Source organism: Miscanthus floridulus, chromosome 13 (assembly GCF_019320115.1).
Source record: "Miscanthus floridulus cultivar M001 chromosome 13, ASM1932011v1, whole genome shotgun sequence".
In the NCBI taxonomy this organism is placed as follows: Eukaryota; Viridiplantae; Streptophyta; class Magnoliopsida; order Poales; family Poaceae; genus Miscanthus; species Miscanthus floridulus.
This window is the reverse complement of record NC_089592.1, coordinates 86,113,814-86,185,902: the sequence shown is the minus strand read 5'-3', so window position 1 is coordinate 86,185,902 and position 72,089 is coordinate 86,113,814. Positions and strand designations below refer to the sequence as shown.

The window sequence follows — 72,089 nt, the reverse complement described above, 5'->3', positions numbered from 1 at the left end:
ATCTTGTTGGAGCAAGAACCATTCTAGCTTTTTGCTCAACTTTTTCACGACAATCCCTGGATCAGTACTCCTAGAGGTTAGAGGTTAGCTAGGTTATAGTCAGAGGGAGAGAGAAGGAGGACGACATGGACAGAAGTCGTATGGTGAATGCATGAAATATGCAAGTGGGTAGATAGAGCCTAGAGGTTAGTTAGGTAGTGTTTAGTTCCTAAAATTTTACAAATTTTTTTTAAGATTATCTATTACATCGAATCTTTGGACGCATGCATGAATCATTAAATATAAATAAAAAAGAAAACTAATTACACAATTTAGACGAAATTCACGAGATGAATCTTTTAAGCCTAATTAGACTATGATTAGACACTAATTGCCAAATAACAACGAAAGTGCTATAGTACCATTTTCAAAAAAAAATCGTCACCTAAACACTACTCCCTCCGTCCCAAAATAAAAGACGTTCTCGCTTCCCGAGAAACAACTGCCGGCAATTATATATTAAAATATATAAATATTTATGCTAAGTAATTAGTATCATCGAAAAGATCTTTTTGTCTAGTTTTTTAACAAATTTATTTAAAGATATAAATATTGCACGTATTATCTACAAATCGAGTCAAATTTGTGGCACGAAAACCCAAAACATCTTTTATTTTGGGAAAAGGGAGTACCTAGGTTATAGTCACAGGGAGAGAGAAGGAGGACGACATGGACAGAGGGGGGAAGGGAAGGCACCGTTCTTGGAGAAAAGGACAGTGCAGGATCGGAAAGCGTGGAGTCTAAGTCACGCTGCTGGGCTGTCTGCTAAGCCGACCCACAGTCCATTCACACTCGGCCACCTGCTCGTTCATCAGCAGGTCAGCCAGCCAGCTAGTATCCCCCCACAGCCACAGGTGATACAAGATTGATTGACGGATGGATGGATTGTTCCTGTGAGGTGACCCTTCAAAACAGCCAGTTTGCAGTGCCCCAGCTACACTACCAGAAACAACGCATTCCCGAGTGTAAAAATGTTTGCCCGCACTCGACAAACCAGGTAAAAAAAATACTCGTCAAATAAAATCTTTGTTGATTGCTGAAAAAAACACTCAGCAAACTAGAAAAAAAAACATTCGGTAAAACAGAGACACTTAGCAATAAACCATCACGTGGACATCCGTCAGTTAGTGTGCCGGCCGTTAGGAGTTTGCCTAGTGTCCTTTAGTGGCACTCGGCAAAGAAATAAGTTTGCCGAGTGTTTTTTATTGCACTCGGTAAAAAAATAAGTTTGCCGAGCGTTTTTTTGCATTCGGCAAATAAATAAGTTTTTTTTTCTTTTGACCTTAAAACTTTTTTTACTCTCCGCATACAACATGTGGTACTCCGTGTTAAGATTTAATATATTTCTAGATCTGTTTGCTATATTTAATTAATTTATTGCATTTCAAGGAAGTTTTTGGTATAAGTCAAATTTGAACTACAAGTGATTCAAATAATAGAATAAAATGAGTAGAAAAATAATATTCATATTATTGAGTCCAGTGTGAGGCTTTACCCGGGAAATGAAAAGAAATTTCGAACATCTTGTTCAGAAAACAGACCACGAACGTGTGGCCGAATGGTTTTTAAATTAAAAAAAAGCAAACAAAGTCTGAAAATCATAAGATTTGTTAAGATCTCATGATATCATACGTGGAGGCTATGGTAAAAAATTAAGAAGGTTCCGCATAATTTGTCATGTACGATGTTTACAAACCGAAGTATCTTAGAAGAAGAATTATAGCGTTGAGAATGATTCGGTAAGATTTGGAGTCAAAGTAACGATCGAATTGGAGTTTGACTTCAAAACTTTTTGTTTAGGCAATAAAGAACAAAAATTGTTTCATGTCAAATTTTGGTAATTTTTTGGATCCATTTGGTAATTTTAATTTATTAAGTGCAATTATAGAATTTTAATTGATATAAATTGAATTTGAGCTATAACTGTATAAAATAATTGAATAATATTCCTAAAAACAAATATATATTGTTGAGTGAATTTGAGAAGGTGTTTTCAAAGTACATTGGAACAAATTGAGGAAAACATGTTATGGAAAAGAGGGAAAATGAAAAAAAAAGTTTGTCGCGTGCTCCTGATCTAGCACATGTTTACCGACTGTCAGACCTAGGACACTCGACAAACCACTTCACCGGGCCCCACACATAGTAGTTTAGGGTTTGAAAATGAAAAACAAAACAAAACGGGTTTGCCGAGTGTCTGCGATCTAGCACTCGACAAACCTCCCTCATAACCACCCCCGGCCGCACACACACGCACACAGTGACACACACAACCGCGCCCTCACAAACACGCCACACCGCCGCCGTCCCATGCCTGCACGCCGCCGCCGGCGTCCCATGCCTGCGCCACGCCACGCCCTCCCGTCCCCGCGCCATGCCACTCTGCCGCCGGCCCACGCCATGCCCCATGCCCCATGCCGCCGTCGGCCTCCCTTGTGAAAGCTCTAGTTTGGTTTTGGTGAATTGATGAAACCCTAAGTGCTAATCTAGTTTGTCAAAGTGATCATGAGATAGGTAGCACATTTCAAGTGGTGAAGCAGATGAAGATCATGACATGATGATGGTGATGCCATGGTGATGATCAAGTGCTTGGACTTGAAAAGAAGGAAGAGAAAAACAAAATGCTCAAGGCAAAGGTATAAGTGGTAGGAGCCATTTTGTTTCGGTGATCAAGACACTTAGCGAGTGCGATCACATTTAGGTTCGATAGCCATACTATTAAGAGGGGTGAAACTCGTATCGAAATACGGTTATCAAAGTGCCACTAGATGCTCTAACTCATTACATATGCATTTAGGATATAGTGGAGTGCTAACACCCTCAAAAAATGTTTGTGAAAATATGCTAACACACATGCACAAAGGTGATACACATTGTGTTTAGCACTTGGGAGCAAGGGTTCGAAACTTCACCGGCGGAGGGTTCAAAAAGACAGAGTTTCACAGAGTGAACCGGACACTGGCCTCAACTGGACCGACACGTCTGGTCAATGGAAGCTGTGAAGACGCTGGAGTCAGTCTTCGATCGGACGCTGGGTCACTTCTTGACCGGACGCGTGATGGGTGTGTTCGGTCCCGCTGACGTGGCAGCACAGAAAAGAAGAGAAATGACTAGATGTTAGTGCTGCGTCCGATCGTGACCGACCGGATGCGCCCGGTCACAAATTTCCACCTCTGGAACCTTACTGGAAGTGACCGGACGCTAGGGTCCTGTGTCCGGTCGTAATCAAACTGGCGCATCCGGTCATGACTGGAACCTTACTGAAAGTGACCGGACGCTGGGGTTCTGTGTCCGGTCCTACACTATAGAGCGTCTAGTCACAACTTAGGTGCACCGATGACCGTTGAGATTGGGCGATCAGCATTTGAAGCAGGGGCCTCACGGCGTGCATCGCGCATTCGGTCGCCTCGATTTTTCAGTGAACAGAGGAGCCAACGACTCTATTCGTGGGGGCTCTCTATTTATGCCCCATTGCCGGCTCTAGCTCACTCTCTTGGCCATTTGCATTGACATAGCAACCTTGTGAGCTTAGTCAAAGCCTTTTCACTTATCTCCATCATTGATTCATCATCTTTGTGAGATTGGTAGTGAATCCTAGTGCATTGCTTGAGTATTTGCATCTAGAGGCACTTGGTGTTTGTGTTTTGTTGCGGGATTTGCTTGTTAGTCTTGGTGGTTGCCACCACCTAGATGGCTTGAAGCAATGAGGATCGTCGAGCGGAGGTTGGTGATTGTCTCCGGCTCTGATCGTGGTGATTGTGAGGGGTTCTTAACCTTTCCCCGGTGGAGAGCCAAAAGGTACTCTAGTAAATTGCTCGTGGCTTGTGTGATCCTCATCTTGTGCTGGTTGTGCGGCACCCTATTGAGGGTTTGGCGTGTGATGCCAATTAGCGCGTGAATCTCTAAGCGAGTGAATCGCCACAATGAGGACTAGCTTGCCGGCAAGCAAGTGAACCTCGGTAAAAAATCATTGTGTCAACATTTGATTCTAAGGTGATTGTTATTCGTTGGTATTTATTCTTGTGATTGATTGGTTCATTCCTTGACTCGATGGTATAACCATCTTTCTCTCTCTCTCTTTAATTACCGTAAACTAGTTGTCAAGTTCTTTAGTATAGCTAGTCGTGAGAGCTTGTTAGTTTGGTTAGTGTGGCTATTTAGTTAGCCTTCGAGAGCACACTAACTTAGTGCAGTGACATAGCCATTATGTGGATAGAGACTATATAAACTAGAATTGTGGTAGGTGGCTTGTATTTTTAGTAGGCTAGCGCAACACTCGCTTTACCTCATATTTGTCTAACCGGTTTGTTTAGTGTTGTTGTAGAAATTTTTATAGGCTATTCACCCCCCTCTAACCATTAGGACCTTTCACCTTGCCCCGCCGACATCCTTTGCCCCACCACCACCCCAGGACCCCACCATCGCCCCCCGGCTCTAACTACACCGGGCCCCTCGCCGGCCCCCAACACCCCGGCGGCCGGCACCCTCCCTCCAGCGGCCAGCGCCCCGACGGTCGGCGCCCTCCCCTCCGGCGCAGGACCCTACCCACAAGGTTTGTCGGCCTTCGTCCTCTTCCTTATATATGAATCGATAGCACTACTAGTAGCAATGGCCTGGGAATTCAGTGTTTAGGGGCCAAAAGAAAAACCCTTCAAATCATCTAGTGACCAGGAGTGCAAATCATACCTAGTGTTCAGGAGCTAGCTAGCCATCGTCATATCTAGTGTTATAATTTGGTTATAACATGGTTTGTTTTATTTTATAATAGGTTACACCGCCGCCGCTCCCTGCCCCGCCCTACTGCCGCCGTCCGCCACTCCATGCCTTGCCCTCAAGCCACCCCACACCTTGGACCTACCGTGGTTTTACAAGGTATAACCTGTGTATGTGGTTGTCGGCCATTGTGCCATTGGTTTGGTGTGTATGTGGTTGTCGGCCATCATGTCATTAGTTTGTTGTAGGTTTTGGTTACCTCACTATGTAGGGGAGGTGCTGCCAAAATTTACAATTGATACTATTATGTTCCTTTGTTGCAGGAGAGGCTATTACAAAGATCATTCCCCACCGTCCTCAACTCGTCACTTTGCAGGATAGCAAGGTGAGGCATCCTACACCCCTCTTTCCGTATGATGTTCGTATATCACATAACCCAGCTAAGCGTCTCCCATTCGAAAGAGATATGGTTGGAAATATGCAGATCTTTGCATATCTATAACCGTAATTGTTTTGAATTGTCCATGTTTTTTGGACAACCCGAGTATGTGTAGATGGAGTTAGCTTCCATGCTCTACTCCTATCCAAGATAAAGTTTCGGCAGCATCTCCCTGTTGTTCTCTGGATACACAATCTCCCTACCAGGACATATATTTGGAGAACAGCGGGGAGATGATGCTAAAATTCTATATCGGATAGGAGTAGAGCATGGAAACTAACCCCATCTACACATCCTCGGGTGGGATTAGGACCTATCTTCACCTATTAGACTGCCATATAGCAACCTATAGATGCAATTGATTTTTATATCACTTGCTGATATGTTAGAGGATGGATGACCGTGAGTGGATGTACATGAGCTGCTCTAGTTAGGGTTCCTTGACCGATGAATGGATTGAGAAGACCGATGCTTTCTTAGAACTAGCATTTGCAAGGGTTAAAGGAGCACATGCCACTTGGTGTCCCTGCAACATTTGTACAAACACGCGTCGACAAACAAAGGTGGTCATTGGATAAACATCTTTGCAAGAATGGATTTACGACAGACTATACCTGGTGGATCTACCATGGTGAATCCGATCGTGTGAGAGATGAGGTCATGAGACAACGCATCAAGGATTATGATGCTGATGCCGGGGTAGGAGACATGTTAAATGACTATCATGAAGCACACTATGATGAAGGACATAGGGAGGAGGAGTCAGAGCCAACCACAAAGGCGTACTATGATATGTTGTCTGCGGCACAACAACCCCTTCATGGGCATACCAAGGTTTCTCAACTGGATGCCACTGCATGAGTAATGGCCGTAAAGTCCCAATTTAGCTTGAGTCGAGAAGCCTTCGATGTTATGCTGATAGTTTTTGGTAGCCTGCTCCCGGATGGTCACATTCTACCAAAGAGCATGTATGAGGCAAATAAACTCCTTTGTGCACTTAAGATGACATATGAGCATATACATGCTTGCCTGAAGGGATGCATCTTATTTAGAAAAGAACATGCGGAATCAAAGTACTATGTGAAGTGTAAATCCTCTAGGTTCCTGGAGGTAGACTCTGGTGATGGTCAGAAGAGGCAGCTCGCAATCTCCATGAAGATCCTATGGTACCTTCCATTCATATCAAGGATCCAATGGTTTTATATGAATGTGGAATCTGTGAAACAGATGACATGGCACAAATACAGACGTCGATACAATCCTAAGAAATTGGTGCATCCATCTGATAGTGAAGCATGGACAAGGTTTGATATGATTCATCATGAGAAAGCTCTAGAGGCTCATAATGTATGTGTTGCGCTGGCAACAGATGGGTTCAATCCTTATGGAATGGCGGCTGCCTCATACACTTGTTGGCCTATGTTCGTTATCCCCCTCAATCTCCCCATGACGTCCTCTTTCAATGACAGACATATTCTTGTCATTGATAATTCCTGAACACCCAGGGAATAATATGAGTGTGTACATGGAGCCTCTGATTGATTATTTGGTCCGTGCATGGGAGGAAGGGGTATGGACATACGACTGAGCTACAAAGAGAAACTTCACAATGCTTGTTTGGTACCAGTACTCCCTGCATGAGTTTCCGGCGTATGGGATATTCTGTGGCTGGTGTGTTCACATGAAGTTCTCATGCCCAGTATGCAAGGCATCTCTGATGTTCATTTGGTTGACAAAGGGTGGCAAGTATTCTTCGTTCGACAAACATCGACAATTCCTCCTTGTTGACCATCCATTTAGACGAGACACCAAGAACTTTACGAAAGATGTAGTAGTTGAAGGCCCTGCACCCCAGATGATGATTGGTGCTACGGTTCATTCTCAGTTAGACGCTCTCGAGGTCAATGACCAAGAAGATCATTTTCTAGGATATGGTGAGCAACATGCCTGGACTCACAAGTCGTGCTTGTGTAACCTCCCTTATTTTGATGACCTTCTACTTCCACACAATATTGATGTAATGCACTCTGAAAAGAATGTCGCCGAGGCAATTTTTGGTACAATCATGGACATTCCTGATAAGACAAAGGATAATGTTAAGGCTAGAGTGGATCAAGTGAGGTTATGCAATAGACCCAAGTTAGACATGGTGCCTCCCGAAGGCGAGAAGTCATGGAGAAATCCTAAGGCCAATTTTGTTCTAACGAGGGCCCAAAGGAGAGAAGTACTAGAATGGTTCTAAATGTTAATGTTCCCTAATGGGTATGCAGCGAATCTGAAGAGGGGAGTGAACTTAGCTACTTTGCGAATCAATGGGCTCAAGAGTCATGACTACCACATATGGCTTGAGCGGCTACTATTGGTGATGGTTCGAGGCTATGTCCCTGAGCTTGTCTGGATAGTGCTGGCGGAGTTGAGCAATTTCTTCCGCTAGGCAGAGGCGACGAGCCTCGTCCCGCGAAGCTTCGGGACAGCTCGGGTAGATGATGGAGTGGCGGAGGCGTCGGTCGTGGCCTGGGGGCCGTGTCGAGGGAGGCGGCGTCAGTGGCGGATGCGGCGCGCCGGCTGGCAGTCCCGCCCGGTGTGGCGCCGCACGTACGGGGGGCGCGCGGGAGAGGAAGCCGGCGGAGGCGGCGGTCCTGGCCTTGCAGAGGAGATGATTCGTGAGCGCCCGATTCTCCAGCCTAACGGGCGTCCGACGGGTCGATGCCCGAAGTGACCTGCAATCGGACGGACCGGATCACCTGATCGCTCGATCCAACGGTTGAGGGATAACAGGTGACGTGGCTCAATCGGGTGCCCGAGCTTGGACTCTGTATTCGATATGTAGAGATGGATCTGACGGGTAGTACGAGTACAAAACCTGCTTCTCATCAACCCAAAGTTTGAGGGAACTGTTCCCTTCTACTGTTGTGCACTGTTGTGCCAATGTTTTCCTTAATAATGGATAAATGAAAATGCCTTGGCGTGTTTTCAATAAAAAAAATACTAGGCGCTGATCTATGATGATCCATGCAAATAACGAAGGGATTGGAACCGACTGCGTGTTGTACTTATCGGTATCAATATCAAGGGTACCCAGCGCAAGGGGTTTGGCGAACAAACCCTGAACTCGCTCAAAATGATTAAGGACGAAAACCACAGCCTGTCCAACCCCTAGGGTACGAGTTCTGATTCGTCCGACCCCGAGGGTGCGGGCCCCAACTCGTCTGACCCCGAGGGTATAAGTTTTGATTCGTCCAACCCCGAGGGTGCGGGCCCTAACTTGTCTGACCCCGAGGGCATGAGTCCCGATTCGTCTGACTCCGAGGGCGCAGCCCCCCCTCACCCGATTATGAGGGCGTGAACTCTGCCTCGCCTGACTCGGACGGCGTGGTTTCGGTCTCGCCCACTCCACAGGGCGCAAGCATCATCTCAATCCCAAAGGCATGAAGGTCAACTGCAATACCAAGGTTCGTACCCGGTCATACGTCCTGCGCATCACTATGCAGCACCAACTTGCCATAGTGTTGTAGGCGCCGTCATCCGCCATGCCCTGCATACACTGTGCGGCACCGACTCGCCACAGTGTTGTAGGCGCCACTTTCTGCCGTTCCAGACAAACACTATTCGGCACCGACTTGACACAGTGTTACGGGTGCCACCATTCGCCATACCGAGCGGACACCGTTTTAGGCCAATCAGATGCAGCATGGCCTAAACAGTATAGTAGGCGATGGTGGGTCCCGGTATGGTCTCCAACGTGGAACTCGTTGACCATTTGGTCCGCTCGGATAGAATGGGCAACGGAGCTATGACATGGTGCCATCACCACCATGATCTATGGGGTCGGCGAGACCCACGCGAAGAGGAGAACAATGCAGCCTCGGAAGCCATTTTCTCTTTCTTCTTTTCCTTCTCTTTTAAGCCCTCTGGCTCTGTAAGTCTGCTCTCGCCCCTTGGTCTATAAAAGGAGAGGCAGGGCCCCAGTCAAGAGGACGGCGAATACGGCTCGATCATAAGCATCAAACACTCGACACAACTCACAGACACATCGAATACTTGAACCTCAGAGACTTGGGAGCCTTTTCCTCTCTCGACAGTTTGTAACCCCCTACTACAAACTTAGTGCTAGTAACACGAGTAGCTCGAAACTGGACGTAGGGACATTCAGCCTGAATCAGTATAAATCCTCGTGTCCTCTTAGCACACCATCTGAGCCTAATGCGCAATACACAAATTTACTAGCCGGTGAGATTCGAAACACCGACAGTTGGCGCACTAGGTAGGGGCCTTTTGCGCGTTACGTCGACACCACTAGGCCACGGATGACAAACCACGGTGCGAGCTGGGTCCCGGGCAAGCACATGCATTTCGGGAGCCTAGTCTTCATCGCCTCCATGGAGGGAGAGCTGGTGTGGGCCAGCAGCCCCGCCACGCCACGTCAGGCCATCAGTCTCGACAAGGTCATCGAGACCCTTGGAGAGTTGCGGTTATACACCCCGGAAGCTCACGCTCCTAGGAGTGACCTGCGTCTGTCTACCACGAACATTGAGTTCGTGGGCATGACGGATTATGTTTTGGAGTCCTTCTACAACCTAATCACGGAAGGCTCTGAAATCATCTCTGATTTCGACTCCTGCGATGGGTGACACTACCCCTTTCACGAGTGTTTCATGGCGAAAGTCCATGAGGAGGGCGTCGAATCTACCCACGGTGGAGGGGCCACTCCCCCAATGGCCAGGACAACGTGGTCGTGGGGGACGAAGGGGCCCTAACATGGAACGGCTGCAAGCATGGCAAAAGGAGCTCGACGACGTGTGGCTCCAGATGGAGCTAGAGTAGACGGCGCTCTAGCGCGAACTTACACATCACGCAGGCAGTGGGCGCGCGCGCGTCGTGGCCCACGACGTGTAGAGGAGAATTGTCGAGGACGACGATGGCCTCCCCCACTTCGCCCGCGCCAGTTAGAACATAGCCGCAGCGGTAGCTATGATGCGTGGCATGTGAAAGGTCCTTGTTTGGTTTTGATAGTTGAGTGACAACCTAGGTGGACTAATATGTGTTTATGTGAGAATACACAGGAGATTAGTCCACAGGTACTTATGCAATGAAGGAGCTTATTGCATATGAGACATGACATGGAGTCATGTGACTAGGTGGAGAAGATCAAGACAAGACTTGGCATGATGGACCGGTTGCAAGTGTGAAGGGCAAGTTAGAGGCTTTGAAGCACTGGACCGTGTGGCGAGATGCTTGAGCAAAGATTTGGTGTCGATGGACCGATGCAACGGTGAAGAGCAAGTAAAGTCAAGATTGATGAACTAATATGTCACATGATGATATGAAGTGGATCATATCATTTGTGATAGTGTTGGTGCATATGTTGCATCAACATTGGAGGAGATGGAATGAAATGCGCAAGGCAAAGGTATAACCTTTAGGGCATTTCATTTCACCGGTCATAGGTGTGTAGAGAACTTTATGACTGGATTTAGGATAGATGGTCATACTATCAAGAGGGGCAAACTTGTTTGCATATCGGTCATCTAGTGCCACTTGAGCGATCTAACATTGTGATATTGCTAGGATCAAGTGGCATGGTGAAGTGAGTGCTAACACCCTTAAAAATGCTTTGGAAATATGCTAACACACATGCACAAAAGTGATACACATTGTGTTTAGCACTTGGGAGCAAGGGTGAAGTGATTGGAGATGAAACTCCACCGGCGCCCTAGACAGAAAAGATAGAGTGTCATAGGGGGCACCGGACGCTAGTCCCCCTGGCACCGGACACGTCTGATGCTAAACCCTAGTCGCAAGGGCTCTAGGTGAGTCCAGTCATGTGTGACCAGATGCGTCCGGTGCGACGGGAGCTCTCGGGGAGCTCTCTGAGTTCGCACCGGACGCTGCTAACTCGAACTGACCGGATGCGACTCTGGCATGTCCGGTGCAACTGCTGTAGTGCTCAGGAGTTTGAGCAGTGTATCGACCGGACGCTAGGCGAGTCCAGTCGATGAAACAGCTGTTTGGAACGTCTCTGAGTAACGACCAGACGTGCGTCTGGTTAGTGCACCGGACGTGTCCGGCGGGTGCGCTGTAGGCGCACGTGAGTTAGCTGTTGCGCGCCAACGGATAGTTTCAAACGGTCGACACATGTGTAAACGAGTGATACACTGGACACTACGCACCGGACGCGTCCGGTGCTACGTGCAGTGCGTCCGGTGCGTGCGCAGTCAGCCCAGTGAAGGGGTATAACGGCTCTATTCTTTTGGGGGCTATAAATAGAAGTGGTGGCTGGCCCTTGGGGTAGGTTGAGCACCTTGGGGTTGTGTTGCCCTTGTGTGTGCTTAACTAAAAGGCCTCTAACTCACTTGTGCTTGCTAGTGTGCGGATCAATAGCGAAGTGAGTGATCTCTAGTGCGTTGCTTTGAGAGATAGCATCGAGTGGCACTAGGTGTTCGTGTTGCAAGCCGGTGGTGCTTGTTACTCTTGGAGATTGCCACCTCCTAGATGGCTTGGAGGCTTGTGGTTCCATCGAAGCTCGTAAGAAGATTGTGCGAGGCTCCAGAGAAGGCTTGTGAGGTGTATTGTGCTCGCCCCGTGGGGATCACGAAGAGCAACTCTAGTAGAGCATGTCATTGAGCTACCTTTGCTTGTGGTACCCTTTGTGGGGTAGGTTCTTGCTGCGCCCTTTTATGGGACTAGGTTTTTGGGAACACCTATTAGCTGCGAACCCCAAAGTGAATGGTCAACACAACAGGGACTAGCTTGGTGGCAACCAAGTGAACCTCGGGAGAAAAATCACCGTGTCAACTTTGTCATTATCTTCTCGGTGGTTTGCCCTTTACATACACAAGCTCATTATTTATTGTTCCTATATATAGCTTGTGTTGTTGCTCTTGTAATTAGCTAGCTTGTGTAGTTTGCTAATTATCTTCTTGCTTGTGTAGCATAGAAATAGCCCTTGCGTAACTAGTTGGCTTGTGTAGCCTTGCTAGTTGCTTTGTTTAGTTTGTGTAGCTAAGTAATTTGAGTTCTATAGTTTGGCTTGTGTAGCCTTGCTATTGAGCATTACTAGTGAGCTTAGGCTTTGTGCACTTTGCTTCACTAGTTTGTGTAGGAGCTCCCCGGTTTGATTAGAGTACTAGTTGCTTAGGTTTGTGTGACCTTGCAACCTAGACTTGTTTAGGTGAGCTCCCTAGCCTAGCACCTTAGTAAGCATAATTTATAATTTGCTAGGTGCTTGAGTTATAGATAGAGGGGTGCAGTCTTGGCTAGACTGATTAGTTTAATTTCGTATTTGATTCGGTTAGCTAAAGCGATTGCTTTTAGAAAGGACTATTCAACCCCCCTCTAGTCCACCATCTCGACCTTACACGTGGTATCAGAGCTAGGTCTCTCATTTGTGGTCTTCACCGACCCGAGAGGATGGCGACTAGTTGGCAAGATGTTGAGTGTGACACACATTTTTTTGATGGCACACACTATGCATGGTGGAAACACCATATGCTTGATCATATTCGTGCTCTCGGTCCGAAGTTTTGGTGAATCATTGTTGTTGGTTTTACTCGTGCCTTGGATGAGAGTAATCTAACCCAAGCGCAAGAGGATTGCCTAACACTTGATGCACAAGCCATGTGTTTTCTAACAAATGCTTTGCAAGATGATATCTTTGGTAGGGTGATGACTTCGGAGAGTGCCCATGAGATGTGGATGTCACTCAAATATCTCTATGGTGATTTCTCCATTTGGGATGATGGAAAATTCAAGAAGGATAATGATCACATGGAGATAAATGTGCATGAGGATGTTGAGCATGACCACAACTCCGTGATTGTGGAAGATTGCTCCACCTCATGGTCAAGTGATGATGATGATCGATCTACCACAAGTTCACTTGACAAGATTGATGATGATGCCTCAAGTGATGCAAATGATGATGCTACTCCATGCACACTTGATGGTGATATTGATGGCTCATGCTCGGTTGGTGATTGTGATGATACTACAAGCCCATCACCACATTGCTTCATGTCACAAGGTGACACTAAGGTATAAAATGCTAATGTGGTTGATCATGTTGATTCATATGATGAGCTTGTTAGTAGACTTGCTAGCATGACCATGTCTTTAGAAAATAAGAAAGCTAAAACAATGAAATTGGAAAAAGAAAACTCATTTCTAAAGAACTCATGTGAAGAACATAAGCACTTACTTGATGTTCTTAGAACTTCACACGATGAGCTAAAATTGACTCATGAGGAACTCTTTAATTCTCATGAAGAATTAATTGAAATGCATGCTTCTCTCGTTAAAGCATTTTCAAAGAAACTTAAAAAGGATGAGAGCTCATCACATGGGTCAAATGACCAATCACATATTGTTGCTAACCCTTGTGATGTAGAGAAGAAGCATGTATCCACCTCTTGTGATGATTTATTAGATATGTCATGTTCTTCATAAATAGATGCTTGTTCTACTTCTATGTCTTGTGAGACTAACCTTTTGAAGGAGAACAATGAGCTCAAAAGTGAAGTGAAGAATTTGAGCAATAAGTTAGAGAGGTGCTACAACACCAAAGTCACCTTTGAGCATATAATGAAGAATCAAAGACGCTATGGTAACAAGAGTGGCACTGGTTTCAACAAGAGCAACATCAAAGGCAAGAGATGGGGTAATAGGAGACATGAAAAAGAGAAGCTATCTCATTTCATGTGCTACCGGTGCCATGAAGTGGGACATCTTCACCAAACATGCCCCAACATAGAAAAGCTCAAGTTGAAAGAAGAAAAAAGGCTCAAGCATGTCAAGTGCTTCAAGTGTCGCCCTTGGGGTCATTTCACCTCAATGTGCCCAACCAAGCAATTGGTGAAGCAACAAGAAGAGCCTCAACCAAAGCCACAAGTTGAGCAAGAAAAGAAGCCCCAAGTCCAAATTAAGATCAACCATAAAGATGGTAGTGACTTGATGATAAAGAAGAAGAAAACAAGAATGGGTGGAAAAGCAAGAGAAAGAGCAATGCGTCCAAGGATGAATCAAGATGCAAAAAAAGTGAGCAAAAACAATGAAGAGAGGATAAAAAGGCTTGCTCACATCAAGTGCTATGCATGTGAAGATATGGGACACTTTGCCTCAAAGTGCCCCACCAAGCTTGAGAAGAAGGCTCAAGCAAAGAGAGTGTGCTACTCATGTCAGAAAAGGGGACACATGGCAAATTTATGTCCCTTAGGTAACATTTCTAAGCCCATTTCAATTGATGATAATCTTGTGCTTAGAAAGGATATAAATGGTACCTCTATGGTTGCTATTGCTAAACATCCCGCTACTCATACTAAGGCAATGCCTAAGTATGTTGCTCCTAACTTAAGAGGACCCAAACTAATTTGGGTACCATCAAAAAGTGGATGATTGATTGTAGGTACCATGGCATTGGAGGCTTGACTCAATTGGATTCATTTTGTTCATCATATGATTGAGTAAAGTAATGAAGCTTAGTGCTATTCTCATCCCAATGTCAAGATAAATAAGTGAAGTCCAAGTGCTATAACGTACAAGTGCTCATTTATCAAAGTTGTGGTGATTAATTGGAAATATTTGATGGCTTGCAAATATTGAGTTGAAACTTGCTATTGGATGGTCATGAACTACAAAGGTATATTTCTAGTTGATCAAATTATTTGGGTGCATATGAGTTGATTGAATTGGATATATATGCATATGTTGCTTGCTATAAGATGATTGAATGGATTGAATGATTAGTAATCAAGTTTGAATTGATTTGAATGAATATGAACATGAGACTTATTTTAGTAAGTGGTTTGAATGGATATATGTCTTGTGAGAGTATTCAAATAAGTTGATCTCAAGTTTGGTTCAATTTGAAGAAGTATAGCTCAAATGTTGAAATCTGTCCAACATTGAAAATCTGAGCTAGCAGTGATCACAGCCATGTTTGAGTGATCAAACCTTATTGGAATGGCTTGAAATTTGGTATGCATGCTCTACACTTATGGTATTAGTTTCTGTAAGAATTTCATGATCATTGGATAAGATATGCTTCGGTTTTGGAGTGGATCTTGTCAACACTTGTGCAGCAGTTTTCAGCATGTACCTATTGTGGAAGATGTGATTGCTGGCAGCAAATTAGAAGTCAAATGAAGCTAAAATTTTTACATCTGCTAGAAAACTTAGTGAAGCACATCTCCACCAAATTTTGTGTCTATTGGATATATACTTTGAAAGATATGATTTATTCTTTGAGAGGTACAGAATCTACCATAAAAGTGACAATTATTGGATTGATCAAGAGTCACTGTGATTGAAAGGTCCTCAAGTTGGAATCGTGTTTATAAGTAGTTGAGGCACCTAAGTTGGTTTTGAATTGAGCTAAGAGAATGACAAGTGATGAGTACAAGGTCATTTGATTGTGGAGTGTATTTGGTACACATTTGGTACTCAAATTAAAGATCAAGACCAAGCTCAAGATGAAGATGAAGTTTAAGTCTTAGTGATAACTGGAAATCAATTGATAGAAAAAAAGGACTTAACCAAGTTGAAAGAAAAGGACTTAAAAGAAGGATTCAAGAATATTCATCAAGTTAAGTCTATCATTTGGATCAATCAAACAAAGTTATTTCAAGTGAGTATCAAGGATGATTCTTGGAGAGAGGTCACTTCTCCCCATGGGGGACTTGCCGCCTTTTGTAGGTAAACCAAGCATGTGGCTTGGAAGGCTAATATGGAAGTGGTGATCTAAGGAGCATTGGAGATGCTTGGTTGAAGCAATCAAGAGGATTGATCTAGCAAGCAAGCAGGCAACAACCCAAAAGAGAGCAATTCATGATAATACAAGTGGTATTCTCTCATGCAAGCATTAATAGATGATAAAGCAAGCCAACCACAACAAGATAGTGCACTTGATCATTAGTGGTTCTCAATTCATCTAGGTGAAGAATAGAATTCAAATTGGTATCTATTGGTCTTCACCAAGCTCTTAATTGGACCTCACATTGCTATTGCGGATTGGAATCTTAATGACTATCGTCTACTCCAAAATAGCAAAGGTATCGTTGTAATGTGCATGATCATTTTCATCCCTTACTAGTATGTGGTTAGTGCATATAGTACATGCTAATAGGATCATGCATTACAAATGAAAATTTTAGATTCATAGCTTACCACTATTGCTTGAATGATTATATGATCTAGTGGTTAGTGTATGAGTTTGTTAATGAGCTAGTAAACCCAAGTACTTGATCTATTTTGGATTGCAATTAAGTGACAAGTACAACCTCTATAAGATAACCGCTTAAAGCGTGTGAAGAAGCTTAGAGAGGGTTTAAACCGGACTTGGAAACTTAGGCAAATCATTTAGTTCAAGTCAAAGAGAAAGAAGTTCATGGAAACAATCTAGTTCAAGAACAAGACAACAATGCAAATGGATATTAAGTTTTGTCATACAAGTGGTATCTAGACTCATATGATCTATAAATTGGTATCTTTTAATTGGTATTCACAAAAGATGTCTAGATCAAGCATACATGTGATATCCTACAAGATTACAAGTGATCCTCAACTTTAAGTGATCACCAAGAGAAGAATGCATCCCTCACATACAAGAACTCAAGTTGATCAAGTAAATGACCCAAGCTTTGATATGGGGGGAGATGCCCCACCAAATGGTATCAAGGTCAAAAGATCCTACACGTGGTATCCTTCAAGTGATATTCTACAAGTGGTGTCATTCCAACATGTGTGGTGGTGTCCATAAAAAATGCAAGATTCATGACTCAACCATCTACCCTAGTGCAACCCTTTGTGTCAAAAGAGGCATACCTTTTAATGGAAATTAATGCCAAAGGGGGAGAGAGTGGTACAAAGATATGAAATGCACTTTGAAGGAGAGATATGACAAAGGGGAAGAGTCAGTTCTGCAAGGGAAAAGCATAGGGGGAGGATCATAATTCATGGACAAAGAGAAGCACACAAGTAGGGGGAGCAAGCTCATGAACTTGATTGATTGCATTTGAAATGTGCATACTCATGTGCTTGCTTGCATATTGCATAAGTCTAAAATTTGATATGCATACTTGTGTGATGTGTGCTAGTTATAGGATTTGAATGATGATTTGATAACTAGCATGCATAGGTTGGTAGCTAGATATGTGTTTTTCAAAATGGTATCTAGAAACCTTGCTTATAATGTTGATCTCATGAGGTTTCTAGCTTTTGATGTATCTAGATAACCATGATGCTAAGGGTGAACTTCAAGGTGAACTTCAAATCGGTATCATGCTACAAAGGTTTATCCTATATACCTTAGCATCACTTAGTAGTGTTAACACTCCCACAAATTTCATATCTATGCATGTGTGCAAGCTTGAAACCAAACCTTTTGAGCACACATGTAGGGGGGTTATCACTACCAAGTCGGATTTTATTGTGCTTATCCAAATTCGAACATAGAGCTTAAATGTTGGATAAGTAACATTAAATCCAAATCAAGTTAGCAATTTACACATGTGTGAAGTGCTAGCTTGAAATCAAGCTTAATTTCCATATCTTTGTAGAGTTGTCATCAATTACCAAAAACGGGGAGATTGAAAGGTCCTTGTTTGGTTTTGGTAGTTGAGTGATGACCTAGGTGGACTAATGTGTTTATGTGAGAATACATAGGAGATTAGTCCACAGGTACTTATGCAATGAAGGAGCTTATTGCATATGAGACATGACATGGAGTCATGTGACTAGGTGGAGAAGATCAAGACAAGACTTGGCTTGATGGACCAGTTGCAAGTGTGAAGGGCAAGTTAGAGGTTTTGAAGCGCTAGACCGCATGGCGGGATGCTTGAGCAAAGACTTGGCGTCGATGGACCGATGCAATGGTGAAGAGCAATTAAAGTCAAGATCGATGAACCAATATGTCACATGATGATATGAAGTGGATCATATCATTTGTGATAGTGCTGGTGCATGTGTTGCATCAACATTGGAGGAGATGGAATGGAATGCGCAAGGCAAAGGTATAACCTTTAGGGCATTTCATTTCACCGGTGATAGGTGTGTAGAGAAGTTTATGACCGGGTTTAGGATAGATGGCCGTACTATCAAGAGGGGCAAACTTGTTTGCATATTGGTCATCTAATGCCACTTGAGCGATCTAACATTGCGATGTTGCTAGGATCGAGTGGCATGGTGAAGTGAGTGCTAACACCCTTGAAAATGCTTTGGAAATATGCTAACACACATGCACAAAAGTGATACACATTGTGTTTAGCACTTGGGAGCAAGGGTGAAGTGATAAGAGATGAAACTCCACTGGCGCCCTAGACAGAAAAGACAGAGTGTCACAGGGGGCACCGAATGCTAGTCCCCCTAGCAGCGAACACATCCAGTGCTAAACCCTAGTCACAAGGGCTCTGGGCGAGTCCGGTCGTGTGTGACCGGACGCGCCCGGTGCGACGGGAGCTCTCGGGGAGCTCTCTGAATTCGCATCGGACGCTGCTAACTCGAACCGTTCGGGCATGACTCTGGCACATCCAGTGCAACTGCTGTAGTGCTCGGGAGTTTGAGCAGTGTATCGACCGGACGCTAGGCGAGTCCGATCAGGATGACCGAACGCGTCCGGTCGATGAAACTGCCGTTTGGAACGTCTCTGAGTAACGACCGGACGTGCGTCCGGTCAGTGCAGCGGACGCGTCCTGTGGGTGCGCTACAGGCGCACGGGAGTTAGCCGTTGCATGCCAATGGATAGTTTCAAATGGTCGACACACGTGTCAACGGGCGATACACCGGACGCTACGCACCGGACGTGTCTGGTGCTACGTGCAGCATGTCCGGTGCGTGCGTAGTTAGCCCAGTGAAGGGGTATAATAGCTCTATTCTTTTGGGGGCTATAAATAGAAGTGGTGGCCGACCCTTGGGGTAGGTTGAGCACCTTGGGGATGTGTTGCCCTTGTGTGTGCTTAACTAAAAGGCCTTTAACTCACTTGTGCTTGCTAGTGTGCGGATCAATAGCAAAGTGTGTGATCTCTAGTGTGTTGCTTTGAGAGATAGCATCGAGTGGCACTAGGTGTTCGTGTTGCAAGCTAGTGGTGCTTGTTACTCTTGGAGGTTGCCACCTCCTAGATAGCTTGGAGGCTTGTGGCTTCGTCAAAGCTCGCAAGAAGATTGTGCGAAGAGCAACTCTAGTAGAGCATGTCATTGAGCTACCTTCACTTGTGGTAACCTTTGTGGGGTAGGTTCTTGCGGCGCCCTTTTGTGGGACTAGGTTTTTGGGAACACCTATTAGCCGCGAACCCCAAAGTGAATGATCGACACAACGGGGACTAGCATGGTGGCAACCAAGTGAACCTTGGGAGAAAAATCACCGTGTCAACTTTGTCATTATCTTCTCGGTGGTTTGCCCTTTACATACACAAGCTCATTATTTATTGTTCCTATATATAGCTTGTGTTGTTGCTCTTGTAATTAGCTAGCTTGTGTAGTTTGCTAATTATCTTCTTGCTTGTGTAGCATAGAAATAGCCCTTGCGTAACTAGTTGGCTTGTGTAGCCTTGCTAGTTGCTTTGTTTAGTTTGTGTAGCTAAGTAATTTGAGTTCTATAGTTTGGCTTGTGTAGCCTTGCTATTGAGCATTACTAGTGAGCTTAGGCTTTGTGCACTTTGCTTCACTAGTTTGTGTAGGAGCTCCCCGGTTTGATTAGAGTATTAGTTGCTTAGGTTTGTGTGACCTTGCAACCTAGACTTGTTTAGGTGAGCTCCCTAGCCTGGCACCTTAGTACTGTCATCTTCTTGGGGAACTTCTAGGGCACCTATGCTCACCCTGGGAACCCCTAGGACTTGAAGAACTGTCGGTAGAAGTTGGGAGAAACTCTCCGTGAGTACATCCGACGCTTCTCCCGATAGTGCAATAAGCTCCCCAACGTCGCCGATGCCGACATCATCGGAGCCTTCCTATCAGGGACCACCTGCGAGTCCCTAGTCCACAAGTTGGGTGGAAAAGGCTCATGGACCACCAAGGAACTCCTCGACATCATGACCAGCCACGCCTCCGGCGAGGAGGCGGTTAGAGCCATCTTCAATCGCTCCAAGGGCAAGGCGAAGTTAGATGAGGACGCCGATGAAGGTCCCTCCGACCGCTCAAACAAGAAGAAGAACAGGAAATGGAGCGGAGGCCTACTCGTGGCCGCCGCCGAGCGGAAGGCCATCCGAGCACAGGCCGAGGGTGCCCCCGACCTCTTCAACAAGTTGGTCAAGGGACCATGCCCCAACCACTCCTACCCCATCAAACATTCATACAAGGACTACACGCTCATGAAGCAGTTCTTCGCTGGAAGCTCCAAGAAATGGGAGCAGAGGAAGAAGCCTGAGGTAGAGGCCAACGACGCCAAAGAGAAGGACAATGGCTTTTCGTTGGTGGATAGCTGCCTCATGATCTTTGGTGGCCCAAAGGCATATGGATCCAAGCGCTAGCAGAAGCTCATGCGCCGAGAGGTCTATGAAGCCGAGCCCACCACGCCAGCCTTCCTCAGATGGTCAGGGTCTCCCATAACCTTCGACCAATCCAACCACCCGAATAGCGTCACACATCCGGATAGGTACCCACTCATTGTTGACCCTATCATTGGCACGAAGCAGCTCACCAAGGTACTGATGGATGAGGGCAGCAGCCTCAACATCATGTACGTAGAGATGCTCGACCACATGGGCATCGACTGATCACGCATTCGGCCGACCCAGGCGCCTTTCCACGGCATCATATTGGGAAAGCAGGCCATACCACTTGGGTAGATTGACCTTCCCATCACCTTTGGGAATCCGTCCAACTATAGGACAGAGACCCTCACCTTTGAGGTAGTCGGATTCCCTCCCGTCTACCACACCATTCTGGGGCGACCATGTTACGCGAAGTTCATGGCCATCCCCAACTACACCTATCTCAAGCTCAAGATGCTAGGCCCATGCGAGGTCATCACCGTCGGTACTTCCTTCCAGAGGGCGTATGAGTGTGAGGTTGAGAGCTGCGAGCTCGCTTTGGCAACTCTAGCCTCTGTAGAGCTTGCGGCCATCAGCTAGGACGTCGCTGAAGGAGCACCCGACGCGAAGCGACCGGCCGGATCCTTTGAGCCTGCGGAGAACATCAAGGAGGTCCTCGTCGACCCCGACAACTCTACCGACAAGATAGTGTGCATCAGCACCAACCTCTCCGAGAAATAGGAAGGCGCGCTCGTTGACTTTCTCTGCGCCAATCGATACATCTTTGCGTGGAAGCCCTCGGATATGCCGGGCATTCCAAGGGAGGCCACCGAGCATGCCTTGATGATTAAGCTGGGTTCCAAGCCGATCAAACAACACCTATGCCGCTTCAACGAGGAGAAGTGCAGGCTCATCGGTGAGGAAATTGCTAAGCTCTTAGCGGCTGGGTTCATCAAGGAAGTATACCACCCAGAGTGGTTATCCAATCCTATTCTTGTAGAAAAGAAGAGTGGAGAATGGAGAATGTGTGTTGACTACACGAGTCTCAACAAAACATGCCTAAAGGATTCATTTTCTTTACCATGCATAGATCAGGTGGTCGACTCAACTGTAGGGTGTGAAACCCTGTGCTTCCTTGATGCATACTCCGAGTACCATCAGATCATGATGAAAGAGTCCGACCAGCTCATGACTTCTTTCATCACCCCATTCGGATCGTACTGCTACACTATGATGCCGTTCAGACTCAAGAATGCTAGGGCTACGTACCAGTGCTGCATGACCAAATGCTTCGGAGACCTCATCGGGTGGACTATTGAGGCCTACATGGATGACATCGTAGTCAAGTCCCAACAAACTGACCAGCTCATAGCCGACCTAGAGCAGGCCTTTAGGAAGCTCTGGGACAACGGCATCAAGCTCAACCCCAAGAAATACGTCTTTGGGGTACCAAGGGGCATGCTGCTCAGATTCATTGTATTCGAGCGGGGCATCGAAGCCAACCCGGTAAAAATCTTAGCCATCACAAGGATGGGCCCAATTCCCAACCTAAAGGGAGTTCAGAAGGTTACCGGGTGCCTCGTGGCACTTAGCCGCTTCATCTCACGCCTTGGCGAGCGAGAGCTCCCCCTCTACCGGCTTCTAAAGAAAACCAACCGATTCGTGTGGATGCCTAAGGCTTAGGAGGCGCTTGACAAGCTCAAGGCACTCCTGACCAAGGCCCTTATTCTAGTCCCACCAGTTCAAGGAGAGCCACTCCTGCTCTATGTTGCAGCTATGACTCTGGTGGTCAGTGCCGCCTTAGTCGTAGAGCGGGGAGAAGAGGGACACGCCCTCAAGGTACAGCGTCCCATGTATTTCATTAGTGAAGTCTTGTCTGACTCTAAGACACGATACCCCTAGATTCAGAAGCTCTGGTACGCCATCATAATCACCAAGAGGAAGTTGCGCCACTACTTCAACTTACACCCAGTGACTATTGTGTCATCTTTCCCCCTCGGTGAGGTCATCCAAAACCGAGAGGCCACAGGGAGGATAGTGAAATGGGCGCTCAAGCTGATGGATCAGGGCATCACATACTCCCCGAGGACAACCATCAAGTCTTAGGTACTGGCCAACTTTGTTGCCAAATGGACCGAGATCCAGATGCTACCGGTGGCCATCGATTAGGAGTACTAGACGATGTACTTCGACGGATCATTGATGAAGAAGGGCGCCAGCGTTGGGCTAGTTTTCATTTCCCCCCTTGGGGTATGCATGAGGTACGCAATCCGCATTCATTTCCCAGTTTCAAATAATGTGGCCGAGTATGAGGCGCTCGTCAATGGCTTACGCATCGCCATCAAGTTGGGCATCCGGAGGCTTAACGTCCGAGGAGACTCATAACTGGTCATCGACCAGGTCATGAAAGAGTCAGGCTACCACAACCCCAAGATGGCTGTGTACTGCCATGAGGTCTGACAGCTCGAGGACAAATTCGATGGCCTCAAACTCAACCGTATTCCCAGACAGCTCAATGAGGCAGCCGACACACTAGCGAAGATGGCATCTAGCCGAGAGCTAGTCCACACCGGCCTCTTCGCTAGTGATCTATACAAACCATCGGTTCAATACAAGGAGCTAGAACTGGTCAAAAATGAGCCACTAGTTCTGGGCTCAAGGGCCGACCAACCCGTAGGCCCACCCGATCCCAGAGTAACTGGCGCGAAGCCATTGACCCCAGGCTCAGGGGCTGACTGACCCTTAGTTTCATCCAACCCCAAAGTCATGGAACTTGTTGAAGATCCTATGGTGGAGCCTGACCCTCCGACTGACTAGAGAACACCTTATCTCGATTGCCTCCTTCACGAGGTACTCCCTGCTGATAAGACGGAGGCCCGACAGCTTGCTCGTCGCGCTAAGTCCTTCGTCATCATCGAAGGGGAACTCTACAAATGCAGCCACACTAGAATCCTGCAGTGTTGTTTCCTCACTGAGTAAGGGAAGGAACTACTGGAGGACATCCACGGTGGGGCCTGTGGACATCATGCTGCACCAAGAACCTTGGTTGAAAACGCGTCCCGACAAGGTTTCGACTAGCCAACTATGGTGGCCGATGCCGGGTGAGTCATACGCACCTGCGAAGGGTGTCAGTACGACGCTCGGCAAACCCATTTGCCGGCCCAAACGTTCCAAACGATCCCCATCACGTGGCCATTCATGGTCTGGGGGCTCGACCTGGTAGGGCCCCTCCACAAGGCGCTTGGGGGCTTTACACACCTACTTGTCGCTGTTGACAAGTTCACGAAGTGGATAGAGGCTCGATCAATCATCGTGATCAAATCCGAGCAGGCCGTGTTGTTCTTCACGGACATCATCCACTGATTCGGGGTGCCAAACTCCATCATCACCGACAATGGTACGCAATTCATGGGGAAGAAATTCCTCTGATTCTGTGATGACCACCACATCTGCATAGACTAGACAGCCGTAGCACACCCCCGCATGAATGGGCAAGTCGAGCACGCAAACGGCATGGTCCTACAAGGCCTTAAGCCCAGGATCTTCAACCAACTCAACAAAGCCAGCGAACGGTGGGTCGCAGAGCTCCCCTTGGTTCTCTAGAGCCTAAGGACATCCAGCAGTCGAGCAACCAACTACACACCATTCTTCATGGTGTACGGCTCCAAAGCCGTCCTCCCAACAGACCTCGAGTACGGAGCGCTGAGGGTTAAGGCCTACAATGAGCAGGGAAACGAAGCATCCCTAGAAGATGCCATGGATCTGCTTGACGAAGCGTGCGACGCTGCCCTCCTCCTTCGGCCAAATTCCAACAAGCGCTATGTCGGTACCATGGCCAACGCGTATGGGGTCGGGCCTTTAATATAGGTGATTTAGTTCTTTGCTAAGTCTAGAGCAACAAGAATCGCCACAAGCTTTCTGCGCCTTGGGAAGGACTGTACATCGTCGCAGAAATACTCTGACCCAACACCTACAAGCTCAAGATGGCCGACGGCAGAGCCATCACCAACGCCTGGAATATCAAACAGCTACGTCGCTTTTATCCTTAGTCTTTTCGTTACAAAGCTTTCGATATGCTTTTAGGACTAAGCAATGTTTCTGAATAAATCAAAAAGCGTTACCTCCCGTCAGATTCACGATTGATTCCGACCCCTGCAGCTGCCTGGGGTTGGGTCTCACTCGGGGGCTGATGGGAACGGGTACTCAAAAACATTTTCCCATCCGATCCCTCTTTCTTATGATGACATCTAGAAATTAGAGTCGCCGAAGGCTAATGACGAGTGAAACTGGTCGGAATGCAAAAAGCCTATGCCTTGGTGGCTATGACATCGTTTGCTCACCAGCGTGATCATTACTTAGCCACTCACGGCTTAAATTTCTAGCACTTTAACATAAATCAGGGGGGCGGATCGCAACAAACCCTTTTTCGCTTGGGGTCTGGTTTAAGTCAGTCTTTAGTAACACCCGACCCCAGCCGCTACCTAGGATTGGGCCTTATTCGGGGGCTGATAGGAGTACATAGAGAACATATACTCTGTTTCGTTACATATACTCTGTTTCATTACATATACTCTATTTCGTTACATATACTCTATTTTGTTACATATACTCTGTTTTGTTTTCTATCCGACCTTTCTTTCTTATAATAAGATCTAGAAATAAGAGTTGCTGAACTCTAACAAGTGAGTAAAACTAGTTGGACTGCAAGAATCCTACGTGCCGGTGGCTACGGTATCACTTGCTCACCAGCGTGATCATTATTTAGTTGCCTGCAACTTAAGCTTCTAGTGCCTTAATATAAAATAAGGGTCGGATCGCAATAAAACTTTTATATACACACATATAAAAAATGAAAGGACAAATGATGTTCTCGACCATGAAACAAAAGTCTTTACAAACACCGGACTCAACTATCTGACTAATTCATCTTGGGTCGGATTTCCTCTTTGAGCTTTTTGGCCAGGTCCCGCGCCAGAGCAACTGCTTCCTCCTCAATCTCATCTAGCTCGACCTTGGTGTAACCAAGCGTGAAGCCCTCACTGCTGCCCAACAGATCAATGTTGGCATAGTGAGAGTGGGCAATCATGAACGTGCGGTGGATGCCGGTGTACAGGGCCTCCCTTGCGAGCGCACCTGCCCGATTTGGGATCTCGGTAACTTGGACTATGAATGAGCTCGTCTCTACAGCGGGGGCCACCCTGAGGTCATTGAGGACCATTGTGATGGCAGCGCACAAGGCATCATGATCCTCGCTCTCCACTTTGAGCGTACCCCGCACCTCTACAAGTTGCCCTTGAAGGGCTGCCCAAAGCCAAACATCAAAAAGTGTCAGAAAACCAACTGCAAACATCAAGTAAGAAATCAACCAAAACCTCACCTTGCACTTGCTTCTCAAGGACCAGCTTATCCTTCCGGAGCACATAAACATCCATGGCCAAGTTGGCAGCCAGCCCCTCAGCTATTTCCTTCGCCTTCCACTCGCCTTTGAACGCCCGCTGAGCATCGGCGAGGGCCAGTCGGAGTCATCCAAGTTCCATGGCGTCTTCCCCGGCTAGGCAACCACAACCATGAACTTGCCCTCAGCCTCGTCGGCATGTTCGTGGGCTTCCCATTCCTTGATCTGAAGGCTCGCAACCTCCTCGCGCATAGAGGCAGCACTTGGGCAGCAAGCTTCTAGGTTGCACTCTCGTGAACTAGGAACTGGGACTCCTCCTGGCTTCGCAACATGAGGGACTGCAAGGTAAACTCAGGTTAGATTGATATAAATAGGAATCAAAAACAGAAAACACGAAGACATGACAAACCTGGCTGGTAGGGCCAACACCACCCTTCAACGCCCCCAACGCTTTGGTCAGGGAGCGGACTGCGGACTCAAGTCCTGAGCGCACGCTCGCCCACTCCTCCACCTCTACTGGGTCATCGAGAGTGAACACCAAGTCGCTTGGGTCCGATGGCCTGACCCAGTGGAGCCATTTTCCTACCCACGTAGGTGGCTCATCGCCCGGCTAGACGAGGGACCAGGAAGGCTTGGTCCCAACCGAAGGGTTGGCTATTGCGGCCGTCAGCATTGGCCCAATGAGAGCCAGTGGCACCTCCTCCATCACCGACACCCCTTCGGGGGCGGACCCTCCGATAGCGGAGGAGGCGGGCAGCTCAGGCTCTGAAGTTTGAGCCATTGCTGCGTCCATAGGGGATGCTATGATCGTGCCCCCTCCTGTTGGCCCCGCCTCGAGCACAACAGTCAGCGCGGGTGCCGATTTCGTAGGCACCTCTCCCTATGGAGTCGGCACCTCTGCCTCCCTAGCACCCTCAGGCGGCACCGTGTCCACCTCGCCACCGTCTTGGCACGCCTCCAGCACTACACCGGTTGGCTCCTTGGGGGATGGCCGGTGTGCAAGAATCTTCTTTGGTGCTAGCGCTAGGCCACCGGCACCCCTTACAATCCTGCAAAAAGCGCTGGCATCACATAATGAAATCAGACAACACAAAAAAGGCAGAAATCAGAATCTGCGGCCTTAACTCACCTTGGTGCCATCACCCGAGAATGCTTCGAGGGCTGGTCGCTCGACTCTGACCCCACCACTTCAACAATCGACCGTTTTGATCCTCCGGCAGGGTCAGTTGGAGCAGGGTGGACTTGCTCCGCCGCTCTCGGAGGCGCATCCTCTTCGGTTTGCGTCGGAGCAGGGCGGACTTGCTCCACTGACCCTGGAGGCATGTCCTCTTTAATTTGCACTGGAACAAAGGGGACCTCCTCCATCGACCTAGGGGGTGCGTCCTCCCCTGCCGATCTCAGGGGCGCATCCTCATCGGCTTGCGATAGGATGTCAGACATGGAGGGGTGGGCGATCTCCGTCTTCTCTGGGGGCACATCACACCCTCCTACCCTGAGGCATAGACCATGACAGGCCTCAGGGTCGATGAGGATTGGCCCTCGCCCTCCTACTCGATGTTGACCCAGTCAATGCCTTGCTCCTTCTCCTCCTCCTCATCATCTTCCTCATTGCTGTCCTCCTCCTCGGCCGAGCCTTGCTGGCACCCCCAACGCTGTCGTTTCCTCTACTCCCTCTTCACCGCCTTCACTTTCTTCTTGTCCTTCTTCGCCTTCGCCGCCTCGACCGCGGCGTGATTCGTCGCCCTCCGGTCCACATCCGTTGGCAATGGCAGATTGGATTCACGAGCACAGAGGTTGGGCTGTGAATCCTGGTGCATTAGAATCAAGAAACAGAGGAGGGCTGGCTAAGGAAACAAAGCTCAAAAAAGGCTTACCAGTTCAATGAAGCCCATGTCCGGGCGCATCATGGGATGCCCCGGGATCGGGTACACATGTACGAGGTTCGGGTCTGAATCCCCCGGGCACTCCATTGCCTCCTTGACGTGCTGCTCTGCCTCTCCGATGCTAAGGGCCTAGACGGCGACCATCACCGTCCCCTCGGGCGATGAATCCGGCGCCATCTTATACATTGGAAGGGCGCGCTTCATCAGCGGTGCTAGCCTCTGGACGTGGTAATCTCTGATGATGCCTTCCCCGCAGAGGCCACATCGCTTGAGGTGCTTGATGGCCTTGATAAGGTCCTCGAGCCTCCTCTTCTCCTTGTTGCTGGGCCCCCACTTCCAGTGCACCGGTGCCTCCTCAATCAGACGGGCGGTGAAGAGCGGCAGGGAGTCGGTGGCGTCATTCTTTAGGTAAAACCAGAGGCTATGCCACCCCTTGTTGGATTTTGACAAGGGGATGGACATATACTCCGACGACCGGTGGCCACTCTGGAGATGGATGCTCGCGCACCCCATTGGCACCGATAGCTCCGGCCCCTTCTTTTCCTTCTTCTGTAGCTCGACAAAGAAATAGTACTTCCACAACTCAAAGTGTGGCCCATTGGAATTCAGAGGCTACAACTCAATCCCGTAGTAATGTAGGAGTCCTCAGAGGAAGCAATGCGGGGGAGTCACCAACCCACGCTCATGGAAGGGGGTGAACAAGATGACGTAGTCGTCAGGCAGCGACGGCACATCCTCACTGCTAGGTATGAGCCACTCCTTTGCCTTTGTCCTTGCTCGGAGGAGGCTGTTCTTAACTAGGCCCGCCATGCACGCGTGAATGACATCGGAGCGAGGCCACACTCCATCGAGAGGCAAGGGCTATGAGTGAGAGTTTCACCAACAGTGGTGGAACATAAATAGGGGAACGAAGGCTGGAGCTCGAAAACAAAAGGCAGAGGCAGGGATGCGGTGGCACGTATGGAGGTAGGTGAGACCGACTTCGTTATAAGGTAAGGGTGAAACGGGCGAGGGGCAAACCGTCCACCTAGATTTACGCACCCCATGCCCCGCCGGATTTGTCTCCTTCATAATCGTGTCGTAACTGTAGCGGTTGCATCAGTCACGTCGCCACATTGAGAAATGTGCGCATGCCTATCCCAACCTTCCTCGTGAAGAATCTGCCAGGTGACCTTTTCGCCTTCACAGGCCGTGGGCTGCCACAGGTAAGAAGGGATACGGAGCTAAAAATGCTCCTACGGCCCATTAAAGCCCAAGAGTTCGAAGGCTGGCCCACTGGTGGGTTCACAGCCGCTTAGGGCACCCTTGAGTGAGGGGAGGCAAGGGACAGGCCCGCTAGCAGCCAATACCCAAGGCGCGTGAAGTGCCATGGGCGTTCGGACCCTTGTTTTGAGTCTTGGATGATGCGAGGTCCATGGTTTTTCTCCAAAAGAAAGGCATCGAGCCCTCGGACCGGTCAAATGGATCTGAGAACTCTATGGACTTGCCATCAGGAATCTGGAGTCGGTCACCAGCTGACCTCGAACTAGGCCCCCGTGAAGGGAATGCCAGGGCTCCACTCGAATAGACCTGTTAATAACTCACCGAGCACCGCGCTTCGTCCAACGAGGAAAAGCACGGCACGGCTCAGCCCCTCCGTTCTAGCGAATGAACGCGCGAGGGATGATGAATACAAGACGAACCGACCCCTTGACCGGATCCCTGCTACGCGCAAGGACTCGGGGGCTTGGAATCGCAAAGAGGCTAAACGTGCGGTCACAGACAAATGACAAGTCACCTCCGGTTATGGAAAACCATGGACAAGGTAACATATGGGGTCGGGCAACCAAATCCGACTGACCCCAAATGGCTCGGGGGCTCGGATTGCCTGGTCCCCACTCAGAAAACCGACCAGCCATACCGGCTACAGTCGGAGCGAACACGGCTAGCACCCCGACTGAAAGGGTACCAAAATGCTCAGCCTCCAACCGACTCCCTAGTCGGTCGCAGGCTCAGGGGATACACCCACCAGGTGTGCTCACGCGCACCTAGCAGAGAATGAATTACCATTGAGTCTCCTCCTCAGGGGCTGGGCACCCATACCCACTCGGCATGCCTCCATGGCCTCTGCCAGACCTTCCCAAGGAGGCAGGATGTGGAAATCCTATCTGACTACCCCACATGACACAAAGGGGGAAAACATCGATGTTTCGATAAATGGCCTGCCTCCATGGCACGATGGCCACAGGAACAACAAAACAAAAACAAGCTTTCATTAAGCTAAAAACACAAGCCTCAGGCTTTTACAAAATCGCGAAGAGCATCTACGAATAGCTCCGACACTACAACGACAGCCTCCTCCCATCCCACTCACTCGTGGCGGTCCACCGAGGATCCCCAATGACTGAGAGGAAGTCATCCTTGTTGCAGTCCATGCACCCTGTCGCGCGGCGAGAAGAGCACCACCGAGGTTGCTCCGCACCTTGGAGCATGAAGAGGAATAAGCGAGCCGAGCTCTTTGTTCTCCTGCTTCAACTGCTTTTGCCTGGCTGGAGCACCCCGTTGTCCCATTGCTCCTCGGGGATGCATGGACCTTTCCATGGAGCCACCCCTCCTCTCCTCCATCCTCTGGTCCAGAATCCAGGTCCAAGGCTTGGCCGAGACGTGTGATGCTCTCTCCTTATGAGAGATCTTCTAGCATTGTGGCCCTGGCCATGCCCGAGGAGGCTTTGGAGGGATGGAGCTTCGAAGCGCCATTACGAGAAATCTTCTAGCATCAAGAGGAGTGGCCGAGGCCACCCCTAGCAAAAAACAGGAGTCTCAAACCAACTAAAGCTATAACTCAAGCCATGAAAGCTTTGAAGGCAGAGGCTGCTCAATTTATAGCCGAGGCAACAAGCTACCATCCAAGGTGCCACAGCACGTGCCCATGATCGCGCAGCAGAGGTGCCTGAGCATAGGACGATGGCATGGTTTCCCTGTGAGGCTGATGCTTATCTAGAATCTAGCATAGTGCCCCCATGAATCTAGTTCTTATCTGGAATCTAGCACAGTATCCCTATGGGGTGGATCCTTATCTGGAATTAGGAGCCAAAACTCACACGCGGCACGCCATTCTGCTAAACGACAACAACAAGCAGTACTCCCATGTGTCCTCACAACGAGGAATCATAAAAAGCCTCTACAGAAGTGTCCTACTTCTCCATAGGCTCGAGGGCTACTATCGGGTATCAATATCAGGGATACCTGGTGCAAGGGGTTTGGCGAACAAACCCCAAACTCGCTCGAAATGATTAAGGACGAAAGCCACAACCCGTCCGACCCCTAGGGTATGAGTTCTGATTCGTCCGACCCCGAGGGTGTGGGCCCCAACTCGTCCGACCCTGAGGGCACGAGTTCCGCATCACCCAACCCGTCCGACCCCTAGGGTACGAGTTTTGATTCGTCCAACCCCAAGGGTGTGGGCCCCAACTCGTCTGACCCCAAGGGCATGAGTTCTGATTCGTCCGACTCTGAGGGCATGGGCCTCGCCTCACCCGATTCCGAGGGCGTGAACTCCACCTCGCCTGACTCAGACGGCGCGGTTTCGGTCTCGCCCGCTCCATAGGGCACAAGCATCATCTCAATCCCGAAGGCACGAAGGTCAACTGCAATACTGAGGTTCCTACCTGGCCATACGTCCTGTGCATACACTATGCAGCACCAACTTGCCACAGTGTTGTAGGCGCCGTCATCCGCCATGCCCTGCATACACTGTGCGGCACCGACTCACCACAGTGTTGTAGGCGCTGCTTTCTGCCATACCAGATGAACACTATTCAGCACTAACTTGACACAGTGTTGTGGGCACCACCATCCGCCATACCGAGCGAACACCGTTTCAGGCCAATCAGATGCAGCAGGGCCTGAACAGTATAGTAGGCGATGGTGGGTCCCGGTATGGTCTCCAACGTGGAACTCGTTGACCATTTGGTCGGCTCGGATAGAATGGGCAATAGAGCTATGGCATGGTGCCATTGCCGCCATGATCTACGGGGCCAGCAAGACCCATGCGAAGAGGAGAACGATGCAGCCCTAGAAGCCTTTTTCTCTTTCTTCTTTTCCTTCTCTTTTAAGCCCTCTGGCTCTGTAAGTCTGCTCTCGCCCCTTGGTCTATAAAAGGGGAGGCAGGGCCCTAGTCAAGAGGACAACGAATATGGCTCGATCATAAGCATCAAACACTCGACACAACTCACAGACACATATCTAATACTCGAACCTCAGAGACTTGGGAGCCTTTCCCTCTCTCAACAGTTTGTAACCCCCTACTACAAACTCAGTGCTGGTAACACGAGTAGCTCGAAACTGGACGTAGGGCCTAAAAGTTTGCACACCATCCGGGCCTAACACGCAATACACAAATTTACTAGCCGGTGAGATTCGAAACACCGACAGTACTCCTCGTCGGCGCTAGACAAAGCAACAGCCCTTAGGGCATACAAATTGGCTGACCCTTGTGTTTAAGTTTTGGCCCTGTTCGCTTCGCTGGAAAAAGAAGCCAAAACACTGTTCCGGTTGATTCGTTGTGAGAGAAAAACACTGTTCCATCTGGAAAAAGAAGCTGAAGAAGCCGGATTATAAGATAAGCGAACAGGGCTTTTGTATAAAATGACTATTCAAGCATGGCCCGACTGCAACGGGCCAGGCATGGCCCTACGGGCCACCGAGCCATGCCAAAGAGGCCCACGAGCCTCATCATCAGCCCAGGCACGGCACACCGGGCTGCTTTTCATGCCGGGCCGGCCTAAAAAGCCCGCTAAATCCAACAGGCCGGGCCAGCACGAGGCCCACCATACAGATATAGTCTGCCAGCAGAGGGGCGAGGGCAGAGGCCAGAGGGAAGGGAGAGAGGGAGGAGGAGGCGGCGGTGGCACGGCGCAAGTTGGCGTGGTCCCTCTTCTCCCTCCCCGGTGATGGCTCCCTCTCTTCTCCCTCCCCGGCGATGGCTCCCCCTTTTCTCCCTCCCCGAGCGGGCGGATCCGACGGTTGCTTGGGCGGGGAGGCCGGATCCAGCGATGGCTCCCTCTTTTCTCCCTCTTCTCCCTCCTCGAGCAGGCAGATCCAGCGGCGGCTCGGGCGGGGAGGCCGGATCCGGCGGCGGCTCACTCTCTTCTCCCTCTTCTCCTTCCCCGAGCGGGCGGATCCGGCGGCGGCTCGGGCGGGGAGGCTGTATCTGGATCCACACAGCCGGCGGGCTGATGGGGTGGAGGAGGGAGGAGACCGCATCTGCACTGCGTGCGGCTATGTGTGGTGGATAAGGGAGGAGACGAGAGCGAGGAGAGCAGAGAGCCAGAGAGATGCGGCTATGTGCGGTGTGCCGGACTACCGGGGGGCGGTGTGCGGGTGGGGAATACGGGGAGGGGGCCGGTCGGTGGAAGGCCGGGCCGCCAGTGGGCCTGCCGTTGAGGAGCGGGTCGTGCCGTGCCAGCCCACGTGCCTGGGTAGGGCCCAGGCACGGCCTGCTCCTCTGGGACATGCCAGCCCGAGCCCGCTCGCCGCCGGGCCAGACCGTGCTTGGGCCGGGCCAAAAAAACGGGACTCGGGCCGAGCCGACGGGCTTAGGCTGCATGGCCATATATACCCTCAGTTGGCCTCCTTGATCTTTTGAGATGGATGTGTTAAGATGGGCTCCCACCTTTGTTAATGTTTTCATAGAACAAAAAAAATTAGGTGTTTCTCAAAACTCCCATAACAGCTCTCTATCACTATGTTATATGCTCATTTGTGAGTATATATAGGACGCTATCTTTTTTATCAATATTTTATAATCTTGTATTAAATATTTTGTCTATTAAATAAACTCAAATAAAAAAATATTCAACTGCAAAGCTTTAAATCTTATCGAGCACTATAACTTAAGTATAGGACGTATCTCCATCCAAGGCTTTTTGAACATTTCAATAATTTGAATCTTAAAATGTAAACTTAAAATAAATATTTGAGACCCTAAATAACTTTAAATAAAAAAAATTATCACCAATAAACCTGTAGATCGGGCCAGTCACTACAATTTTGTATTAACTGTGTGAGCATTCATGGTTGTTTGAAAATTCTAAGTTTTAAATCTTAAAATCTAAAGAATTAAAATATACATTTGGAACTCTAAAAAACTTCAAATAAAAAACTTTTCAACTACAAACTTGTAGATTGTATTGAGAACTACAGCTTTGGTATAGACCGTGTCAACATTCAAGATTGTTTAAGGATTTTAAATTTTAAATTTGAAAATCCGAGAACTTAAAATAATTTTTTTGGACTTTAAACAGTTTCAAATAAATAATTTATCAACTACAAAGTCGTCTAGATTTACAATTTTGGTATAAATTTCATATTCATCCGACTTCATATGAAAAAATTACAAATTATTTTTTGATATAACTATTTATAGAAGCTAATCTCTTAAAAGCGCCATCTATGTTAATCGATTTTCTAGAGGCGGATCCTTAGAATGCCATCTCTGTCGGTCTCTAAAAATATCTGCCTTTGCTAATCAGAGAGCCTATATTTAGTAGTGTGCTCTTCACTTTAGGAGACAAGGAAGTGTCAGTCCTATATCTTGCATCCGTCTCACGTGTTGCAATGTTACAAGCACTGTGCTGAGTAAAAGCCTAAGGCCTCGTTCGTTTAGTATCATTCCTGCCAGGATCGAATCCTGCTAAAGGCTGCCCTATACAAATTATGTAAGCATTCCTGGCCGGAACATTTCCAGGTGGTGATTACCTGAAAACCGAACAGGCCCTAAGTATGGGCGATTGGCATCACAGTTGTGTTGTGATCATACAATGCAATCTGTTATATCCAATGTGGATAGTGTTTCAACTTGGTGGAGGCTAACTATCAGTGCTAATGAATCCAAACAGTCGCTTAGACAAGGGATAGCTGTGCTCTCAGTGGAGCAGTTCAGTCAACTCGAGAAGCCAGAGACCAGGCTGTTACTACGTCCGCCGTCCAGCGCTAGGCAGTAACAGCAACCACGACTGGAATCCACGCGTGAGGCTTGACAATTCACAGAGCATATATATGCATGTTCTTCAGCTCAGAATGAGGACCTATACAGAGCAATGGCGTGCATAAACCATGAACTGTGGCATCAATTAGCAATGTACTGCATGATATATCCACACACCATGCTCACTAGAGATAGTATGACCTTTCTACTGACAAATTTGTACATGTGGACACGATTATGCGGCCACATACCAAAATAGCTGAGAAAACAAGTGCCTGGTACCACCATATCGTTGGTCAAAGCTTGCTTGAATCCACTGGAAATTGTATTAGCTTCGGTTGTCTACTATACAGTCTCATGTGTCTGCTCAGATCAGCAGAGCTGCGGAAACCATCACAAGTAGCATACCAGTACTTACAGTAGCCGTGTGATGAGCATCAGAAGGAGGAGCGCCGCCAGGAGTGGCGGTGGCGCCCCCTGAGGGGGCACCATCAGGCACATTTCTTCGCGCAGCAGGAGGAAGAGGCGGCTCCTCCACGCTTGAAGAATTCAGTATCGGCATTGGTGCCACAGATGGCGGCTGGGTTTGGAAGGATCGGAGCTTCTGTACAAGGGAGCCAGCCTCAACAGGCAGCATGTAGTTGGGCATATCTTTTACCAGAACTGTAAAGTGTTTTCTGCAAATGCAAGGGTATGTACGTGTCAGAACATGGAGCATAAATACTGCAACTTGCATGCGAGCTAGTGAACTATATATGCGCATGACATGGCAAATGAGACTTACTTTTGTATCATCTGACTGTCTTCGGGAAATCAGTTATGATGCCTGATAAATTAAATGACTGGACATAGTAATTGATTTCCACAGTTGCATCTCCGAAGAAATCAAACGGGTGTGCTACAAACTCATTCCGGAACACCAGTGTATGCACAGCAGCTAGCCCCGCTGACTGCAGATCTTGCATGAGTCTGTTCTGTCTTATGATAAAATCATAACTTAGAGTGAAAACAGATCTCCTGTCAATAGCTACGGCATGAGCAAACTTCTTAATGTCTTTCAATGAGGAATTCGAAGCGTCTCCGATGCCTGAAGGGAGAGTGTAAACAAGCTTGCATTTTGTTTTCTGCTGCTTCAATTTGACTAGAACAGCACTATCTGTTGACTGGATCAGAACTTCCTTGGTAGTCTGATTATTGAAGCCAGCAGTACTTAAGGCAGTGGTTACTGAATCAACAATGTCAATTCCTAATGACTTTGCTATAAATGCAGCATTCTGCAGTACAAAAGATAGATTGATCAATGAAGAAAGAATTCCATTTATTAAGATAAGTTTCAAGGTATCTGATTTGTGGAAACATTAATAGAATATTTGGTAAGGAATAAGGGAAAACAAATCTTTGCAGAAGTTTATATAAGTTATGTCTCCTTAATATAATGATGTTAACTATCTGGTGAACTTTTTGGCACATCAAATAGTCATGCTTTTTTTGAACGAAACGGACAGGTATTACATTGTCATAATAAAGAGACAAAAATCAGGTGGAAAGTTCAATTCTATGAGATCAAATCAAAATAAGCAAAACCTCGAGTGAAGGTATCACCTCAATAATGATCATGGCACCGGACAAATCACTATCCATTACGATTGCAAGAAAGTCAGATAACTTCATAAACTTCCCTTGATTTGTGTACCTTGGGTTCCTTACAACATAATAATCACTCACCGGGGAAGATATTTTGGCTGTATATAAAGGGACAGTCAAAAGGATGTTGGCCAGGAACCACGAGATGGATCTCAGATTTAGATCGGATCTGGTAAAGCCAGAGGGCGATCTGAATCTGAGATCCATCTCGTAGTTCCTGGCCAACAATTGGTATCAGAGCCGTGGTTCTTGATAGTCTAGTGAGCACCCATGTCCACCAGCAGCGAGACGGCCAGGCGCGCCGCAGCCGCCGGTGCGGTGATCAACCCTGGAGGCACGGTGCAGGGAGCTCCAATCGACGACTGCGCCGCGCACCTTGTTGCCGTAGAGGCAGCGGCTGCGCAGGCAGCCGCGGCGGCCACATGTGCAACGGCTGCGGCTGAAGCCGTTGTCGCCACCGCTGTCGTGCTGCGGGCGGAGATGGAGCGCCCACCTGCTGGAGGATCTCAGAGCCCCGCGAGGCGCCGCAGGGTCTAGCCTTCGCCGGAGCGGCATCGTGGGCGCCGCGGCCACTCGCCGCAGACGGTCTACCGCGACTCCGGAGCGGGCACGCTGTGGCCGATGCTCACGCAGACCAACTACCATGAGTGGAGCTTGTTGATGAAGGTCAAGATGCAGACGCTGGCAGCTCTGGGATGCGGTCGAGTTCAGTGATGTCGAGTTCCACGACGATCGGTAGGCGCTGGAGGCATTGTGCCCCGCCGTGCCACCGGAGATCGGCGCCTCCCTCGCCAACAAGGCGACGGCAAAGCAGGCTTGGGACTCCATCGCCACCACGCGTCTCGGCGACCACCGCATCCGCCGAGCGACGCTATAGCGGCTCCGACAAGGACTAGGGCGCGCCTTCAACCCCGGTGAGCATGTCGAGGACTTTCCCTTTCGCCTGTCCAGCCTGAAGGAGCAGATGGCGCGCAACGGCGACACCGACATCACCAACGCTCGCGCGGTGGAGAAGCTCCTGCGCTGCATCCCCAAGAAGTACTCCCAGATCATGCTGGCGATCGAGATGCTCCTCGATTTAGAGGCGCTCTCCATAAAGAAGGTCACCGGGAGGATCAAAGCGATGCAAGATCGCGAGGAGGCGCCCCACACCGAGCCAAGCATCGCCGGAGGCAAGCTACTCTACACCGCCGAGTAGTGGCGGGCCTTCGACAAGAAGAACGACGAGGCTTCCAGCTCTGGTCCGCCCAGGGAGCGTCGTCACCGACCACGCGGCGGCAAGGAGGACAAGGAACCTCGGGGGGCACGGCGGTGCTGATGGCGGCGCCGCTGCCGAGTGCAAGGCGACCCGGGATGATACGTGCCTCAACTGTGGCAAAACTGGCCATTGGGCCAAGGACTACCACCTTCCTCCACGCCAGCGGCGGGCAAGCCCACGTCGCGCAAGCAGAGGAGCAGGATCATGCTCTGTTTTTGGTGCACGGGTGCGTTGAGCTGCGGCAAGAAACAGGGGAGAAGGAGAAAGACTCAAGCTTTCCCCTTCTCGCGTCGGCCGCCTCCGCCCTGCTCTATGTCAACGAGCCACGCACCCACGCCTTCCTCGACACTAGGCCCCGGTGACTGACAAGATCGACGGCTGTTACCTCGACACCGGCGCCACCCACCATATGACTGGTCAGCATGAGTTCTTCTCCGACTTGGACTCCGGCGAGCGAGGCTCCATCAAGTTCGGGGACGCCTCTGCCGTGGAGATCAAGGGCGTCAGCTCCGTTGTCTTCACCGCCAAGATTGGCGAGCACCGAATACTCACCGGTGTCTACTACATCCCCGCGTTAAGGAACTCCATCATCAGCTTGGGACAGCTGGATGAGAACGGCTCGCGCATGGAGATCGAGCATGGGGTACTGCGCATCTGGGATCGCGGTCGAAGACTCCTCACCAAGATGAATAGAGGCACCAATTGCCTTTATGTTCTCCATGTACAGGTGGCGTAGCTCGTGTGCCTTGCAGCCCGTCGCGATGACGACGCATGGCGGTGGCACGAGCATTTTGGTCACCTCAACTTCGAGGCCCTAAAGCTGCTCGGCAACAAGGAGATGGTGCGGGGCATGCCGTGCGTCGACCATGTGGAGCAGTTCTGCGACACCTGCGTCCTCACCAAGCGGCGGCGGCTCCCCTTCCCCATCAGGCGAGCTTCCGCGCCAAGCAAAAGCTAGAGCTCGTGCACGCCGACCTCTGCGGACCAGTGACTCCGGCCACACCTGGAGGATGGCACTGCTTCCTCCTCCTTATCGACGACGTGTCCCGCTACATGTGGGCAGTCCTGCTCGACACCAAGGTGGTAGCTGCGGACGCCATCAAGCGCCATCAAGCAGCTATGGAGAGGAGTGCGGCCGACGAGGGGGTTCAGTGCCACTACTCCGCGCCGTACACTCCGTAGCAGAACGGCGTCGTCGAGCGCCGCAACCAGATAGTGGTCGCCACCACCAGCGCATTTCTTAAGCAGTGGGGCATGCCGGCGATCTACTGGGGTGAGGTCGTGATGACCGTCGTGCACCTGTTGACCGCTCGCCGACCAAGGCTCTCGACGGCAAGACACCGTATGAGGCCTGGCACGGGCGCAAGCCGACGGTCAGCTATCTGCGCGTTTTTGGCTGCCTGACATTCGTCAAGGAGCTCGGCCATGTCGGCAAGCTCGACGATCGTAGCTCACCGAGGGTCTTCATCGGCTACGCTGAAGGGACTAAGGTGTGTGCGAGTGGCGCGCGATGTGGTGTTCGACGAAGATAGCGGTTGGGTGTGGGACAAGGCGGCTGATGATGGATCGGCGGTAGCTCTACGTGACTTCACCGTAGAGTATGCATGGGCTAGAGTCGCGCCGACCACTGCACCAACCTCGCCGACCACTCCACCAGTTTCGCCGACCACTTCGCCAGCTCCGCCGCGTTCGCCATCGCCAAATCCGAGGGAGCTCATCAACTCCTCGGCGGCGGTCGAAAGCTCATCGACAGTGGCGCGGACCACACCAGCGCCCCAGCTGAGCACTTCAGCACCCAATCTGACCACTGGAGACTGGTCGGCGACTGCAGGAACTTCACCAGCAGCCGATCTGACCACACCACCTTCGTCCCCGACCGCAGGCATCTCTTGCCTCGCCTACTAGTCGGTAGTTTGAGATCGAGTTCATGACTCCGCTGGAGGACGATGAAGACCGCCTGGACGCCTACTACGACAATGAGCCCCTACGATACCGCACGGTGGCGAACATCCTCAGCAACCAGTCTGCATCAGGCCAGGCAGAGCAGCTCTTCGCCTAGCTTCATCTAATGTAAGCCGGTGAACCGACCACTTATGCTGAGGCATAGGGTGATCCAGCGTGGCGGGTGGCGATGGAGCAGGAGCTCAAGTCTGTCGAGTAGAACCGCACCTAGAAATTGGTGTCACTGCCCGGCGGCCACCGCCCCATCACCCTCAAATGGGTGTTCAAGCTCAAGAAGGATGAGCAGGGCGCGATGATCAAGCACAAGGCGCGGCTGGTGGTGCGCGGCTTCGTCCAGCAAGAGGGGATCGACTACGACGATGCCTTCGCCCCTGTGGCGCGTATGGAGTCAGTCCGTGTCCTCCTTGCACTGGCGGCTCAGGAGGGGTGACAAGTCCACCACATGGACGTCAAGTCCGCTTTCCTCAACGGCAACCTCGAGGAGGAGGTGTACGTGCGCCAACAACTAGGCTTCGCCGTCGCCGGAGAAGAAGGCAAGGTGTACGGCCTGCGGCAGGCCCCGCGAGCCTGGAATGAGAAGCTCGACGCCACGCTCAAGAAAATGGGCTTCAAGCAGAGCGCGCATGAGGCGGCGGTGTACCGGCGGGGCAGTGGGCGCTCTGTTCTGCTCGTCGGCGTCTACGTCGACGACATGAGTGACCTCGGCCTCCTCTGCTTCTACCTCGACGTCGAAGTGCGCCAAGACGCCAGTGGCATCGCCCTCCGCCAAACCCACTACGCCAAGCGCATCTTCGAGCTCGGTGGCATGACAAACTGCTATCCAGCCCACACCCCGATGGAGGAGCGGCTCAAGCTCAGTCGAGACAGCACGGCGGAGGAGGTCGACCCCACACACTATCGACAGTCGATCAGGAGCTTGTACTACCTGGTCCATACCCGGCCGGACCTTGGGTTCGCCGTCGGGTATGTGAGCCGTTCATGGAGCGGCCCATGATGGAGCATCTGCAGGCCGTCAAGCGCATCCTTTGCTACATGGCAGGCACCCTCGACTATGGTCTTCACTATGGCAGGGCTCCCGACATGGCGCACTTCGTCGGCTACTGCGACAGCGACCTCGCCGGCGACGTGGACACCAGCAAGAGCACAATCAGGACCATGTTCTTCCTCGGTGGTTGTTTGGTCAGCTGGCAGTCTCTCAAGCAGAAGGTGGTGGCCCTGTCAAGCTGTGAAGCGGAGTACATCGCCACCACCACTGCAGCAACTCTGGCGCTATGGCTGTCAAAGATGCTGGCAGAGCTCCTTGGCAGGAACGTGGATGTGGTTGAGCTGAAGGTGGACAGCAAGTCTACTCTAGCTCTGGCCAAGAATCATGTCTTCCATGAGAGAAGCAAGCACATTCGCATCAAGTACCACTTTATCAGGGACTGCTTGGAGGATGGGAGCATCAAGGCCAGCCACATTGCCACCACTGATCAGCTGGCTGATATCCTCACCAAGTCGCTGGGGAAGTCCAAGTTCCAAGAGATGAGGGAGAGGATTGGACTGCAGCAGATCACTTCCAGTGCTCAGCACAAGGCTTAGGGGGAGAATGATAGATAAGCCCAGTGCTCGGCACTTGTATCTTACCTTTCTGCAATTTACTTTTGCATTAGAAATATGCTCAGCATCCACTTTAATGGCTAGGAGATATGCTGGAGCAGATAGAAAGTAGAAGATGCTCTCTGCCTATAAAAGCAGGGGCAGACCTTCTTGTATCACAAGACAAACTATTTGCTTTTTCCAATTCCAACAAGCAGCCAAGGCCAAGCTATTCATGTATTTGTAAAGTTATTTTCCATTTAGTTTTGGTAGAAAGCAACATCGGTAAATTATATCAACAATGCTACAAAAGAAACTGACGTTTTAAAGCACTACTGTTGATGTTGGTCCAAGTGAGGTTGAATGTGAAGATTCCTGGTGTAGATTGAATTTCTGGAACAACAGAAGGAGTGGCGAAAGGTGTTCTCTGAACATTCGTGGTGTCAAGCAGATTAATGGAACTCATGCACATAAGAACTCCATCACTTGTCACTTGAACAGGACAATCAATGACATCTGCGCCATCATCAATTGCACTATGGTAGGCCAGGTCTGTACAATCCGGATAGTCTCCACTATCACCATTATGCTAGATAACTAAGGGTTTCCCTGTAAAGAAGCACTACAAATAATTAAACTGAGTTGAAATAGAAGACATCCAACCATCATGGTACAATTACTAAGGTAGGCCTTACTCCCATATGAAACATACCATGATCAGTCTTACTTGAATTCAGTTTAGCAAAACAACCTGCAGATGAGAAGATTCAAATGCATTAACAATGAACTGTATTTGGTTATTTCTTCATAAAAACAACTAAATATCATACTAAGTTTTCGCCTGGGCACAAACATATCTTAAAATGTGGTAAGGTTATTTAGACCCTACAGTCCCAATATATTCATCACTAGACAGTGAACACTTTGAACACCAAGACTAATGGGGGATTAGGGGACAAACAATCTATTATTAACCTGAGGTGTTAGAACACATAAGTTCCATAGGAGGATTGTAATGTTATGCCTTTTACTGAATAAATGTGCAAATCCAAAATATTGTTGTAGTAGAACAGAGGAAGTACTTCACAGGATAATATAATAGGAAGAAGGTCAACATCGATAACTACATTGTAGTTGAATCCTTATGATGTACTAATGCAAAACTTTTCGTAGCTTAACAATTGCCTCTGATGAAGTAATAGGGTAGTCTGACAGTACACCATCAACAGAGAAGCCACCATCACTGATAAAGTTTAGGTATTCCGCCAAAGGATCGTAGCAGAGGCATATATTTCCAGCCCTGCTTTGTGCGCATCTGTGACAATTGATGTGGACGGCAGTAGATAGTTATCATTTGTCACCGGCCAAATGTAGTCCTTAGGGACCATTATGCCAGATGCAATAGACTTAATAAACGTCAGGTTGCTCCACAGCGAACCATATGTTTGGTTTATAGAGTGATCTAAGAGGTTTTTATCAAGAAAGCTTATACACAAGCTTTGTTTTGCGACCAACTGTTGCAGATATATTTTTGAGGAAGCCCAGTTCAGGTGACGAGATATAATCCATGGATACCAGCTTTCGGATTGAAAGTATGTATCTACTCATGTCCAAACCATGTTGTTTGTAGAAGATGGGATGCTACACATACGAAAAAAAAGGAAATTAACTTTTGAAGGTAGAATAGCACTAGCAACAAAATAAACTATGGTTAAATTCCAAGAATAATAGCTCAACCTGGACATTCAGCCAAACCGGAGACGTCTTGACAAAGTACTGAAAGTCAGTGACACTGACGATAGGATAGATGTCGTCGAATCTCTCAGTGCGAGACCAAATTGCCTGTGTTACTGCTCAATATAGTAGATATTCAGTTAATAGAAATAGCTCACATCATTAGAAATAAGTTTGTAAGCCATAAAAAATACATGACCGTAGAAATGATTTGACCAAACAAAACATAAAAATAGTACTAAAAATAATGTCAATGCAAACAACTTAAGATGCCCATAATGTAAAACTAGTACTGACATATAACACCATCGCTGTAACTGTAAACGAAAGGCTTTGCAGTGGCATATATTGCGAGCTGTACTCACGATAAACTGCAGACTGAAGCTCAGCATTTCAGCAATGGTGAAGTCGGAGACAAACCAACCAGTCTTGTGCACACCGTCGATGACGTAGGTCCGCTTCCTCGCAGGGTACGCTTGGTCGACGGTGGTGCAGTTGTTCATGTTAATGTCCCGGAGGAAGACCCCAACGCCGTCCGCCTTGTTTGGATGCACATGTATTCATCTCAATCCACATGTGTTGAAGTGGATTTGAGTGGAATTAAACTAAGTTCCATTCCAATCCACTCTAATACATGTGGATTGAAATGGATACACATGCATCCAAACAAGGCCTTAGCTGGACGTCGCACCACATCGCTGTGCCAGGCGCGCTGGCGTCCATCGCGAAAGAGTATGCGTCTTGGCTGGAACTGGAAACACTCCTGAGAACACGCCTTTGGCGATCACAAGTGGAGCGGCACCTGCAGGAAGAACCAACGCTCATGATTGTTCTCTATCATCGCCCAATTAACTTTACGCTTCTCCTGTATTTTATCTTTTAGGTGCCTGATTTTTTGTGTTATTCAGGCAATAGTTAATTTTGTCATTGTTTGACTATAGGAAAAAGAATGTAAATTGTCTCTTGTGAGTGAGTTGTCCTTTTAATTGTACTAGTTGTTTGTATTAGACTGTTGCCTGAAATCATCTTATAATTCACCTGAAACGTAGCAACTCGCGGCACTCACTCCACTTGCCAGAGAAGAAACGAAACTGAATTCTGGAATTTCCAGAAGCAATAACCAGTTGTTACTAATGTCTTAGAGAGAGAACAGAACTCCCTACACTCGTCAACGAAACTACGAAACTCCAGAACAAGCATCCCCAAGAAGGCCCCAATTGGGTTTGCCAGCAGGTACCGACGCACGGAAGCAATAGCATGCACGAAGCGAAGCAGAGGAGTGCTGCAGGTGCAGGCAGGACGGGACGGCACGCGTTGAGCCGTCGAGGAAGCTGTAGAGAAGGAAGGAAGGCTGGGGTGCATTACCGCTGAGGGTTTTGTAGTCGGAGGGGAGCCGGGGGCCCTGCGCAGCGGCGCCGCCGACGAGGACCGTGACGACGCAGCCCAGCAGCAGTGCGGCGAAGGCAGCGGCGGCGGCCACCCCGTTCTCCTCCATGGCGTCTACTCCTCCCCATCTCCACCAGAACCTTCCCGCGGCGCACGGGAACCGGAGGAGAAGCTGTTGCTGTTGCTGCAGACCAAGATTACTACGCGGCCTGGCTATTTTAACCTGGTTCGGCGAACTCAGAACCTGCTAAACTTCCGGCAGCTACAGTATTTTCCAAAGATACAGTACTCGGTGCTACAGTACCCGAAATCGGGCCGGCCCAACTTGGCCCAATGGTCTGGGTCTCACACGCACCTTCCGCACACCTGAGCCCGACGCCGCTGCGGAGGAGCCGCCCGAGCCGACGCACCGCCGAGGAGGAGGAGCCCGCCCGCGGACGCCTCGCCTCGCCGCGCTCGCGCGCCGCCGCCCCACCTCCGGCCCCCGGGCAGGCGCCAGCACGGGACAGGTGTGCGCCAACCTGCAGCGCGAGTTCCGCGGCGCCGTCCGCTACGCCATATAGCAGCGGCGGTACGATGCCAATGAGCTACGGAAGATGGTCATCAACGCACTCAACTCCGGCGCCAAGGTCTTCATGGTAAGCACACGCACGCAAACTTGGTTGGCGTACGTACGGGTGAATGGATGGATGAAGCACGATGTGTGGCGTACGTACGGTTGAACTCAATCGCAGGCGGCTCAGATTCCTCCGATCAAGGACGACACGGCGGCGAACGAGGCGGCGCTGGAGCTGGTATGCAAGGACGAGCCGAGGGAGGTGCGCCCGGAGAACGACGGCACGTGAGCGGCGCACCCGGGGCTCGTCCTGGCGATACCCGGCGCACCCGGAGGTCTTCGCGGGCCACCTCGGCGGGAGGCTGAACCAGATCGGCGACGCCGCGGGGCACGAGGGCGCCAGCGTCAAAGAGGAGGACCTCATCCAGCTGCCGCGGGGCGCTCGCACGGTGGACGTCCTGCGGCTCACGTCTGCGTGGGCGTGCAGTACCTCCCGGGGCCGGAGGTGGAGAGGCCGCGGCGGCCTGCGAGCGAGCGCGGCGAGGCGAGGCTTCCGCGAGCGGGCTCCGTCTAAAGGAGGAGGCAGGGAGTTGACGTCGTATCCATTCTTATATGCATACACGCATGACAGTGGCCCTATACGCTGCAGCCTGCAGGAGTAGAAAATGACATGGATGGGAGAGAGATGAAATCATAACGACAGATATCCTAATAGAAGCATTGTAATAATGTTTCTCAAAACTCAGAGAATTGTAATCGTCTGGATCCAAAAAAAAAAAACCCTTAAAATTTTTGATTTTAGTGAAATTGACCTAAATTCGTTGAAGATGACTCAATTCGATAGTCCGCTACTTTGTGCAAAGCAGTGCGGCTAGACATACATGTGGGCCCCGTGTGTAGAGATGGACCCTATAACTAAAACTTAAACATCACGTTTGCACATTAAAATTTTAACAAAACTGACCAAAATGACTCGGTTTTAAACTCCGCTACTTCATGCAAAATGGTGTAGATGGACCGACACATGGGCCCATACACAAACCAACTTCCTTAAAAAGAGGAAGACAAGTAGGTCATTTGGAATGAACCAATACATCCCAAACCATTTCCTCCTAGGAATCCAAACCAAACAAAACCATTGACAGCCAAGGCCCAACCTAAATGGGTCTAAAGAGAGAATCAATCCACTAAAACCATTAACCCTAAACCAAATAGCAGGGCTAGTTCTGCGCATGATCAACACCAAAATCCTAAAAGGAAAGCAGATAGCCATAAAATTATAAGAACCGGAAGGAAAAGATAAATTTAAATCAGTAAAACCGAAATAACAATCAGTATAACCCACCGTGATTCGTCTGGTGACAGGCTAGGAATGGCGTGGTCTTCTCCAATATCTAAATGTCTAACCCCACTAAGTAATTGGTTTCTTTCATCTCTAAAGCAAGATAGTGAAGCCGGAGGACAGTAAGAGGGGAATATGGGAAAGCTGAGATCGAGCCTACTGACAATACAAAGCGACATCGCGCCGCGCGGTGTCGGGGCATAGTGATCGGTGTCGGCTCAATCCAAAAAGTTGTTAAATCTCTGAGCTGGTAGCCAGCTTGAAGCTGGCCTGTAATCTATAAGGCCAATCTAATACATAGCACTGTATTTATGAAGAGAAAGGTGACAAAAGTTTCATAGATGTAGAGAGTTTGTAAGGGCAGTCCTAATGAAAGAAACTAGTAGTTTCTATAACATAGGATACCGCACCAAAAAAGTACTGCTTTCCAACCCATGGTTTCTATGAGTAATAACTATTTTCTCTTTCTCTCTCCCAACTCTATCTTTTCCTCCAATGGGAGTGCGACACGAGCTCCCTAGAAACTGGTGGTTTCTCCTCAATAGCGATTTCATGGTTTCTTGGTACATTGGGTCAAGAGTAGACCTGGTTTCTTCATGAAGAAACCATTTCTATGATTTTTGTTCTCTTTCTTCATTAATTACGTTGCCATGTCAGCATTTTACCTACGTAGCAAGTCATTTAATGAGGATAGAAACCATCATCAATGCACCATTGGGACTGCCCTAACACATAAGAGCATTGGAAACTGGAACGTAAAACTCCCATTGAGGATGGCCTAAAGCGTGGACTAAGAATAAACAATCCCTTGCTCGATTAGTTGACCGATGTCTCGGTGCGACTCGCGCCCTAACGTTTTAGCTTGCCGTGAAATCATGCACTGTGCCTGACCAATAAAACAACATGAACTGTCTAAGATAAGCGGCAGGTCAGCCAATCTGAACAGTAATTTCAGTAATTTTTTGAACAGTAATTACGGTATTTAAATGAGTAATAGTAATATATATCAGTTGAAGGACGACAATAAAATAGCTGCAATCCTCAACATGGCCATCATGATTTTACTTGCGACTTCAGCTTAAGTTACATCACATAATGAGCAAAACAAAGTATGAGGCATCTTGAGGGCTAATTTGGAAACTCCAATCCCTCTGGGATCCCGGACTTTTCACTGGGTAGGTAATCCATAGGGATATAATTTTAATTATCATCTTAGTTGTTAGTGGGGGTTTTTCCATCCCTGGGTTTTGCTCCCCCTCTTCCAAAAGGGGCCTAAAATGGTTGGGTTCCCGGGCACCAATTGACCTGTCCAAAAAGGTAAGAAGTGTGACCAAAATGACAGATAAGACACTATAGAATCAACATGAAGTCTATATTAGGCACACCATATAATTTTAATACATCGAACAAAATTGTTACTGTTTTTATTCATGTAAATTCTACACCCGTGTAGCTAGAGACCCAAGTTTACCAGATCAAATATTTAGATTTCTTTAAGAGAGATCTTCAGAAAAAAACAACCAATTTGGCTTTTATGGGGACAGGGCACTAAACAGTTGAAAAAGAACATGAAAACATCTAGGAACCTTGCCACTGCAAGTGTAGCAAAGCTCTGTTTGTGGTTGCCCCACGCATTGCAGCCAAATCACGGCCTGTGGTTGCCCCACGCATTGAGCTTAGTAAAGCCTAAGAACCTAGCCCAAATTGCTGCACAAGACAAATATTGGCACAGTGATATGTTTTGTAAAGAATTCACTTCGACTTTCTTAGGTCGGCGGACTATCAAGTACAATACTTAGGTTTTGCCGGTGACAGTTAAATACCTACTTACAAACTAAGTTTCGGTGACATGCGGCCAACATGTCTAAGAAAACTCTGTCGTTTTCATTAACTACCTCAGACCAAGAACAGCTGCAAGGGTAACCAAACTTATGTGGCGGCCAAAAAGGATCAAACACACAGAAGCAGAATCAAACAGGGCACCAACCTGTCTTAAGGGATCCCTTATAATGTCATAGTATTGGTGCCTGTAGTACCTTGTATCCTTCCAAAACTAGAACAGCCAAAAAAATGTAAGTTTATGATTGTATTTGTAAAGTACAAAGATACACAGCAGTTCTTTTCTTTACCATTTGAAGATATCCGGTCGAGCTATTGCGTACATCAGCAACCACCTAAGATAAGTTTCGTTAGTAAGTTAATGTTCATTGATCTACCTTCACAATATATCAATGCACCTTAAAGTTGTATAAGTTTTAGTTGCTACCTTTTTGACTGCTTCATCCAAACTGATATCTTTCTGAGATAAGATTGCCTGGCAATCCTGAAATTTGTCACATCTTTGACCTTAATAACGATAAATAAATAGTGTACACTTACACTAATGAAGTCAACGTACAATTACACTAATGAAGTCAACGTACAATTAGGCCACGGATGGCGTAGTGCTTAGGAAGGGAATCCCTAGAAAAAAGTTCAGAATTGAATTTGTTCACCAGTTCTGAAAGAGAAGCCTTCCCCTGCACAAGCAAGAACATTTTATTCATGCATGAACATGTTATACAAAGACAAATTTTATGATGCTAAGACGTACCCAATAGACCTGATTGCTGTCAACATCAAAAAAGTTTTCTGCTTCAAGCTGACTTATAAAACATTGGGCTTGAACCTTCAACTGAAATTTGAAATAAGTCAATAAATAAGGGATGGACACAGAAGTAATGAAAAACAACAATGAAGAAATAATCAATGAAAATGTGCCCTTAAAAATCCATATGATGTATGGTGATTTTGGTGCATAAGCTTATCTCAAAAGCAGTGAACAATAACAATAAATGTATTGCCCACGTGCATCATCTTGTCTTGCAGAAGAGAAAAAAACAAGATACAATAGTTTTAACACATTAGTACAAGGAAGGGCATATAGCAAATAAAAAATTATGACCGATAGTCAAATCAAAGAAGGCCTTATCCATAATTCCGAAATAACCTTTAATGCTTCGTGTGTGTAGTTAAATGTACGGCAATTAGGAAGTCTTAATTCATCATGTCCCTCCTTCAACAATTGTTTTAAAAAAAACATGCTAGGATACTATAAACAGCTATACCAAAATCAAATTCAAATTGAAAAAAAGGACATTTGAAATTGTTTTAAGCAGTATAACATCATAGGATAAAGTGTTGTATACATACTGTCTCACTCGCAAAAAGACCTAGCAAATGTTCAGCATAGGTGTAGTTATCATACTGCATGTGCACTATCTCAGTTCTCCGCTACAGAAAGAAGAAACTTGTTAAAGCCAAAAAAAAAATGGATGACAGGCTGACAGCTATGGATTGTGCAAATCCATCAGTACCTCAAAAGATAATTTTATTAGAGAACATTCCAATGTCCTAAACTTATCCGGAACCACCTTAGTTACAGCAAACTCCACAAAATCATCCTGTAAATCGAAAAAAACATAATAAACTATTTTCTAAAACTGCCAGGTGCTATGATGACTTATTTCTTACCTTTGAAGACATGAAACGATCCATAGCATCATCTAATTTGCCAGAGGCCAAATACTCGTCAAACTCTTCATGCAAGCTCGTTTGTTGTTTTGCGATATAGTACTGGCGAAAAAGATAATTCCATTACAACATTGAAGCTGGTAAACACATAAAAATGGCACCAAAAGATCACTCCGTCCATACAAAAAAAATGGCCTTAAGCACATAGTCAAGGTATAATTAGAAACAGAAAATCTCAAGTTTGAAACAACAAATCTCAAATTCATCATCTATTCCTCAACAGGCAATTAGCCCAAAACAATAAACCTAAGAAAAAAAATAATTATTTTTAAAGCAAGGACACAATACAAAGATGGCTGTTGAGGAAAGGTTGGATGATGAAATGCAAAACAGTACAGAGTGCACAATAAAATACAGTTGGCTTTCAAAAATTTGATGAATGCTGCAACATGCTATTTTTTAGCGATGCCAGATAGTTTCAGAAGAAAAGGAATTGGTCCCATACTTTGGCCTCTTTAAGTTTAGTCTCAATAATTTCTCGAGCATAAGGTTGTAGATGAAGCGGAAAATCTGTAACAGTCGGCACTAACGGCTGCACAAGGAAAAAAAAGAATGTTAATCGTGATAAGATTCTAACTGGCGATGAGGTAGTATGTGGACAAACCTTTAGACATTCAGTTGCCATTAATACATCAACTATAGCTGAAAGTTTGTCCATCTGGGCCTAAACAAAAACGAAAACAATCGTTGCGCCATGTTAAGGAGATCATGAAAAAACATGGATGAGAATGATCAAGCACTTAAGTGCTACAAGTCACCTCGCGAATCATGGGATGAAATCTAGGTTCCCAGAAAAATAATACAGAACGAAGGAGAAGCTGTAAAGGGAAAAAAAATGTTACAAGCAATATGCAGATAAAATGCTTCAAACTAATTTTAAGGACACCAGAGATACTCACATCAACTGATGGTGCCACATATTTATAAAATTCAGCTGGTATCTCAGAAGTTTGTTTGACACGACAAATAACATCATAGGGACGATCAGAGCTCTGAAATTATCAGGATTACTATAATTCTCCAACACAAATAAAAACTGAAAATCAGATAACAAATACCTTAATGTAAGGTTTAAGTTTGATTAGCTGACGAACAAGATTGCAGATTGTTCTGTTGCGTACCACAGTAGCCATTGAATAGAATTTTTGCTTTAGGAAAAACAATGCATTAGACAACATACAGAAATATGAAGCTGGAAGGTATATTGAAATCCTTACTTGTTGTATAGATGAGATGGTTTGCATATGAGGGTGCTCACAACTGTTGATGACATATTTAGCTCTGAATTCTGGCCTCAACTTCTGAAGGAGACATGCTTTGTCCAGATAAATATCCTGCAATAGGTACTCAGATGACTCAGTGAACTATTAATACCCCCCCCCCCCCCCCCCCCCCCCCCCCCGCCCCGAAAAAAACACTGCCTAATGAAGAACCAATATATTTTTCGTACAGTTTCATTTTTTATTGGAAAAAAAACAAGTCTTGTGCAGAATAACATCACAGTTTTAGGTTGTCAAGCAATATTGTGTGTGTAAACATAAAAATTCTTGGAAAAATAGTTGAGCCGTAAACAAGCCATATAACAATGAACCAGAACAAAAGCAATTCTATGTTGGATTGTCAAAATGCAGTCTCCTTTTCTGTTGTTGCCATAGTAAAAAATAAACCTTGATAAGGATGTCCAGCATGGAACTTTGTCGTAATCAAGAGTCAGATTCCATTAATCAAAGTACATGTTTCATTGAAGTCGTTGAAAAACTTACCGCTGCAAACTCAGAATTCGCATCCACCTCTAACAACATGTCAATATATACAGAGAGATATCTCTGACATTCATTTTCGAGCTGGTAGTGACAAAATTGGTTCCAATGAGTAAGAGAGTACAAAATATAATGTCAGGTTTCACTTGTTCTTAGAATTTAAAAATATCGACAAAACACACCTCCCATTTCCACGGGTATCCTAAGGAAACCTCCTTAGCAGCAGCAGAACATGCCTTTGCTCGGAAGTCCTCCTTTTGACGCCCCAACCACACTTCAAAACTATTTTCAAAATCATCGACGTTTTTGTCTCCCCCAATCAAAGCCTGTCGCAAATATTAGCAATGTTTTACTAATTCAACAACAACAACAACAAAGCCTTTAAATCCCAAACAAGTTGGGGTAGGCAATGTTTTACTAATAAGAAGATATATATATTTTCAAAGAAAAAGTGCTGGTGACTTGCCTCAGTCTGCATATGACCACAATTTAACATGTAGTCATAGATTTCATGACAAAGGACAGTAAGGTCTTTGGTAGCATTATTACTACCGCACGAAGTCAGTTCAGATTTTAGTCTTTGAATTGAACATGGCAGCTCATTATCTAGACATTGGATTAGACAGGGGAGTAGATTGTCCAGAATAAATATCTTTAGCCTTGCATCATTGCTGACAACTGCAAGGTAAACAAGAGCGCGGCAAAATGGAATGGCTTTCGCTGTTGATATATCATCCACAAAGTACCCAAATAGGCTCATTCTCAAATCACCAAAGCAATCATTAATTACAAGGTACCTGCAAGGTGTACAGTAATTAATACAGCTACTAGTAGTAAAACATTAGGTGCCAGGGTTAATTAAATCAAAGTAGGGCAACGTAGTACTAAGCTTGGTACCTTAAGAAAGAAATCGATGGCATGGAATCATGAAAAGATATGGCCTCTTTATCCTCCAGCGCTCTACTTTGTTCTGTCAATGCAATAACTTCAAGCAAACCTGAAACTTCACGAGTGATCTCAAGCAGTGTGCCCATTTCCAGTGTCTTGTTCCTTCCCGCCTCCCCAGACAGTTTACCAAAATAGTAACGTGCTCCAGCACATCCATGATAAAGAAGCTTAGACCATGCAAGATGAAGTATATCCTCACAGTGTATTAGTAACTGTTGTAAAAAGCTGCCCACCCATTCCTTCCAAAACTTACGGGGACAATTCTTGACCAAAGGAATAACTGTAAGTTTGATAAGTTTACTTAAATGTCTAAATTCCAGTGATGCCAAATATTTTGAGAAAGTAGCAAAAACAGAACGATTTAATAACCAAGAAAATGCACCCTCAATAGATGCACATAGTCCGATCACATTGTACCTGCAGCATGGCATAATCAGTAATGCACCAAAATAAATCAGGACATAAAATAAATATCATAATTGATACATGGGACATGTTTTAAATATAAGGTACTGCAAATGTTTGGTCAATGTCCCCTGGGTGGGATCACCTGTGAAAGTCATAGAAAAGGTGCCCTAAAACCAACCAGGGATACTGGCTAACCTCGGCCATGGGACAGGGGAGAAAATGTCCTTATTACTTTGGTACAATCACCATCCTTATAAAGATGAGAGGATTGACCTTTAGATAACCTATTTCTAAATTAAGGAAAAAGATAGAAATTCAATCTGAACAATTATAATACCCAAGGTAACAAATGAACCATGAGCCAAGCATAGAAATTAGCGTACTGTATTATATGGGTGAACAGTACACGCCAGATGCAGGTACCATCAAATTGCCCATGATGAACTAGCAAATCATGACTAGCCACTAGTCTGCATCCCACCAGGGCCCCCAAATCAGAGACAAGGAGTGGTGTACTGTCCAATTAGGAGAACACTGGACTAATGTTTTAACTTCTATATGTGAGCAAACTTCGACAAGCAACATCATAACAGCTACAGATCTACACCCATACAAAATCTCTCCAACTACTAATATCAAGAAAAAGAAAGGAGAAAATATCTAAAATAGAAAAAGCAGCATACTTACCCACTCTCTCTTATTCCCTCTATCAATTGTCTTGTATCCTTTTCTTGGGAACCTTCCCCGTTGTCAATCCAAAGTAATTTATCTGTATGTTCAAACTGAGAGCAAGGGTCCAGACACTTCGCCTTTTTAAGAACTTCAGACAAACTATAAGCAAGAGGTGGATACCACAGCCCATGTATGCATTGAAGCAGCTGTAATTTAAAAAACCAATTCAAATTAGAAAGAAAATAAACAAACTTCAGTAACGAATTGTAAGGCCAATTGGGCATGTTTAGCCAAACAAAAAAAAGAAATAGCAAGCATACATTAGGTATGTTTTTGCTACCACATGAGCCTACGACAATTGGTCAAGTTATTTGACAAATTGTGGGTCAACAGATCGAATAACAGAAAGACCTACCACGATAGTAAACATAAATCCCATTACTATCTTAATTCCGGCAACAACGTCTAGGTGGACATTTACCTCTGAGATCAGGGGAAGGCTCAGCTGTGCAATGGTTACTATGTAAGGTTCACATGATCTTGAAGCAGTAAACCCATCAGTGCAGACCCTTCTGAGCTGAGTCTCACAGAATCTGACCACATAGTGTATCATCTTCAAAAATTGGCCGTCGGAAAACAGGCGATTCAGCCCTGACCCATGACGCAAATAGTTACATCTCCAATCCAGTAAGGTCCAAATTTTGTTCAGAAGGCTAAGCAAGCAAGGAATTAATTCCATATTTTGATGTATTCTGTTAAGAAAAAACTGGAAAAGGTCAGCATATAAGCATAAAGCATTCCACCCCTTCTTACTAGGTGAGAATTTAGTAACTGTCACAATCTTCATGGTAACTTTGGACAGTAATATCAACAATAATATACAAAATATAAAACAAGTCTCAGCGTATCATAAATACTTTTATAAAACCTAAAGATAATGGACAGTCTAAATTTTTTTGCATATTACTAGTTGATTAAAAGGCTAGTCACATGCTTTCAAAACATCAATTTTTTAGGAATGAAGTAGTGAACTACAGTTAAATTCAAAGTTTTTTCATACCCTGAATAGGATATTAAAGTAAGGAATGCTTGACTTATAACATTATGTTCCATAAGGAGTAGAGACCCCTTCTCTCGATGGCTAGACATCATTTCGACATTAACCTGTATCATCAGAAAGAAGGATATCAGAAACAGAATATTTAAAAGATGGTTGACGGGATCGTCATCTTTAGAAAAGGTATACCACTTGGTAAATAAGTATCGCACATTAAAAATCTTTAGCAAAGTTAGGACACATGAACAGGGAACAGAAAGCAATGAAGTTACACGAATGCCATTATGAGTCCTTCACCTGAAGTAAATGTAAAGTCATGAAAACAGTTTTGAATTGTATATTTCCTCCCAAGTTGATTCAAAACAATCAGCATAAAAGGACATTATTAAATTACATGCAGCAAGAGTCTTTATTGTTCTGTCATATTACAGGTGAGAATAGGCTTACCAGCATTGCAGGTTTAGCAACCTCCACATATTCTTTGCAGGCACTAATAATATCACCAATGCTGTCTGGATGATCCATAAATGGAACATAATCATAGTCCTCAAATACACTGCTACATGATGTTTCATTCCAAAAGCCACAGCTTCTATACCTACTTCGATCTGAATTGCTAGTGATGTTTGACAACGGGCTGAGATTACCTTCACCTGCTGAAGGACAAAGACAATGAGAAAATGAAATGTACATGCATGTAAAATACAAGAGATTCAATAACATTTACTCAATAATAAACATATCTAATCACTTGAAACCAAGGAATAGCTATGGGCGTAGAACAATAAAAGGTAGAAACATCAAAGTTGATATATTTGATAGATTTCACAGGCCAAGGTATCCTAAAATTTTAGTGATTACAGGCTGCCTGAAACACAGAACCATGTGGCCAGGTGTGAAGTTTTATTACACGCAACCTAAAATCAATTCTTCCAGAATTGAGATTTAGGGTACTAGGAAAGCAACTGCCTATTAAATGTAAACTTGGAACAAAATCACACTAGCTTCCAAAAGTTCACTTAAGGGTACTAGGGAGGGAAGGAGGGAGGGAGAGATTTTGGACAAGACTATTCTCACCTAAGATCAATATTTGATTCTACAGTAAGATACAGGAGTTAGACATATATCTCTCAACTTGATACATATGTCGCTTCTTAATGATATGAACAAAAGTAGCAATCTTTGATTGATAGGTGTTAGCAGTACACTGAAACAGAGATTCAACTGAAACAGCATACGGTGACATTAAATTACACAAGGTTTCACAAGAAGAATTATTCATTTGACATGGAAATTTATTTTGTTTTAACATTATCTATCAGAAACAAATGCATAAATGCATACTTAGGAATTGATCAAAATATAATTAATTATTCTTGCTCAAATTGGGCTTTGGACAAACATAAAGGCCCAACGAAGTACGTTGGGCTCATTAAGGACATGTACAAAACAATGTTGTGACTAGAGTTCGAACAAGTGATGGAGACACGGATGACTTCCCGATTAGGATAGGACTACATCAAGGGTCAGCTTTGAGCCCTTATTTGTTTGCTTTAGTGATGGATGAGGTCACAAGGGACATACAAGGGAACATCCCTTGGTGTATGCTTTTCGCGGACGATGTAGTGCTAGTCGATAAAAGCCGGACAGGAGTGAATCAGAAACTGGAGTTATGGCGGGAGACTTTGGAGTCCAAAGGTTTTAAACTTAGTAGAACTAAAACTGAGTATATGAGATGTGACTTCGGCACTACTACTCGGGAGGAGGAAGATGTTAGTTTGGAAGGTCAAATAGTGCCTAGGAAGGATACCTTTCGATATTTATGATCAATGCTACAGAGGGACGGGGATATTGATGAAGATGTTAGCCATAGAATCAAAGCCGGGTGGATGAAGTGGCGGCAAGCGTCTGGTGTCCTATGTGACAAAAGGGTACCACAGAAGCTAAAAGACAAGTTTTATAGGACGGCGATTAGACCTGCTATGTTGTATGGTGCAGAATGTTGGCCTACGAAAAGACGACATATTCAACAGCTAAGTGTCGCGGAAATGCGTATGTTGCGTTGGATTTGCGGTCATACAAGAAGGGATCGAGTTCGGAACGATGATATACGTGAGAGATTAGGGGTAGCGCCAATTGAAGAAAAGCTTGTCCAACACCGGTTGAGATGGTTTGGACATGTGCAACGGAGACCTCTAGATGCACCGATGCGTAGTGAAATCCTAAGTCAGGATAGTAACGTGAAGAGAGGCAGAGGAAGACCAAAGTTGACTTGGGTAGAGGCAATAAAATGAGACTTAAAAGGATGGAATATACCCAAAGACTTAGCCTTAGATAGGAGTGCTTGGAAGACAGCTATTCACGTGCCTGAACCTTGATTGCTTCTGTTGGGTTTCAACTCTAGCCTACCCCAACTTGTTTGGGACTTAAAGGCTTTGTTGTTGTTGTGTTGTTGTTGTTGCTGCTCAAATTTCAATATTTCGTAGTTTGATAAAGGCTCAAGGACTGTGAAGGGCATCTACAAGTGATCAGAACATCCTTGGCATCTTTTCGGATACATATAACACAATACAATTTTCTGTTTTCGTTTTTTGCTAACTCAGTTATTAAACAGGAGTTAATAACTCTAATCACAATGCCAAATTAATCAAAATCTGATTGTAAGTGATTAGCAACTTAGAATTATAAAAAATGCAACAGAAGTATACACGCATTTCACCTGTAACATCTCCAATTACAGTGTCTGTTTCCATTGCAGCTAGACTGCTCAAGTTGATATTTACAGCCAGCACAACAAGTAAGCACCGTCTATGCTTGTTATTTTCCTTAGGATTAGCTGTGCTACCCATTGGATCACCTGTGACAGTTGTAGCATCCTTTAAAACCAAATCATCAAGGGAACCAACAAGAGCTTTTCTTAAATCAGCAAATTGTGTGCTGCTGAGCTCTTTCTTCCTGAAATATATCAAATGCTGCAAATACCAACATGATACAATACGTCAATTTGTGCCATGGTAACAGACCACTGCTCCACAATAACAAACCAAACAAGTGAGATGCTTTGCACAGAAAGGAAGATTTACATAGGGGGGAAACAGCACACCATAGTGCACATGCTAAAACATAATATTTAAAGTTTGAAAAGAGGTTGAAGGTGCACAGTTTATGTAGCACAAACATCATCAGCTAATTAATAGTCTCATAGTTAGCTGAAAATTTTCAAACTATATTAGCTTTACATAACAATGACTAATATTTCAAACAAACTTTCTAGAAAAGAATTTTTCTACCCTCAGTGGCAAATTTGCACAAGACCAAGTTATGACATGCAGCAAGTCATAATCCCTGCCCTAAATGTCCAAAAAGTCAAAAAAATGATAAACGGCAGACCCAGTGCCGGAGGCTCCCACATGAGTGGGGTCTGGGGAAGGGAAAAACTGAGGCAAGCCTTCCCCCACAAAATCTGCGGAGAGGCTGACTGGAGTAATATTTTTAAATAAAACATCCTCATGCAAGTGACAGACAGCAAATAGTTGTTATCTATATAGTCAACAGTGGTCATGATTGATGAAAAAAAAAAGGGCAGACCGAGTGCCGGAGGCTCCCACATGTGTGGGGTCTGGTGGTCATGATTGATGAAATGTTATCTAAATGATTGCAGGGTTTTACAAAGGGTGCAGATTAAGGATATGTATGAACCCCACTCCCTTGTAAAGAATAGAATGAAATGAAATCTGGTATGTCCCCTTCATACAAGAATGGACCTAGACTCTTATCAGGAGATTATGTGATACCTCTACCACTTGAATAAAATTGGTTCTCCTTTAGGTGTATAAATAGAGCAAAAATTAAAACCCCAACAGCGAAGGGGGGGCACGGGAAACTTAGGTGCTTGATTCAATAGAGGAGTACACAAAGGGACCGAATCGCATCGATTTGGCCTGATGAAGTGTAGGATTCACGACCTGGAGCATCCTCACGCCAAGGCACTGGACCTCGACCGGCAACCCCTTCTTCACCATCCGTAGTGACGCGCTCACCAACGCGTTCACATAATTTCCCTCCATGTGAGCCTGTGGTGTTCAGTAGTAATTCCGATTGTCACTATTATAGATCGCAAATAAATAAATAAATAAATACATCTCGAAACCGAGGAATGAAACGAACAGGTTTTAGCCCCGTGTTGGGCGAACCAGGAGCCGAGCATCCGAGATCCGGGGACACCGGCGCCACAACAGCGGCGGAGCAGGCAGCGTCCATGGCTAGGGTTCGGCGTGGCGGCGTGAGAGCAGGGGAATGTGGTATATCCCCGTCTGCAGGGAGCGTCTATGGGCGTGTTTGGGACCGAGCGCCGACAGAAGCAGCGGAGTCGAAGGGGAACGGAGTCGGAGTGCCCGCCTGCGACCCAGCGGAGCGGATGGGAAGCGGGGCGCCGCGACGAGCCGCGCCGGGCGAGCGGACGGGGGGCGGCGGCGCGAGCGGAGGCGGCGGCGGCGGCGGCGAACCCTATGGCGACTCGCGAGCGGACGCGACGCGAGCGAAGGGGAGCGGAGGGGTACGGGGCTTTTATATTTTTACCATTATAAAGATGTACTCGTCCGAATATCATTATTAGGATGATACTTACAACTTTACCAGATGTGATAAGTTTTAGTTATAGATTTACTACTTTTGCGCATGTGGCATGCCACGCGAGCTCGACACGCTGGCGTCTAGTCAGCATGAGCACGTGAAATGTCGTTGCTACCTCTGCCGTGCTTCTCTCTCCATCCCAGCAGCTGGGTCCCGCAACACCAGTCACTGCTAGGTGGGCCCCACTAGTCAGCTTCGTCTCTTTTTTGCCCATGGCTCTTTCTTCCTCCCATCTCCTTCACTCCTCAAGCGAAGCTCCGCCGCCTCCGTGTCCGCCGCCTCCATGGCCATCGCGGGACCGAGCTATTGCGCCGCCGTCGCGCTGGACGCCGCGGGCACGAGCTACAACTACGTCGCCATGTGCACGAGCTGCTGTAGCACCGCCGCGTGTTGGCCTCCGTGGTCTCAAGCTCTGCTGAGTCAGCGAGGACGGGCGCGCACGGCAGGGGAGAGCCCAGCGGCCGGGATCAGGCGTGGAGCTAGGCGGTAGTTTCCGTTCGTTTCCCTTTTTCCGGTCAACTTTCCAGCGAGGTGCCTCCATGGACAACCGAGATGCTCCTTCATTTTCGGCCGATCTCTGGAGCAGGCGCTAGCCCTGCCTCTCGGTGGTCGCGCCTCGGGTCTGTAGCACGCACGTCGTCCTGCTGGCATCCGACCGAGGCATCCCGGTCTTCCAGATTTGTTAGGGTTTTAACTCGATTTGGCGTTTTGGTGTGGTTCCTTGTGTTTAGGTTTCAGGAAGGTGCCATTTTTATGAATGGCAGTGAGATTACCTTGCCAAATTGGTCGATATGGGGAAGATTGTGATGGCCCTGGAACGACATGGAGCAGGTGAGCAAGAAGTTGATTCAAGGGCACTGGTGCTTGTGCAGAAGAACAGAATGGAGGTGAAGGTGGAGGCTTTGGTTTGTGCAGTCAAGGGTTTGTGCTTGGTGATGGGTGCTGGTGTATTTGTTGGAGCAATGTATGTGTTCAAGTCGGCAGTTGAGGGTTTAGGACTATGTATTTTAGTTAGAGTTGGAACAATCTGTGGTAGATGTAGTTTCAGTTGAACTAGTTGTTGCCATGAACTGAACTAATTGCATTATATGTCTCAACTATTCAATGAGTAATGGAATGATGTTTCTGATAATGCAGTTGTATATTTGAACCCAGATTCATCACTGCAATCACTGAATAGAACACTAGAAATCAGATAAGTGGTCTACATTGATGACAGAACCATAGTGTCGGTACAGAAAGTGACCAACTAGTGAATATTTGTAGTTTTGTTGTACGTTGTGATCAGAGGTGGCCTAGCACTCAATGACACAGGATTTATACTGGTTTAGGCAACGTGCCCTACGTTCAGTCGGGGTCGGTCGATGATTTTATTCCTGAGCCTAGGTGCTCGAAGTCTGAGTGGGGTTACAAACGAGAAGGAGAAAGATGGGGTGTACGAAAGGCCCGGTCAGGTCCGACCGAAAGGGCCGAGGGCGACCGGAACACCGCTATGAGCTAGGTGTTCAAGCGTGTGTTTGAGAGGCTTGTGAGCTATCGATCTAGTGAATCTGGTGTTTGAAGGAGTCGATCTCTGGAAAATCGATCCTCGAAGGAAGTCCATCTCTGTTTGGAGGGAGCGCATCTATTTTATAGATGAAGGGGATGGCTTTACAGGTGAGAGGGATAGAGTACGGATGTTTCTAAGCCTTGTTGCCCACGCCGATGAGGACAATGATGATGGTAGGCGCCCACAATACTGTTGATGTTACTGTAGAATGGCAGGTGCACATGGGAGGTTGCATTGGCTTCTTCAGGAAGGGTGAATGTCGGTACCTGCAAAATACTTTTGTTATGTGAGGAGCTCTTGCCACGTGTACCAGGTATGGTGTATCCTGGCGCCCACTATTGATGCCCAGAGGCATTGGGGCTTTTTGCCGTATGGGAGCCCAATAGCGCCTACAATACTGTAGACATAAATATCGGTGCCTACAATACTATTTGTGTTAGGACGGTTGAGGAGTACTGTTCCCGCAGGCGTACAGGGTATGATCCCGGTATCGTGGTTTGACTTGTGCGCTGCCTTCTCCGTTCGCCCCTAGTTCCTTCCGAGTGGACGTCTCCGGTCGGATGGCCCCAGTCGGTACTGGCCGCGCCAGTCGGAGAAGAGCGGTAAGCAGGCTTCCTACGGGTCTCCGGTCAGAGTCGTGGGGTCGGAGTAGGAAGCAACGTTTTGGGCCAGGCCTTCCGATTAGAGAGACCGCCCGAAGACGGCTGGTGCCCGAAGCGAGCGCTCCGGTCGGCGAGGTGGGCCGAAGAAGTTGCCGAGCGTGCGCTCGTCCATTTGGGTAGACCTTTCGATCGGCGACCGGACTGCCCTTCCGGCCCGTTGTGTTTTAGACTCTTGGGCCGGCCCATGAACTACATGCTGTTCTCCTGGGCCGAACTATGGCGTGGAAGCCGGTCCCCGAGGAACCCCGGGTTTATGAACCCGACACATAGCAACTTCATTACATAAAGTGTTGTTCATGCCTTCAAGGCAATACACTACAAGTCTACCGGTTGTTCATTCAACTTACAATAGCAGTACATATCAAATGTCATAACACCCAAAATATCACAACTGCAGTTGATGCCTTCTTCCTATGGGTCATTAGTTCCCCTTGTCAGGTGATGCGTTCTTCACCTTTGTGGCCAGCTGCTTCTTCCTAGGGGTCATCTTCTTGGCCCGTGCAGGTTTTGGTGGAGGGTCTACCTGTGGAATGATAATTTCTAGGGGCTCTAGAGCTTCCAAGTTCAACCTCCTGCGTGTATAAGTGGTTTAGTGGGCAATGTTGTTTTGTCAGTGTCACACTTTAAGTTAGACATTTATGTTCTGGTTACTGGTCCTAGATTATTGCCAGCCTGAGTTGCTGCTATTGCTGCTGCTATCTCTACCTCTCTTTCTCTTGCTGCTGCTGCTCTTGTTCTTAGGGTCCTTGGTGTTGGTGCTGGAGCTGGTTGTGCTGATGAAGGCTGAGTAGCTGGAGCAGGAGCAGGATCACTAGCAGGAGTAGACTCAGTCTCCTTGTTGGCACCCTTCTTAGGCCCCTTTTTGTCTTTGTCTTCCTTGTCCTCTTCCTGCAATTGTATTTTTTTTTGTTAGAAATAAATGTTGATATGATTTTAGCAATTGTAGGTTAGTAAATTATCTTTTCTTGGTTCCACTTAGTGGGCACCTCCAACTGCTTCTCCTGTGGCCTACTTCACCATAGCCCTTGCAAGTCATCTGTCTTATGGCTTTTCCACCTATCTCCAAGCATCCCTTAACCCTCTTCTTCCTTTGCCTCCCAAGTCCTTTTTTTCTTGCCAGTTGGTGGAAGAAGCTTGAACAACTTATCCACTTCTGGCCACTTGGTCTTATCAATGATGACATGAATCAATCCTGCATAGGCTGCTTGGAACCTGTGCACTGAGTAGGCTACATCCATAAATTTCTCCATATCTGGCTGCCTTTCAGCTGTTGTGACAGCCAGTGCATGGGGACAAGGCTTTCCACTCACTTGCCACTCTCTGCATGTACACATGTGTTGGTCCGGATACACAACATGCCTTTTTACAACTTCATCATTATATATGATTATCTGTCGGTGCGAAATGTGGCTAACAAGTATATATTTGTAGTTTTGCCGCGCATTGTGATTGGATGTGGCCTAGCACATAATGACACAGGATGTATAATGGTTCAGGCAACGTGCCCTACGTCCAGTTTGAGTCGGTCGGTGACTTTATTCCTGAGCCCAGGTGCTTAAAGTTTGTTATGGGGTTACAAACGGATGAGGAATGAGAAGGGGGATGTTAGAGGCCCGGTCGGACTCTGCTTCGAGTGGAAGAGAGTGACGGGTGCTCATACGTGCGCTAAGTGTTGGAGCAGGTGCTCTATGTGTCGATGTTGAGAGCGTGTAGACTGTGTAGTCATGGAGTGGTTCGTTGTCACCTGTCCTTTTAAGGAGAGAGCGCATCCCCTATGATAGTTTGAAGGGGATGGTCTTAGAAGAGGGATAGAGTGAATAATGGTGCTGTCTAGTCTTGTTGCCCACGCCTTTGGGTATGGGATGGCCGTCGCCCGTCTTACTGTTTATGCCACCATCGCCCACCATACTGTCTAGGCTCTGCTGTTTCTGACAGTCTGCATAGTGTCCGCCTAGCACAGCAGATGACGGTGCCCATAATACTGTTGCAAGTTGGTACTGCACAGTATGCGTCTGGCACGGCAGATGACGGCGCCTACAATACTGTTGCAAGTCGATACCGCACAGTGTACGCCTGATACGATAGAACGGCACCGCCTAGTACGCGCAGAGGGCATGGCAGGGTACGAACCTTGGTATCGCGGTTGACCTCCGTCCCTTCGGGGTCGGGCGAGGCGGAGTCTACGTCCTCGGAATCAAGCGAGACAAAGACCGTGCCCTCAAGGTCAGGCAAGGCTCATGTTTCCCTTATCTGCTCTTCCTATCCCTTGGGCCCACACCGACTGGGTGTCCCTAGTCGGTCATTCCCAGTTGGCACCAACCGTTTCGATGGTCGGGAAGGAGTGGCGTGAGTAGATCTGGCGTATTCCCAGTCGGGGAACTCAGTTGGAGTCGGACCGCACTCCCGGCCAACCTTTCTGGTCGGAGTGCCAACCAGGCCTTCTGGCTGAGGGTTTTGGTTAGTGGCCGGATCATGGTCTCAGCCTATTGTCACGTACCTGGGTCGGCCCAGGTGCATGCTGTCGCTGCGTTGCTGAAAGCCCTAGTTTGGTTTTGGCTAATTGATGAAACCTATTTGGACTAACCTATTTGCTAAAGTGTGTGTAGCTAAGAGAGGTTAGTTCCAAGATCAAGTGAAGTGGTCGGCAAAGCAATGGAGTGCTCGGCCAAAGCTTTCAAGTGCTCAGCCAAGGTTTCTATGTGGTCGGCAAGGCACTATGTGTGCTCGGCCTAAGATCCTTAGTGGTCGGCATGACACTTGAAGTGGTTGGACAAGCTTTGGAGTGGTCGGCCATGATGGTCAAGTGCTCCAACATTGAAGAGAAGAAAGAGAAAAACAAAAGGGCTCAAGGCAAAGGTATACTTGATAGGCCCATTTTGTTTTTGGCACTCAAGACACATAGAGGGTGTGAGTGTATTTAGGATTGATAACCGTACTATGAAGAGGGGAGAAATTCATTGTGAAATGCGGTTATCAAAGTGTCACTAGATGTTCTAACTTATTGCATATGCATTTAGATTCTAGTGAGTGCTAACACCCTTGAAATTGCTTTGAAAATATGCTAACACATATGCACAAAGGTGATACACTTTGTGTTTAGCACTTGAGAACAAGGGTGAAGAGTTTGGAGATGAAGCAGGGCTTCATAGGGGGCACCGGACACTGGTCCCCCTGGCATCGGACGCGTCCGGTGCTAAACCCTAGCTGAGCAGACTCAGGGCGAGTCCAGTCAAGTGTGACCGAACGCGTCCGGTGCGACGGGGAGCTCTCGGGGAGCTCTCTGTGTTGCACCGGACGCAACTGAGGCGCGTCCGTTGCGTACGACGCAGCTGCTCAGGAAGTTCAATAGTAAATGGACCGAACGCTGTCTGAGTCTGGTTTGGACGACCAGACGCATCCGATGAGAAAAACTTCATTTTGATTGTCTCTGTGTTTGCACCGAACTCGGTGGCTTGCGTATCCGATGATCCGAGGGCGTGTCTGGTGCTAACCTAATGACTATATGAACAGCACTCGACTGTTGGAATTGAACGGCCGAGGTTTAATGAAGTTGACACGTGGACGATGCAGGTGCACCGAACGCTGCGTCATCTGGACCGGACGTGTCCGGTGTGCGCGTCCAGTGCGTGCACGATCTGCCTAGTAAAATCTAAGTAACGGCTCTATTTGGAGGGGAGCTCTATATATATGGGTTTGGCCGGCTTGGGGTTGGCTCTCTTGGACATTTGACATTGCTAACATCCCATTGAGCTTAGTAGACTCCCTCCCACTCATCTCATTGCTTTGACATTGCAAATTGAAGTGAGATTGAGTGATCCAAGTGCATTGCTTGAGTGAATGCATCTAGAGGCACTTGGTGATTGTGTTCTGCTGTGGATTTCGCTTGTTACTCTTGGTGATTGCCACCACCTAGACGGCTTGGTGAAGTGGAGGAGTGTTGGCAAGATTTGTGATTGTTCTTGGCCACACCCATTGTTCTTTGTGAGGGGTTCTTGGGCTTAATTCCCTGGCGAAGTGCCAAAAGCCACTCTAGTACATTGCTCATGACATTGAGTGTCTTCATCTTGTGATTGGTTGAGCGGCACCCTTTGTGGGTTAGGCTTTTTGTATGCCTACAAGCACGTGAACCTCTAAGCGAGTGACCGTCACAACAAGGACGTAGCTTGCCGGCAAGCAAGTGAACCTTGGTAAAAATCTTTGTGTCATCTCCATTCTAAGGTTTTCATTGTGTCTATTAATTGATCACTTGACACGATGGTATAACCATATCTATCACTCTTTGTATTTACATTGATATATATATCTTATGTAGTGATAGCTTACCTTTCTAGTTGTATTTGTCTCTTGCAAGCTCTCTAGTGTTAATTGTTAGAATTAATCTTTGAGTGATTAGAAAAGTATAGCATACTAGACTTGTGGTTAGGTGGCTTGCAACCCTCTTGTAGCGCTAGCGCAAAACTCGTTTTACGCCATTTAGTTGTCTAACCTTTTGTCTTAAGTGTTGTTGTAGACTTTTTTATTAGGCTATTCACCCCACTCTAGCCATTTAGGACCTTTCAGTTGTCTGTTGGGCTAAATTTCGTAGGGAAGCGGGTCCATTGGGGACCCCAAGTTTATGAACCCGACAGGAGCCCCGAGCCCCTTTAGGGCTTCTATGAAGCCGTGAAGGGGCTGTTGAGTTGCCGCTTTTAAGGGCACACAGGAGTACTATTTGTTATTGTCGCTTCGTAGAATGGCGAGCCATATGTGAGCACCGGTCCTGGACTCCGGATAAGGATCAGCCTCACGAGGATACTGTGCCGGATTTGGGATAAGGATCAGCCTCATGGGAATACTATGCCGTCGTCCTACGCTCAGGCACTTTTGCTGTGCGACCATGGGTGTGTGCTATAGCGCTCTGGATGGTAGCTTGTTGCTCTGACTATAAATAGAGCTGCCTTTGCCTCAGAAGCTTTTATGGCTCGAGTTATAGCTCTAGTTGGTTTGAGGCTCTTACTTTTCGCCATGGGTGGCTTCGGCCACTCCTTCTGATGCTAGAAGATTTCTCGTAATGGTGCTCAGAAGCTCCTTCCCTCCGAAGCCTCCTTAGGCATGTCCGAGGGGCACACTGCTAGATGATCTCTCGTAAGGAGAGAGCATCGTGTGTCTCAAACGAGCCTCTGTCCTAGATTCTGGATCAGAGGACAGAGAGAGGGAGGAGGGCATTGTAGCGGGAGAACAAGGATCTTGGTTCCCTTAGCGACGAGGAGCTCGCGGTGGAGCTTGACGTTGTGGAGTCGCCCCCCTCATCGTTGTTGTTTGTGGGGGTCATCATGAAGATTTCCCAAGGCTCGGAGGACCTTCTCTGCCTTCTCTGATGGCATGGCACCTCCTTCCAAGTCCCTGACTCAGAGTCAGAAACATCGGAAGTCGGTGTAACAGTCGCCGCCACCAGCTGCATAGCAGTCGGACGCATCAATGTGACTGTGCCCTGGCAGTCGTCGACTAAGTCCAACATCCCAAAATGGAAAGCAGAGTTAACGAAGCAGTTGATGGCATATTCCGTTGTGACGTTGTTCGAGAAAACAACGGAAGCCATCGCGACAGTAGTGTATCCGATATCGAATGCAGGGAAAAGTTTTACGGCAAAAGCCTCCCCTACCTGGCGCGCCAACTGTCGAGGATGAATTCCTTGATAGTAAAGATTCGTAGGGTCACCAAAACTACAATAGGCAATGGCTCAAGAGACACGAAGATCTAGATAGGTTCAGGCCCTCGGAAGAGGTAATACCCTACGTCTTGTGTTTGTGTGTGTATTGTCATGAGAGCTCAGTCAAGAATGTGAGTGTCCAGAACAACTAACAACATCTAACCTTTCCCAGATCAACCACACCCTCCTTTTATAGTCCAAGGAGAGTTAAGGCCGATCAGTGGGTTGCAGTTATCAGTAACAGCCGATTAAATAGCCAGTTACTGATAACTGCCTAATTGATAAGCCACTTAGCGCCTATTACTATCCTATACTAATACCGACTTATTACAGGATATGCGTCATGATGTACAGACGATTCTTGGCGTTCTTCATTCCATCGCCCGACTGCCCGAGTGGTCAGACCTGGTCCAGTTCATCCGTCCAGACCAAAGGTGATGGTCCGGATCCTCCTCGTCTGCTCTCATCGCGCCACACGTCTAGAGGCATCCAACCAGACCGAGGCCGATTGGTCCGGACCACCCTTGTGGCAGGGTCCGATCCGAATGCCACAGTTGCGCACCCTAAGGTTAGGTTCCAGACCCATCACAGATGGTCCGGACCCCCTACACCCAGGGTCCAGAGCTCTGTTCTCAGAGAATATCAACTCCTCTTTTCTCCCCTTGATCTCATGTGCTAACACCAAAGTATTCCACCACTTGTGCACGTGTGTTATCATTTTCCAAATCATTTTCAAGGGTTAATTGGTTAGCACACTAGGTCCTAATGCAAATGCATGTATAACTTCACCTAGTGGCACTTTGATAACCACAATCACATATGATTTTCCCTTCTTAATAGTACGGTTATCAATCCTAAATGTGATCACACTCTCTATAGTGTCTTGATCACCAAACCAAAAAAATGACCCTATAGGTTATTCCTTTGCCTTGAGCCCATTTTTGTTTTTCTTTTTCTTCTTTTCCAAATGTGGAGCACTTGTTCATCATCTTGTGGTCATCACCATCTCCATGATCACCATCTAGCTCCACCACTTGAATTGGACCACCTTTCTTGTCTACACACTTAGTGAAAGGTTAGTCCAATAGGTTTTATCAATTAACCAAAACCAAACTAGGGCTTTCAGCAATGCATATGCAAAAGAGACTCACACTTAGTAGCACTAGATAATCGTTGCAACTAAAAGATTTTCCCTCTTTATAGTACATCTATTTATCCTAAACCCGGTCTAAACTTCTCTACTCAACCTTAGACCGGTGAAATGAAATGCCCTACAAAATATACCTTTGCCTTGCGCATTCCATTCCATCTCCTCCAATGTTGATGACACATAAGCACCAACCTCCATCAAAAAATGATATGATCCACTTCATATCATCATGTGACCTTTGGTTCATCAATCTCAACATCACATGCTTTTCACCGTTGCCATTGTCCATTGGTGCCAAGTCCTTGCTCAAGCTTCTCTGCCACGTACGGTGCATCGCTCCAAAGCCTCCGACTCGCCCTTCACACTTGCAAATGGTCCATCAAGCCAAGCATTGTCTTGATCTTCTCCACCTAGCCACATAATTCGATGTCATGTATCACATATGCAATAAGCTCCTTCTTTGACATGTGTACCTATGGACTAATTTCTTGTGTATCTCACATAAACACATATTAGTCCACCTAGATTGTCACTCAATTACCAAAACCAAACAAGGACCTTTCACCTAGGTGGTGCGGCCAGTTCAATCCCACGGGATCCCGAATTTGAGCAAAAGGTTACCCAATGCGACCCCGGTGGGGGAAGTACGGGTGTGTTACAGATTTCTGTCCAGCTAGTTGCAATCGATTCGAATTGTTGTCTCTCTCGGATAGTGAGAAACTTGATCGAGCTTCCAGCACTCGTAGTAAGCTGATGAAAGATGATGGTTATGTTGTTCCAATAATAATCTAATGTGGTTATTAATGTGATGTTGTTGTCCTAAATAAATTGATTGGCACGGGATAGCTGCAAATCTAGCTATAAATAGTTCAACTAAAAATATACATGTTAGCAAATTAAAATTTATGGAACTTCTTATAGCAAGCTTTTTATGCAAAATGATGACAAGCCAGCTACACTATAAATAGCCTTGCATACTCTTTGATGTCAATTTATTTTTGGTTTATGACGGGTAAGTCTAGCTGAGTATATTCCTATACTAAGAGTTTATTCTCCCTTGTTGCAGATGGCATGGTATATCACAGGTACTGCAAGAATTGCTTCTCTCTCGCTGTGGACAAGGAGTAAGGCCGACGGGCAAAGCCTTCTCTATTAGCTTATCTATGTTGCTTTTATTGGATTTAATCATGGTATTGGCATGTATTTGAACTACGTGTGTGTGGGGGATGTTTTAAAACTATGTTGCTTCTGCTACCAAATTTTAACCTCGTGTTGTAATAATTATATTTGAACTCTAATGTATGTCGACTACTTGTGAACTTTATGTAATATGTGATAGGTGTATGCTGAATCATGTACGATCTTGGTTTGTATGTGGTGTATTTCGAGATCCTTCATGATACTCGACGGGCCACCAGATTTATATGTGCTCAGGTGTGAGAGTGCGACTGTCTCGGCAGCTGCCACTGCACTTGTGCTCTTATAAATTGGATGGTTCCGTGACACACACCACCCCTAGTGTATAGGGGGATTGCATTTTTTGATGAGTTGAAACCCTAATATTGTCTCTGTAATCATGTTGTTTGTTTGTCTTCACTCTTATAAATATCGTGTTCAGTTGGAAAGCTTGCTTGAAAACCAACTCTAGGATATAGGATAGAATAAAATGTATGACCATAAATATGTTCTTTGTAAAAAAAAATTGACTCCCATTGGAGGTAGGCACAATTCAATTTGGAATTACTTTTGGTAAGCACACATAAAGTTATTTAAATGATAGAAAATATCAAACAAGTTCCAAATTTTTTGAAACTCCTACACAGTAACATATACGTAGGCTATTGCTTGTTAAAAAAGTTTCAGAGTATGAAAGACATTTTTTCTAAGGTAGCTTCACAATGATCATTCTACATTTGCTTGAGAAATAAAATGACCAATAAACAATAATAAAAAAAAAGATAGTAAGAACGTAATGAATTGATAGAGCATGATTTTAGAAACTTTTAGAGAAAAGAATCATCACATTTGAAGCTAGTATGACGGAGAAAGATTCGTTACAAAATTTCATCGTAGATTAAAAGAAGAAAAACTTTGTTCATGTTCTTGACTTTTCAGTATATAAGCAATGACAATGAGCAACCCATATTTTGTGGCGATGCAAGTTGACTCTCATGAAAACTAACACTCTCATAAAAATAGATAATTTCGTGGTGGGGTAGTCATTTTCATGAGGGATATTAAATACTCTCATGAAAATAGCTGATTTCATGGCAGTGTGTGGAGCACTCTCATGAAAATAAATTTTCATAGCGGGATTTACATCACCCTCATAAAAAAGTTTAATTTCATGAGGTCTGCATTTAACTCTCACGAAAAAACATTCCTCTCACGAAATCTCCAGTTTGTGGTAGTGCAAGAATGAATATGCATTCCTCTAGACGGGTGGCAGAAGCCGGCAGCGGAAGGCGATAGAACTTCGTGATGATCGATGTAGTGGGAAGATGAGCTGCGGTGATGAACTTGACGTAATGTCCCAATCTCAAATATGGCTCAAGTCCTACTCACGCGATGAGTAAAACACGCACTAGCACCAAACCCCGCTTACGCTTCCGGTCCCCGCTTCACGTGAAAGGGTTAACTCGGGAGTTGGAATACATTTGGCACTTAGATTTATATGTTGGTGCAACCCATCCTCCTCAACTACTTAGGTAGGGCTATTCTCCACACACATGCCATGCTACTCAACACGAGCCTCTAGTGGGCTCAATTCATCCTGGGATGGGATGTCACATTTGAGCAGTCATATGGAGTGCTTCTCAAAAACCTTATTCCCCCTTTTCCCAATGCAGAATCACAAGGACGAGAGGTTCTAAGACCACGCTTCCCAAAAACCTCATTCGCCCTCTCTCAGTAGGCGTGGAGCTAGGCGGTAGTTTCCGTTCGTTTCCCTTTTTCCGGTCAACTTTCCAGCGAGGTGCCTCCATGGACAACCGAGATGCTCCTTCATTTTCGGCCGATCTCTGGAGCAGGCGCTAGCCCTGCCTCTCGGTGGTCGCGCCTCGGGTCTGTAGCACGCACGTCGTCCTGCTGGCATCCGACCGAGGCATCCCGGTCTTCCAGATTTGTTAGGGTTTTAACTCGATTTGGCGTTTTGGTGTGGTTCCTTGTGTTTAGGTTTCAGGAAGGTGCCATTTTTATGAATGGCAGTGAGATTACCTTGCCAAATTGGTCGATATGGGGAAGATTGTGATGGCCCTGGAACGACATGGAGCAGGTGAGCAAGAAGTTGATTCAAGGGCACTGGTGCTTGTGCAGAAGAACAGAATGGAGGTGAAGGTGGAGGCTTTGGTTTGTGCAGTCAAGGGTTTGTGCTTGGTGATGGGTGCTGGTGTATTTGTTGGAGCAATGTATGTGTTCAAGTCGGCAGTTGAGGGTTTAGGACTATGTATTTTAGTTAGAGTTGGAACAATCTGTGGTAGATGTAGTTTCAGTTGAACTAGTTGTTGCCATGAACTGAACTAATTGCATTATATGTCTCAACTATTCAATGAGTAATGGAATGATGTTTCTGATAATGCAGTTGTATATTTGAACCCAGATTCATCACTGCAATCACTGAATAGAACACTAGAAAT

At 47.0% G+C, this 72,089-nt stretch overlaps 1 protein-coding gene and 1 pseudogene across 5 annotated transcripts; both read right to left on the bottom strand.

Annotated features, from left to right (window-relative positions):
- Positions 1–34,607: 34,607 nt before the first annotated feature.
- LOC136501877 (glycerophosphodiester phosphodiesterase GDPDL4-like) lies at positions 34,608–44,837 on the bottom strand (annotated as a pseudogene).
- Positions 44,838–47,303: 2,466 nt separating this feature from the next.
- LOC136501855 (uncharacterized) lies at positions 47,304–59,326 on the bottom strand. 5 transcript variants are annotated; one of them, XM_066497377.1, is made up of 26 exons: positions 58,940–59,326; positions 58,738–58,845; positions 57,492–57,744; positions 55,220–55,428; positions 54,776–54,879; positions 54,197–54,467; positions 53,731–53,921; positions 52,585–53,052; positions 52,154–52,484; positions 51,870–52,013; positions 51,691–51,771; positions 51,145–51,261; positions 50,986–51,075; positions 50,827–50,919; positions 50,686–50,745; positions 50,532–50,591; positions 50,373–50,459; positions 49,868–49,969; positions 49,711–49,797; positions 49,547–49,627; positions 48,948–49,028; positions 48,778–48,873; positions 48,621–48,677; positions 48,484–48,528; positions 48,342–48,407; positions 47,304–47,659 (listed from the first exon to the last, which is right to left on the bottom strand). In XM_066497377.1, exons 1-26 carry the CDS (start codon positions 59,030–59,032, stop codon positions 47,627–47,629), a joined length of 3,408 nt encoding a protein of 1,135 aa, XP_066353474.1. In that variant the 5' UTR covers positions 59,033–59,326; the 3' UTR covers positions 47,304–47,626. The 5 variants fall into 5 exon arrangements, with proteins under 5 accessions (XP_066353474.1, XP_066353475.1, XP_066353478.1 ...); XM_066497378.1 differs by having other exon boundaries at positions 55,220–55,425; XM_066497381.1 differs by having other exon boundaries at positions 57,492–57,629.
- Positions 59,327–72,089: the final 12,763 nt, after the last annotated feature.

Excerpts from the sequence above, each read along its gene's own strand:
- LOC136501855 (XM_066497377.1), bottom strand. The coding sequence starts at position 59,032 with ATGGACGCTGCCTGCTCCGCCGCTGTTGTGGCGCCGGTGTCCCCGGAT. Across the intron at positions 55,429-57,491 it reads TGTAATTGGAGATGTTACAG|CAGGTGAAGGTAATCTCAGC; the intron begins GTGAAATGCGTG and ends TTTGTCCTTCAG. Across the intron at positions 49,798-49,867 it reads ATCGTTTCATGTCTTCAAAG|GATGATTTTGTGGAGTTTGC; the intron begins GTAAGAAATAAG and ends TTCGATTTACAG.